At 40.1% G+C, this 72,089-nt stretch overlaps 1 protein-coding gene and 2 non-coding genes across 4 annotated transcripts; all 3 read right to left on the reverse strand.

The window, feature by feature from the left end:
* Positions 1-9,165: 9,165 nt before the first annotated feature.
* LOC132542306 (small Cajal body-specific RNA 8) lies at positions 9,166-9,290 on the reverse strand. The gene has a single exon (XR_009553396.1). It is a non-coding gene; the product is annotated as a small Cajal body-specific RNA 8 (non-coding RNA).
* Positions 9,291-9,619: 329 nt separating this feature from the next.
* On the reverse strand, positions 9,620-53,085 carry BLMH (bleomycin hydrolase). Of its 2 annotated transcripts, XR_009553154.1 has the most exons (13): positions 52,756-53,085; positions 52,278-52,475; positions 48,376-48,485; positions 46,630-46,771; positions 45,766-45,854; positions 44,657-44,749; positions 25,029-25,184; positions 23,872-24,030; positions 23,702-23,769; positions 22,409-22,526; positions 19,518-19,587; positions 11,245-11,447; positions 9,620-9,943 (listed from the first exon to the last, which is right to left on the reverse strand). XR_009553154.1 is itself a non-coding variant. In XM_007520429.3 (12 exons), the coding sequence occupies exons 1-12, from the start codon at positions 52,766-52,768 to the stop codon at positions 11,296-11,298; spliced, it is 1,368 nt and encodes a 455-aa protein (XP_007520491.1). In that variant the 5' UTR covers positions 52,769-53,084; the 3' UTR covers positions 10,485-11,295. The 2 variants fall into 2 exon arrangements, 1 of the variants encoding a protein (XP_007520491.1); XM_007520429.3 differs by lacking the exon at positions 9,620-9,943 and having other exon boundaries at positions 10,485-11,447; positions 52,756-53,084.
* LOC132542312 (small nucleolar RNA SNORA3/SNORA45 family) lies at positions 35,732-35,858 on the reverse strand. The gene has a single exon (XR_009553401.1). It is a non-coding gene; the product is annotated as a small nucleolar RNA SNORA3/SNORA45 family (small nucleolar RNA).
* Positions 53,086-72,089: the final 19,004 nt, after the last annotated feature.

Raw genomic sequence — 72,089 nt, forward strand, 5'->3', positions numbered from 1 at the left:
ACAAATGAAGGAGTGGGAATCCAAGTGCAGTGCTCTGGTGACACCAATTGCAAATCTGAATAAAGATGCTCTTAAAAGCCAAGCTGGAACAAGCAGATGTCCACAACCATGTACTGCAGGCATTTACTACCAGGCCTTGGATTCTGTATGTGTCAGCATGCTTCCATTCACATGTCTCAGACAAGTCCTGAGCCTGGCAAGTACTGTCTGGGGATCATAATAGCTTTAAGACAAATCATAATTCCCCACTTCACCAGTTCACCCATCACCCACACATTAGCAAGCTTTTCCAACTCACATCTCTGGCCAAGACTTCAGTCTATGCTCCTTCATCTTCTGTCAAGCAAACTTACCATTCCTTGTTCCTTCTAATTGAAAAAAAATTAATTAAATATTTATATTTATTTATACACCCTCACCTGGTAAATGATTATCAAGTGTCAATTCTGTGCTCCATGCAAAGTTAGGTATTGAGGATTCAGAATTAAAAAAAAAAAGTAATGTGCATGTGGTATGGGAGGTGGTTCAGTAAATATTTGGTTATAAAGATCATCTTTTAAATATATTGCTGAGTTTGGTTTAGAACTTTTCCATCTATGTTTATGAGATTCGCATGTAATTTGTCTTTTATTATATTTGTGAAAGTTATACTAATCTCACAAAATTATAACTATATAAAATATAGTACACACACATGCACATGCACACGCACACGCACACACACACAGTCATTCCCAGGACTGCACCACTCTGGGTTGACTTTTTCAGAGGTCAAGAGACAGGTCTAGAGAGAAAGAAATCACAGCACCAAAGCTTCCCCATCAATGGGGCCGGCATTGAACTTTGGTTGCACACACAGCAAAACAGCTTACTACCTAAGTGAGCTATTTTGCCGGCCCCACAAAATAATTCTTTATGTCATAAAAGAGTTTTTTTCATGTCATTCTTCTTGGAGTAGCTGAAATTTCCCCAAAGTAGACAATTCCACCTCTCGGGTTCTAGGAGCCCAACATGGCTGAGGATATTCAGAAGAAAAATGCTCATTTAGAGAATTGGGTGCTGGTGCATCTCGTTAAGCACACACATCACCATGCATCAAGCCCTCAGTCTCCACCTGCAGTGGGGGCAAGCTTCACAAGCAGTGGAGCAGGGAAGGGGGAAAAAAAGCTAATTTAGTCACTATAGTTTTCACTCAGCTACATTTATTTATTGTTTTTTTTATTTAAGAAAGGATTAATTAACAAAACCATAGGGTAGGAGAGGTACAATTCCACACAATTCCCACCATCCAATCTCCATTTCCCACCCCCTCCCCTGATAGCTTTCCCATTCTCTATCCCTCTGGGAGCATGGACCCAGGGTCATTGTGGGTTGCAGAAAGTAGAAGGTCTGGCTTCTGTAATTGCTTCCCCGCTGAACATGGACGTTGACTGGTCGGTCCATACTCCCAGTCTGCCTCTCTCTTTCCCTAGTAGGGTGGGTCTCTGGGGAAGCTGAGCTCCAGGACACATTGGTGGGGTCTTCAGTCTAGGGAAGCCTGGCCGGCATCCTGATGACATCTGGAACCTGGTGACTGAAAAGAGAGTTAACATACGAAGCCAACCAAATTGTTGAGCAATCATGGACCCAAAGCTTGGAATAGTGGAGAGGAAGTGTTAGGGGGTTACTCACTGCAAACTCTAGTGGACTTCTGCTTTCAGGTATATATTTTGCAGTAGTTTACGGATACGTGTGAACATATGCTCTCTCTCACAGAAACTGGTGTATATCTAGGTTATGGGACTTTGTTAGAAAGTGAACCACCTGAGATGAAATTAGAGTATACTATGAAAGGAAAGGTCTCACCCGAGTAATGAAGTTGAAGGGTTGTCATTCCACACGTGAAGTCTCTGGACACAGTCTGAAGTGAAGCATGTTGAGGTGGTAATCGTTGCGTTGGTTAGGTTGTGATCGGCAGATGCATTATTATTTGATATGGATTGGGAGAGGCATACGGGAATGTGGGCCCTATCCAATGGTTCCAGGACTGGGGGAAGTAGAGGCCCTATAGTGGAGATGTGAAGTTCCTGCTGTCTTAGGGTTCAAAAAGACAATCGATAGTTAATGTTATCATCACATTATTTGGTGCCCAACAACAGATGAGTGGCTGAGAAAGCTGTGGTATATATATACAATGGAATACTATGCAGCTATCAAGAACAATGAACCCACCTTCTCTGACCCATCTTGGACAGAGCTAGAAGGAATTATGTTAAGTGAGCTAAGTCAGAAAGATAAAGATGAGTATGGGATGATCCCACTCATCAACAGAAGTTGAGGAAGATCTGAAAGGGAAACTAAAAGCAGGACCTGACCAAATTGTAAGTAGGGCACCAAAATAAAAACCCTGTGGTGAGGGGTAGACATGCAGCTTCCTGGGCCAGTGGGGGGGTGGGAGTGGGTAGGAGGGATGGGTCACAGTCTTTTGGTGGTGGGAATGGTGTTTATGTATACTCCTAGTAAAATGTAGTCATATAAATCACTAGTTAATACAAGAGGGGGAAAATTAATTGTATGTCTCGAAGTTTTTCAAAACACAAACTGAATCTTTTCAATATATAGGCTGTGTAACTGATATGCAGACTCTCTCAAAAGCCTAGACCAAGTAGATCAGAAGCAACCAATAGCACAGCTATATACAAGAGAGTGGGTACTGTACAGCAAACCCTAACAAAAGGACTTTTCAAAGTTAACCCAATTACCAAATAATGTGATAACATTAACTATTTATTGTTTTAAGGGTTATTGCTAGGGCTTGGTGCCCACACTAGGAATCTACCACCCCACCGGCTGCCTTTATTTATTTTTTTCATTTTATTTGGTAGGACAGAAAGAATTTGGGAGGGGATGGGAAGATAGAGAGGGAGAAAGACAGTCACTTGCAGAGCTGCTCATAGTGAAGGAGTTGCAGGTGGGGAGCAGGGCCTCCAAGCCAGGTCCTTTCCCAAGTCCTTTCACTTAGTTCTGTGCACCTAATCAGGTGTGCCACTGCCCAGCCCCCTCATTATTAAATTTGTGATTCTCAGCTTTTTTTTTTTTTTTTGCCTCCGGGGTTATTACTGGGGCTCGGTGCCTGCACCATGAATCCACTGCTTCTGGAGGCTATTTCCCCTTTTGTTGCCCTTGTTGTTTTATCATTATTGTGGTTATTACTATCGTTGTTATTGGATAGGACAAAGAGAAATTGAGAAAGGAGGGGGACAGAGACGGGGAGAGAAAGATAAACCCCTGTGAGCTGCTTCACTTGTGAGGCAACTCCCCTGCAGGTGTGGAGCCAGGGGCTCAAACCAGAATCCTTACTTTGGTTCTTGCGCTTCATTACATATGCACTTAACCCACTGTGCTACTGCTCAACCCCCCTCACCTATGTTTTTTACTTCCAGACCATAAATTGTTTTTTCCCCTCTGGGGGATAAATCTTGAATTAGTTGTTGAGTTGAAGAGAGAGTCATCCAAGTAAAGAGCCAGAGTTGGGAGAGTATTTAGCAGACACCCAACTTCCAGAACAATGCTAGTTACCCTGAGCTTTGTGGGGGCAAGGGGGCATTATGCCATGTAAATTGCTTGCTTCTCTCTGGTGTCTTGACCACTGGTTTGGGATTCAGCTTTTTCAGTTCTGCAAATTCTTTCAGTGATGCTATCTGCTTTTTCAGCATGTTTCTTTTTCCTGTTCTTTCCGAGTATATGGATGTCTTCCAAGCAAATGTCTTTACTGTCATTTTTGACAAAGCTAAGTCTCTAGTTTTCAAATATTTACACTATCTATTAAAGTATCCTTCTGCACGTATGCTTTTAAGTCTTGCCAATGATCTGGTAATTTGCTTTTATCAAAAGGAACTCCATTTATAACTTTGCTCTCTTATTTAATTTCTGCACAGCTCTCCTAGTTCCTAGTTTCCTTGCTGTTCTCATTTTTTAAAACGAATCCAGGAATAAGTTTCAGCCCATACATTTAAAAAAAATCTTTCAAAGTTACAAAATTCAAGTGCTCATTTTAGCCAGATCTCTTATCTGCTATGTCTTTATTGTGTTTGAGTTACTTCTATGGCCCCTGTATTCTTTCTTTTTCGACCAGGGCTATCACTGGAGCTTGCTGCCTGCACTACAAAGCCCCTCCTCCTGACGGGAGACAGAGAGGGACAGAGAAAGACAGACACCTGCAGACCTGCTTCATCACTCGTGAAGTGGGACCCCCCCCCCAAAAGTGGGGGCCTGGGATCTTGAACCTGGATACTTGCGCAGGTCCTTGTGCTTCCTACTATGTGTGCTTAACCCAGTGCACCACTGCCCCATGTTAATTTCTTTTTTTAATATTTATTTATTCCCTTTTGTTACCCTTGTTTTTTTGTTGTAGTTATTATTGTTGTTATTGATATCATTGTTGTTGGATAGGGCAGAGAGAAATGGAGAGAGGAGGGGAAGACAGAGAGGGGGAGAGAAAGACATCTGCAGACCTGCCTCACCACCTGCGAAGCGACTCCCCTGCAGGTGGGGAGCTGGGGGCTTGAACCAGGATCCTTACGCCAGTTCTTACGCTTCACGCCACATGTGCTTAACCTGTTGGGCTACTGCCCAACTCCACATCCAACTATTTTTGAACTTTGATTTCTAAGATAATTACACTGTGCTTTGAGTTTGGTCTGTGTAAAAATCCTATTAACCAGTATATAGGCAATTAAAAAAAAACTATTAGGTTAATAGATTATAGTAGTTGTTGATGTATGGGTACAATTTCTCAACTCCCTGTGTAAGGTATCTGCAAAACATTCTCATGCCCAATTTAGGTCTTCTTCCATCATCCTGCACCAGGACTTGAATCCCCTCCCCTTCCCCAGAGTCCATGCTTTGGTTCAATACCAAAATAATTCGGGCAATTAAAAAACAAGCTGTATATGTACTCAAAAAGAATAGTATGTAGTGCTCTATAAATGCCTACTATTTTAAGTACTTAAGTCTATAGACTCACACTTTTTTTTTGGCTGCTTGATCTACCAATAATTGAGAAGTGTTTTAAAATCTTCCATTATGGGAGTCGGACGATAGCGCAGTGGTTTAAGCACACCTGGCACAAAGCCAGGATCTCGGTTCTAGCCTCCGGCTCCCACCTGCAGGGAAGTCGCTTCACAGGCAGTGAAGCAGGTCTGCAGTTGTCTATCTTTCTCTCCCCATCTCTGTCTTCCCCTCTTCTGTCCATCTCTCTCTGTCCTAACAATGATGACATCAATAACAACAAGAAGAATAACTACAACAATAAAAAAAAAAAAAAACAAGGGCAACAAAAGGGAAAATAAATAAATATAAAAAAATTTAAAAATTTTCCATTATGATAAAGGCTCTTTTTCTTTAAATTTTATTTATTTATTTTCCCTGTTGTTGCCCTTGTTTTCTTTTATTATTATCGTTGCTGTCGTCATTGTGAGATAGGACAGAAATGGAGAGAGGAGGGGAAGACAGAGAGGGGGAGAAAGAGACACCTGCAGACCTGCTTCACCGCCTGTGAAGCGACTCCCCTGCAGGTGGGGAGCCGGGGGCTCGAACCGGGATCCTTAGGCCAGTCCTTGCGCTTCGCACCAGATGCGCTTAACCTGCTCTGCTACTGCTGGACTCCCTCTTTTTCTTATTTATAAAAAAGAAACACTGATGTGGTCTGGGAGGTGGCGCAGTGGTTAAGGAACTAGACTCTCAAGCATGAGGTCCTGAATTCAATCCCTGGCAGCACATGTACCAGAGTGATATCTGGCTTTTTCACTCTCTCCTCCTATCTTTCTCATTAATAATATAAATAAAATCTTTAAAAAAAGAAACACTGACAAGACCATAGGATATGAGGGGTACAACTCTACACAATTTCTACCACCAGAACTCTGTATCACATCCTCTCCCTTGATAGTTTTCCCATTCTTTTTTATTATTTATAAAAATGAAACATTGACTAAATCATAGGATAAGAGGGGTACAACTCCACACAATTCCCACCACCAGATCTCCATATCCCATCCCCTCCCCTGATAGCTTTCCTATTTTTTAACCCTCTGGGAGTATAGACCCAAGGTCACTGTGGGATGCAGAAGGTGGAAGGTCTGGCTTCTGTAATTGCTTCCCCACTGAACGTGCGCATTGACAGGTCGATCCATACTCCCAACCTGTCTCTCTCTTTCCCTAGTGGGGCAGGGCTCTGGGAAAGAAGAGCTCTGGGACACATTGATGGAGTTGTCTGTCCAGGGAAGTTTGGGTGGCATCATGGTACCATCTGGAACCTGGTGGCTGAAGAGAGCTAACCTGGGAGTCAGGCAGTAGTGCAGTGGGTTAAGTGCACGTGGCACAAAGCCCAAGGACCAGCTTAAGGATCCTGGTACCAGCCCCTGGCTCCCCACTCGCAGGGGAGTCCCATCACAAGCAGTGAAGCAGGTGCCTCTCTTTCTCTCCCCCTCTGTCTTCCTCTTCTTTCTCCATTTCTCTCTGTCCTATTCAATAACAACAATAAATACAACAATAAACAACAAGGGCAACAAAAGGGGAAATAAATAAAAATTTAGAAAAAAAAGTTAACCTACAAAGCCAAACAAATTGTTAACCAATCATGAACCTAAAGGCTGGAATAGTGCAGATGAAGAGTTGGGGGGAGGGTGTCTCCATCTGTAGATAGCTAGGTAGGCATAGGCATATTTTAGTTATATTCCAAAGGGCCTGTGGCTATATTAGTTTTTTTTTTCCCTGAGCCTGAAATCTGATATGTAGGTGGATTCAAGTTATTGTCTGGGGAGATGATGTCATGGCTGGAAATAGGACCAGAAAGCTGGATCAAGGAAGAGAGTACATCCCTAATATGGGATTCCAGGTGGTTCACTTCCTAACAAAGTCCCAAAACCTAGATATAGATCAAGCCCTGTGAGATAGAGCATATGCTCACATGTATCCATAAATCAGGGCAAAATATATACCTGAAAGCAAAAATACACAATAGTCTGTAGTGATTATCAAGTTCATAATGAAAGTGTCTAATTAGACTTAAGACACCTTCCTCACCTACTTCCTATTACAGTTCTCTTCATTCACTCCAAAGCTAACCTTATCAAAGCAAAGACTGCAAAAGCTGAATAAGGGCAAGAGACTGGCATACTTTAACGATGACTCTTTAGACACTATCAGGCCACCCCATCAGCTGGGGCCCTGTTTGGGGAGATTCCCAGACAGACATGATGGGCCTAGACCTTGAATAAATCCCTATCTCCATTGTTACCAGTCATCTCTATTAGGAACACCACAATAGACCCTTTTGTAGGCCCCCATAGGACCTTGCCCTCAACTTAGATCAACAGTGGTAGAGAATGTTCCATTCTATGCTATACCTGAGGAAGATGGGTCAATATTAGGGCAGCTTGGAATGTTCCTACTCATGACCACAGAATGTGAGCTCAGATCTATAGGGATGCAGAGGTCACATTGGCTCCTAAGCTGAATATGGGCCCCAGATCACATCAAATCTATGGGGTTTACAGTCAACAATATTTATATAGCTTTCCTATTGTTTAACCCTCTGGGAGTATGGACCCAAGGTCTTGTGGGAAGGAGAAGGTGGAAGGTCCGGCTTCTGTAATTGTTTCCCCACTGAACATGGGCGTTAACAGGTCAATCCATACTCTCAGTTTGCCCCTTTCTTTCCCTAGTGGGGCAGGGTTCTGGGGGAATCAGAGCTCTAGGACACAATGGTGGGGTTGTCTGTCCGGGAAAGTCTGGTTGCCATCATGCTAGCATCTGGAACCTGGTGGCTGAAAAGAGAGTTAACATACAAAGCCAAACAAATTGCTGATTAATCATGAACCTCAAGACTGGAATAGTGCAGATGAAGAGTGTGTGTGTGGGGGGAATCCTCCATTTTGTAGATAGCTAGTAGGCATATTTTAGTCATATTCCAAAGGGCCTGTGGCTATACTAGTTTTTGTTGTTTTTTTTTCCCTGAGCCTGAAATCTGATATGCAGGTGATGTAATGGCTGGCAGAAGGACCAGAAAACTGGATCAGGGAAGAGAGTAGCTCCCAAATATGAGAAAGGGGTTTAAATATTGTTGACTGTTAACACCATTGATTTGATGTGATCTAGGACCTATATACAGCTTAGGAGCCTATGTGACCTCTGCATCTCTGTAGATCTGAGCTCACATTCTGTGGTCATTAGTGGGAATGTTCCAAGCTGCCCCAATATCAGGACTCATCTTCCTCAGGTGTAGCATAGAGTATGTTGTCCATCCTCCCTTCGGAGGATGGAATATTCTCTACTGTTCTTGATCCAAGTTGAGGGCAAGGTCCTATGGGGGCCCACAAAGGGGTCTATTTTGTTGTTCTTTCTTTCTTTTTAAGTTAGCTTTTGAGGTCGTCAGTAGGAGCGTAATAACTTAGAATATTTTTTCTGGAGACGTGAGCATGCATGCTCTAGTAACAGTTTTTATTTATAAGACTATTCCAGGACCAATGTGTCGTACAACTCCAGGAAGGATGTGAATAACATACTCTGGAATTAGTGTTTGGTCATTCAGAATGACTGTAATTTTGTCAGCTATTAGTACAGTGACATCAGATTTATTTTGGAATCAGCCTACTATGTCTTTTTTTATATTCTATGTTGTTGATGTTTCTTAAAATCAACTTACAGCTGGACTTTAAAATCCAGTTTGCTGACTTGTCTTTTCTTCTCAAACATTTAATCCACTTACATAGATTGTAATTATTGACACACTTAAATTTCTACTATCTTATTTCGGATATTCTCTTTATCTTGTGCTTCCTTTCTCTCCTTTATCTTGTTTTTTTGTGAACTGATTATAGTCCTTGGACACTAAATATCATTTAGTCTTTAGTACTTAATCTAGAATTTTTTTACATACATTAACATTCCAAAGTCTAAAATTAATCAACATATTTTATTCCTAAGTAAATTATGGATTTTGGAATATACTTATTCCAACCATTTCCTTCCTTTTAACAAATTTTAGTTTAAACTTGTTTGAACCTCAAAGTGTTTAACTAAGACTAAGTCATCTTTTTTCCTTTTTTCTTTAGATGATGCATATGTTTATCATTTTCTTTCTTGCGTTTCAAATCTTTTTAAGGTTTTTTTTTTTTTTTTTGAAACTGTCTACCCTGTATCTGTCCATTACAACTTCTCTCAATTCATCATCAAAGGGCAGTTTGTTCTAGGGAGGTGTAGTGAGTGACAGAGGAGTACTTTAGCCCAACTTGTGTAACAGCCGCTCAAAGATTTGCTTTTAATATGGTGCTGAAGACTGAACCTGGGTTTAACACATGAGCACTGAAAAAAAATTTTTTTTCACTTAAAGAGTGAGAGAAGTCACTCACCATGCACGCAGTCCTCTTTATTCCTAGAGGAGGAATTCTACCACTCAAGTGAACTCCGAGGTTGCCAGACTTTCTATACTGCATCAGCTTCGATCTGTGACATAGTTTTTGCCTGGAAATATTTATTTCACCCTTGTTAACAGAATTCTAGACTCATACTTAATTTCTTTTTTTTAAAAAAAATTTTATTATCTTTATTTATTGGACAGAAGACAGTCAGAAATTGAGAGGGCAGGGGAGATAGAGAGGGAGACAGAGAAGACACCTGCAGCCCTGCTTCACCACGTGCAAAGCTTTCCCCCTGCAGGTGGGGACCGGGAGCTCAAACCTGGGTCCTTGCACATTAACACATGCACTCAACCAGGTTCGCCACCACACCACCCCCATACTTAATTTCTCATAGTACTTTGAAGTACAGTTACATGGTCTTCAGGCATGTAGTTGCTGTTAAGAAGTCAGCTGTCAACCTCATTGTCTTAACTTTGGAGGTATTCTGTCTTTTCCTCCCGGCTGCTTTTATGATCTGTTCTAGGATTTCATCATGATGTATCCTGGAGGATTAGAACTTGATTACTAACATATTGTAAAAGTTTTGATTGAAGTTTGAGGCTTTATCTAATGCTATCTGGAAAAGCACCAGCAGATAGCCTTGCTAGGACTGCAACTATTCTTGGAGAGTCAGAAAGATAGGAGACTGATGAAAAGTACTGGGTAGAGGGCTGTAATATCTGAGAGGGAGGCCCACTTCCTTTCAGGTGACACACTTTCTAGTCAATTCTCATTTTGGGCCCGTCAGAATCTCATCGGTTACCCTTGTAAGTCCCACCCATACATACTATTATGTAAGGATCCTGGATGTGGGTGAAAAGACTAGTTGGTAGAGGCACAAGTCTGCTATTCAATATGGTGCTTGGAAGTCCTCTGCAGAAGCCAGTGAGGGTCAGCACCGTCTAAGGGAGGATCATGTAGCCTACAAAGAAGCTGAAACCAAGAACTGTTGTATTTTTTAACTCTGAAAACCTTATGTCCACCTGGTTGCTGTCCTTTGCAACTAAATAATACTAATAATGAAAATTCTTAGATCAAATAAACCAGTTTACTCTCATTTAGCAAAGTGTTTTATTCAAAAGCTTCTCAGCACCATCTATTTGTCAGAAAGAATGGGTATCACCTTTTCCTACCCACCCAACTCCCGTATTCCAGAGGCATTTGGTTAGAGCTGCCCCACTCTTCCCCACCCCCAATGATCACAATTCTATTCATGATAAGGTTTTCGTTGTTCTCTCATTCAACTTTCTCTAAGCCTCAATTTAACCCTGACTCAAGTACTGCTACACCCCACCCCTACGCACACACGTACACACACAGTCAGAACAGTAGAAAGGAATCATGGCAGATTTGATCAACCTCCTATTCCTGGGCTATCAGAGGCACATGAAATTACCTTGAAAGAAGTGAATTCAGTGACTGCCATCTAGGAAGGATACTGTCAGGCAGCATGCAGTTGTGAGAGCTCAAAGTTAGGCTAACCCTCCCCCCCTCTACTCTAGGAACAAGGAGCAGTAGGTCCATATTTTCTCCACACACCTCAGTTGCTCATCCTCTTCTGTTTTATTAAAACAGATATAAAACCAAGTCTCGTTGACAAAGTTAAGATAAACAACAACATCTGATTAAAATGCTAAGAGATCCTGAGCTGTTGGAGATGAGGAGAGTAGATAGTTTGACCTGGTCTTTCCCTTTCATATTCCTTTAAGAATCTTTTGTTTCAGCATAAAGCACACTTCCCCAAAGAGGTCTCAGGAGGAAAAATCCAAGATTTGGACTGTGTTCTGTGGGAACACACAGTCACCTGTGTAACTTTGGCATCAGTCCCTAGATCTGTTCTTTGTAGGAGGCAAGATCACTCAGCCAAAGCACCCATGGGGTCCCAGGCTGGCAGGACAATAGGCTCTTGCTCCAACACAGCCAGCACCTCTTCAGGGACATGCTTCCTGTCCACCACCACTTCATAGACATATTCAGAGAACCACTCATCTGTCATGCACAGGTAACCTGGAGAAAAAAAAAAAAAAAAAGCCTCTTGAGTTCAGAATTTAAGGGGCTGAAGAGCTACTGACACCATAAAGAAACCTTTACAAAACTGTTATGTGTACAAGTTTTTCAGCCAACATCTATCATCTCACTTAATATAAGTGTCATTAACAAGTCTGGAAAGCAGACAGGACAGACGTGGCTATGATTTTTAATTGGAAAATTGGCTCTGAGTAGCTGAGTGGTATGCCCAGGTCACACGGTTCAGAGCAGGGTCTTGGACGCAAGGCTGTTTTCAGGTCCTGTGCTATTCTGTGCCCAGGCTGCCACATTAAAAGAGTAAATGACTCTAGGAGGTAAGTGAAATGCTTCTTGTTCATGTCGCCACACTTTGGGAATTAGTCTCTAGGATCAGAGGACAATCACACTAGCCAATTCTTTATTTGGCTGCTATTCTTTTCTGCAGAGGTGAAAGAGAGGGAGAGAGATACACAGAGACACCATAGCATTGCTTTACTGTTCATGAATTTTCCCCTTTCCCCAAGGAAAATGGTTATGCACAGAAACTCATGGCTGAGGCCCCAAGGCCTCAGGTTTAATCCCCCATACCACCATAAGCCAGAGCTGTTATGATTATTTAAGAAAGATAAAAAGAGAAAGGAAAAGAAGTCAGTGGATTTTAATATTTTTAGCTGTTTTAAGTCATTTTTTGCTTACTTATTTTACAGTTATCTCTGGGGCTGATGGTTATCCTCCTATGTGGTTCGGGATTCAAACCTAGGTCCTTAAGCACATGGATGTGTGCACTCTACCAGTTGATGCCCATCAGCTCCATTATTGCCCTAGTCAATTTTTCAGTAACAGTGGTCATTCTTCATCTCTATGATGAATCCCTACAAATAACCAGCTAAGCTGTTAAAGGCATCTGAATGAGGTCATGCCATTCCTCTCAGCTAGCCACTTATGTGTAGGTGATACTTTGAGTCAAATGATAACACAGCTCTTACTTTCCTATGAATGATCTGTAATGAGGACTGGGCAGAACAGGAAGATTGAGACAGATTTTGACCCTCCGCTACACTGGAGGACGCTTCAGTGCATGGTGTTTCTCCTTCCCTCCTCCCACCCCTTTTTTAAAGGCAGCTCAGAGCACCGAAGCCCCACAGATAACTATAAAATAAGTAAGCAAAAAATACAACAGAGAGCTAAACATATTAAAATCAACTGACTTCCTTCTTTCTTCTTTTTATTAATAATCAAAGCACTGTTCAGCTCTGGCTTATGGTGGTATGGGGGGTTGAACCTGGGGTCTTGGTGCCTTCAGGATGAGTTTCTTTGCATAACCATTATACAATCCCCCCAGCCCATCAACCAAATTCTTGTACCTGCTTCTGTGTTCAATATATTAAGAAAAGTTCTGGCTGAGGTTGGTTAAGAAAATCTGTACTCATATTAATTAAGTGTTGGAGAAGGGAAACCCGTGTAGATGCCCTAAAAAGGTCTCAGTGACCTGCAAGGGATTAGATCACACTTTGAGAACTGCTGCTCTAAAACTAAGACAGATTTAAACCATTAGTAGGGAACATGGAGGCAAGTCTAATTTGATAAGCTAAATGGTACAAGAGAAAGTACTATTTAATTTGAAAATACAACTACTTTGCTGAGATTATTTATAACCAGTTTGTTTCACCCCTGACAGAAAACAAGGACTGCTAATCATGATGTGTCATGGTGTGTTCATCTTCACAGGAAAAGGGCTTAAGGGCTCGGAATCAGGTAAGGGTATCTTTGTTTCCTAATCCAGTGCTCCTTTTCTCAACAGGAGATATAGCGATTAACACTGTATTCTCTGCTTTTTTTTTTTTTGGTGCTTTGTCCTGATTCTAAATCCCCAAACCCCTGTCTTTTCCCATGTCAGTCGGTGTGGTCCATACTATCACCTACACTATTGCTGCTAGGTTCTAGCAACCAAAACACAATCAGATGGACAGCCAACTAGTACCACTTCTTGCTATTTCCTAAGTAACTAAGCACCAGCCTTCCCCAAAAGAGAAGTTTTTAGTAGGCAGGAGAACAGACTACTACACACTATATTGACATTAAGTCACCTTTCCCCTTACCTTAATGCAGGCTGAATAAATCCTTAGAGTCAGTCGCTCTCGACAGAGAGGCAGGTGAAGGATAGAGGTAGATTTCATGTAATAAAGTTCTGTGCTCTTATGACAATACTATCACGACACAATCAAATGAGTCTTCAAAGAATGGCCACAGAAAATGGACAATAAGCACATTTACACTATCTTGTACCAAGAGCAGATCAGATTATGTCCTCACAAATTAAAACTCCTATCAATTGCAATCCACCCTCTCAGTGTCCCTGCCAAGAAGACCTGCCTTGATTAGTCTCTCTTTTCAGGATATGAATTCTTTGGGGGCCCACAAAAAGCTCCCAGTCTAGGTGGCTGCAAAGTAATTGCACCCTGAGTAGATAATGAACTTGTGGCTGCTGTGACTGTTGATACTGTGTCTCTTGGAGTTTGACTGGGAAGATTAGAATCAGTATGTCTGAAACCCAAGTGAGTGCTGAATAAAGGAACAACAAAAGTACCCTGGAGTTAAAGTAGTCATTTTGGGATATTTTAAATTTTAGCTTCATAAAAAAATTTTTAAAAAATCTCAGCTTCATAAACACCTCTGGCCATTGGGATAAGTGTTCCCCAAGAAAGGAGGAAAAGAAAACCAAACAAAATGGCAGGGGAGATAGCATAATGGTTATATAGAAGTCTTTCATGTCTAGGTTCCAAGGTCCCAGGTTCAATCTCCCTAGCACCACTATAGGACAGATGAGCAATGCTCTGGTGGGGGCGGGGGGGCGCACAGAAAAATCTGCTCCAGGTTACAGTTAGGTAAACAAAATTAAATTTTAAGCTTTAGTGGGCTGGAAGGTGGTGCAGTGATAAAGCTTTGGACTCTCAAGCAAGAGGTCCCGAGTTCGATCCCCGGCAGCACATGTGCCAGAGTGATATCTGGTTCTTTCTCTCTCCTCCTAGCTTTTTCATAAATAAATAAATAAATAAAATCTTTAAAAAAATTAAGCTTTTAAGCTTTAATGTTTTGCTTACAAAGAAATTAAATAGGATGGGCTAGGAGAGACAGCACAATGGTTATGCAAAAGACTGTCATGACTGAGTCTCTGAAAGCCCAGGTTCAGTCCCCAGCACCACTATAAACCAGAGCTAAGCAGTGCTCTAATATCTCTCTCACTGTATCTTTCTCTCTCACTCTTTGATAAAAATAAAACATAAATAAAAAGAAACTAAATAGGGCTGGGGAAATAGCATAATAATTATGCAAGAGACTTGCATGCCTGAGGCTGTGAGGTCCCTGTTTCAGTCCACAGTACCATGAGCTGAGCTGTGGTCTAGTGTCTCTTCTCTCATTAAACAAACAAACAAACAAAAACTTAATAAACATTTCCTTAAAGAAACCCATCAATGCTTCTGTACTCGTTAAAATAAAGGGTAGTCAATGGTCAGTTTCTGTGGATATAGTTCTAAACTAAGGTCAAATTTATACAAGAAACGGAATAGTTTCACATGTGTTAGTTTAAGGGGGGCGAAAAAGTTACCTGAAAACCTACCACATTTCTAATTTTAACCTCTTACACTAAGGAGACAAATTTTTATTATATCTTGTTGCCTTTGTCTATCAAGTATTTTACCTCTATCTGTAATTCACTGACCATATAGATAAGATAGATAGATAGATAAAAATTAAGCTATATGTTCTGCTCCAATGGATCTGTCGAGGAGCAAAGACTTACAGGGAAGCAAGACTAATAAAGCCTCATTAAGTCATTGCAAATACAAATCTTTCACCTAATGGTGATAACTCAAAGTTGAAGAAGGACTTCCAGAAAGGAAGCAAAAACCTCACTGACACTTGTCTTATTTCAAACTTCCTAATAAATAGTAAGAAATCACTTCATAAGACATTAATCACTCATTAAAAATGAAGTTATAAAGGCTATGAAGCAACATGAAAAAATGTTTGTGATAGAAGTATATTAAATAGTATATAATTACAAATGTTGGATTATTATGTATTCTATTTTACTTTAATTTTTTAACTATTTAAAGACTATATCTACTTGGCTTTTATGGGGTTACAGCTTTGCACATGCATGTCTGTTAAGGATAACACCAAAACTAGAAGAAAAAGATTAATAAATTTGAGCTAAAACAAATTTAAAATAATAGGATGTGAGACAGAGCTCACCAGGGGAACCTGTGCTTTGCCATCCACATAGATGTCATCTATAAATATGGTGAAAAAAGCATAGCACTGTACTTCATGAAACAGGGAAGAAAAGTCATGCTGATTATACAACACACTAACTATACAACTATCTTCAGTCCAGCTGGCGAAGAGTATCAGAATTCACCAACATGAAATAATCTAACTGGCCCAGTAAGACAAAAATTAACTTCTTTCATGTCTCTCAAGTTCAGAAGGAATCTTGTCCATTTTGCAAAGCAGTCAGGATTTTAATTAAGTCTTTGGAGGCAGGGGTAGATAGCATAATGGTTATACAAAGAGACTCTGCCTGAGGCTCCAGAGTCCCAGGTTCAGTCCCCCACCACCACTACCACCACAAGCCAGAACTGAAGAGTGCTCTAGTTAAAAAAAAAAAAAAAAGGTCTTGGGAGTGAGATAGCTCATCGGGTTAAGGGCAGGTGGCGCAAAGCGCAAGGACCGTAAGGATCCCGGATCAAGCCCCTGGCTCCCCACCTGTAGGGGAGTCTTTTCACAGGTGGTGAAGCAGGTCTGCAGGTGTCTATCTTTCTCTCCCCCTCTCCATTTCTCTCTCTCTGTCCTATCCAACGACGACATCAATAACAACAGTAATAACTACAACAATAAAACAATAAGGGCAACAAAAGGGAATAGATAAATATTTTTTAAAAAATTAAAAAAAAAAAGTCTTTGGGCAAGTCAGACCATGAACATGTCTAGAGGGGAAGAGTGAAGTTAACTCTGGGCAGATGGGAAGAGCAGCTTGTCCCAAGTATCTCTGTTCCATTTACCCCTAGTTTGTGTTACCAGCATTGCTTTTCAAAATCCACCAGACCTGGAGGCTAGGTGGTGGCATACCTGGTTGAGTGCACACCTTACAGTGAGCATGGGCCCAGGTTTGAGCCCCTGGTCCCCACCTGCAGGGCTAAAGCTTTGCAAGTGGTGAAGCAGTGCTACAGGTGTTTCTCTGTCTCCGTCCTTCTCTACCTCCCCTTCACCTCTCAATTTCTGGATGTTTCTATCCAATAAATAAAGATGAAAAAAAAAAGCACTATCAAACTTAACAGGCAGAAGTCCCAAAGACAATAGTAACAAACTATGTTATCTACAGAAATAAAATCCCAGCAATGCTGTTTAAGTCTGTTTTGTCTAAGAAAACAGAGGTTCTGCCTCAGATGTGCCAGTCACTGACAGACAGTGGAGGGAGGGCCCTGCAGGGGTAAAGGGTAAACACACATCACCAGCATAATAACAAACTGTACACTCTCAAAGGTTAAGTCACATATGCCAATTAAAGTAGATCATATATATATATATTTTTCCCTTCCTGTCAAGTCAGCAAGAACATTACCAAGAAATACATAATAATTTATTTTGGCTTTTAATGAACTATTCCCTAGCCCCACTCAGTTCAATTTTTTATCTTTTGGCTCTCCACTGAAATGCTTTGCTCTGTACAATCTCGGGCATTTCAGTTATTCAAGAACAAAAAGGCAGTTTAATCTCAACTCCACAGCTGCAGAATTCACTAGGAGGGATAACAGCAGATGATAGGAGCTGAAGGACTAGTTCTTTCTACAGAATAATGGAATGAATAAGTTAGGAGAAGTAAATTTGTTATTGATAGGAGTTAAGAGGTATACTCAAGTGGCGAAAAAGCAAAAGCAAAATGGTCCAGAACTCTTTAAGACTAAGTATTTAGGTTCAAAGTAATAAAGATAGTAATTCATACTACACAGAGCAGAACATTTATCTGACTCTATAAATATTTATCCTCTCTTAAATACTCATCACTACTATCTATAAACTCAGTGACTGTTATAGATAGGATGACATCACAAAAGCAAGTCAGGCTTATGCAAACAAACCGTAACTTTAATTTGAGTCCTTGTTTTATACACAAACCTTTATAATAACAAACCCAGTTATAGGAACTAAATTAGATCAAAATGAAACAGAAGCTACTGAGGTTAATCTGAAGCATTAGCTTGTTTCAAAATGTTATAAATATTGAATCCTTCCAATTCAAAACAGACTAATCCCTTGCATCCATTTCTTCCTTGAAATAAAAAAGATTTATGAGAGATAGAGATACTAGCCTTGTTAAGACTTTTTCCGGGGCCAGGAGATGGTGCATCTAGTTAAGCGCACACATTACAATGCTCAAGGACCCAGTTTTAAGCCCCTGCTATCCACCTGCAAGGGAAAGCTTCACAAGTGGTGGAATAGGGCTGCCAAGTATCTCTCTTTCTTTTCCTATCTCCCCATCCCTCTCAATTTCTCTCTGTCTCTATCCAATAATAAATAAATAAATATTAAAAAAATTTTTTTAAAGACTTCCCTTTATCTCCTTGATCCCAATGTGTATTTGTCTCAAAATGATTTACCTTATAGGGAATCACCGATTAAAAAAATAAATCGCACTTTGATCATTTACTTAATAAACAACCCATAACTACAGAACAACAAACCACAGAAAGGGACATACAACAATCTGGTGAACAGGAACACACTAAAAATGTTTGTATTTACTTACATATAAATATAGAGCAGCAATATTCAGCCAAAACCACAACTATATCATAGGAAGGTAAGACTTGGAATGACAGAGTAAAATGCTCTGTTTTTAGCTATCACATACAGGCCTGTGTTATTTATTCAGTAAGAAGCAGACTCAAGTTTACTCAAGTTCAAAACTTGGGTAATACTCGCTTTCAAATAAAAAAAATAATAAAATAACCGAAGTCCCATTTGCTTGCTTCCAAACCTCCAGGTCCTTCTCCTAGGCCTCTAATGAACATAGTTGGGAAATCGTTGTTATTAATATTATTTACCACAGCATTGCTCAGCTTTGGTTTATGGAGGTGCAGGGGATTAAACCTGGGACCCTGGAGCCTCAGGCACAAGAGTCCCTTTGCATAATCATAATGCTAGCTCTTCTACCCAGGAAGTCATTACTTCAGTCACGGAAGAGGCAAGACTGAGCTGCTGACATCTCTATTTCCATTCCTCTCTTCTAAAAATGCTGGATTCCTGCTTGGATGAGAGGTATGCTGAAGTCTGATTTACAAGTATCTGGATAACTACTGACTTCCATACCTACTTTCTCTCAGTCTAACTAGTCTAGTAAACTGTGGGTAGTGTTTTTCCTACTCAGAACCCACTGGTTAAAAGTTAGGAATACAGATTCTGGAAAGAAGTACTATAAAAAAAATCATAGTATGTGCCACATATACATAGTACTCTACAGTAGTTGCCATTTTATGGACAAGAATCTTAAAACCAAAGCATAGCCACTCCTTCAAATGCTATTACAAAGATGGGGAGATAGTATAGTGGTTACGTAAAACAACTTTCATGCCTGGAGAGCTGAAGTCCCAGGTTCAATCCCCAGCACCACCAAAAGCTAGAACTGTACAGGGTTCTAGTAAAAGCTAACAAGAAAGAAAAACAAACAAAACCAAAATCCTGAAAGGGGAAAAAAAAGGCTATTATGAAAGAAGTATTTAAAAATATAGTCTCAAAATTTCACAAAGGTACATCATAAAGTATTAATGATTTAATTGTTAATGATCTCTGGGTAACTGACTAGAGATTTTTTTTTGCTCTTGTTGATATTTTTCTTTCTTTAAAACTCGTATATTATTGTGTTTTTTTCTTAAAGCATACTGATTATAACTTACTCATGATGGATAGTGTTCCACACTAGGGCAGCATACCACCTTTTTCTCTTAGGAAGCAGAGAGGAGAGCAGACCCCAGTAATTCTGAACTCCTATTACCAAATTAAGCTTACCTTTGTGGCCATGGTCTTCACCCCATGAGTTCTCTACTCTCCACTTCTCAAATGCACCTTCCTGATCATCCTGAAAAAGCAAAAGGAAAAAGAAAATGGTTGAAACTAGATCTTCCCTGCTGAAGTATCATGTAACTTTAGCTTTTCTTCAGCCACTGAAGAAAAGTGTACTATCAAGTCATGATATAAGCTGAGCCCTATATATTCTACTATAACAACTAAGGAAAAAGTTGGTAATAGAGTTTAAGTATCTTAGGGATAAAAATGTGGTAAGTCTAACAAAGTAATAAATACTGTTTTTTCCCCTTTATATGCTATTAGAATAAGAAAAATTAAATTTTAAATTACTAAAAAAAAAAAAGGAGTTGGGCGGTAGCGCAGTGGGTTAAGCGCAGGTGGCGCAAAGCATAAGGACGGGTGTAAGGATCCCAGTTCCAGCCCCCGGTTCCCCACCTGCAGGGAAGTCACTTCACAGGCGGTGAAGCAGATCTGCAGATGTCTATTTTTCTCAACCCCCCCCCCATCTTCCCCTCCTCTCTCCATTTCTCTCTGTCCTATCCAACAACAACGACATCAATAACAACAACAATAAAACAATAAGGGCAACAAAAGGGAATAAATACATATCTTTTTAAAAAAGTAGTTAAAGCCAGCTGACGTGAAGGATTCTTGATTTCAATTAATCAATATTCTTTGCAAAGGCATCTCAGTGTATTTATTTTAGAAATGATTGTAACACTTGATCATAGTTTTAAGAAGAAAATAAACACATTCTCATCATATTCCCTAATTTTCTACTTAGGGAAACCAAGTAATGACACTCCAAATGTGTCCTTTTACTGAATCAGTTATACAAATATTGAATTTAATACAACAGAGATTGAATGGCAAAGCAAAAGAAGAAAAAAAGACTATTTTCATAAAATAAAACCAAGGTCAGTTCTACTTTTCTCCCTCCTTCATCTTCTTAAAGAGACACTTAGGGCAGGTTTAGATAGCATAATGGTTATGGAAAGAGATTCTCATGCCTGAAGTTCCAAAATCCCAGGTTCTATCTCATGCACCACCATAAGCCAGAGGTGAGTAGTGTGCTCTGGTGAGAAAAAAATTTAAAAAAGAAAAAAGAGAGAGAGAATGGTACTCATCATTATAACCTTCACTTACAATGATACAAAGAAGGGCAAAAAGAAGTCTAAACTTTGGGGCTAAGGGAACCTCTTATGTTCATGTTTACGTAGGGTATGTATTAATGTCAAAACAACTTAAATCTTTGTTTTATGAGAAGAGAGCTGATGGGGAAGTTGGGCGGTAGCACAGCAGGTTAAGCACAGGTGGCGCAAAGCACAAGGACCCGAGTAAAGAGAAGAGAGCTGACTTTTATACTAAAAAAAAAAAAACCCTTTTTTTAAAAGTAGTTTTATGTTCTGTCTTTAATCCCTGAGTACAGGGATAAAAATCTTCATTCTATAAAGTCTAGAAATGGGAGAGAGATTAATTCATGAAATATAAATTTTTAAAAAATTTTTTCCATTTGTTGGGCTTGAAGAGATAGTATAATGGTTGTAAAAAAACTTTTCATGCCTGAAGCACCAAAGAGTCAAGTTCAATCCTCAGCCCCACCACAAGCCAGAGCTGAGTAGTGCTTTGACTAAGGGGGGAAAGAAAAAAAAAAAAAAGAAAGAAATAAAATTTAAGTTACTCTCAATAATGCATCCTAGAAATAATATTACTATTCAGAGTATTTCACAGGAAATTCAAAATATTTTATATCAAATTTTCTGGAGCTCTGCATAAGTCCAGTAATGGGCATAGAACCCACAATACTGTCATTGACATTTTATTGGAGAATAAACTGAAAAAAAAAGAGCCACTTAAGTCATCAAGATCTGAACACTTTTGGAGCATATTTTGTTTCTGGTGCTGGGGATCAAAACCTGGGTCAAGTGTTATAGGACAGATACATTTCAATTCCTCATTAAATAGAAGTTTTCTTCTTACTGGCATCTTTTTTTTTGTGCCACTGGCTGGCCCTCTTAACTAGTTTTCATATTGGTTAACTTTTTAAAAAAAATTTCTTTATTGGGGAATTAATGTTTTACATTCAACAGTAAATACAATAGTTTATACATGCAAAACATTTCCCAGTTTCCCATATAACAATACAACTCCCAATGGCACTCTCTACATAAAGAATTTTTTTTTTGCCTCCAGGGCTATTGCTGGGGCTTGGTCCTGCACTATGAATTCACTGCTCCTGTAGGCTATTTTTTCCCTTTTGTTGCCTTTGTTGTTGTTATTATTGTTTTTGTTGTTATTGCTGTTGGATAGGACAGAGAGAAATTGAGAGAGGACTAGAAGACAGAGGGGGAGAGAAAGATAGACGCCCGCAGACCTGCTTCACTGCTTGTGAAACGACCCACCACTATCTGGGCCCCCCGCACATCAAGAACTTTTAGAATTATTTCCTTACTCCCTGCTGACTGAAATTTGGCTCCTCATAGAAAGTTTTAATAAAAAAAAAAAAAAAAAAAAAAAAAGAGAAAAAAGTTCTGTTAAAAAAAAAGGTGGGGGTATAGCATAATGATTATGCAAAGAGACTTTCATGCCTGAGGCTCTCAAGTCCCAGGTTCAATCCCCCACACCACCATTAGCTAGAGTTGAGCAGTGGTCTGGTAAAAAAAAAAAAAAAAAATTCTATAAAAGAAAGTTTTAATTTTACCACTTCTAAGCACGCAGTCAAACCCCAAGTGACACAGACACAATGGCTTGCTTACAAGCTAGCTTTTAACAGAAATCATACACATTATGATAGAAATGCTGTTGGATAAACAGTCCAAAAGAAAGTAGGCCCACCCGTGCAAATACCACCGTAGACATGCTGAGGGTCATACCTTCTCTGAGAAAGCAGTGAAGGTCATGGCGTGGGTCATAAGTGACTCACCAAAACTCAACCTTTCAGCTTTATTCATGTTCTTCAAGGAGACACCAAACACTAACTCATGGTCATAGCTGTAACAAGAGTAACAGAACAGAATGGCATCTGGTTGTAAAATAAATGTAGAAAACATGAAGGAGCGTAACAGCTCCAAATGCATCTGGGTTTTGGCTCTTCAGAGAACATGGCACAAGCAAATTTTAATCTATCAAAGGGATTTTATTCTCAATGTTTCATAAGAGTATTCAGAAAAAAAACTAAATAATTAAACATACATTCCCAAGATAAAAAAGTTGCAAGATGGGTTTGCATATCACTGCTGACAAGAAAACTGAAAATAAATAAAAAGGGTTTTTGTTTGTAAGATAACTGCTTTCAAAAATGAACTCTTTTTAACTGGTAAAAATCAACCAGATCTTGAATTCATTTAGACCATTGTTATGAAGTTCAAACAAAAAAAAATGTCAAAAATAATGGGGCATATTTTTTTCTTTTAAGAATTTATTTATTCATGAGAAAGATAGGAGGAGAGAAAGAATCAGACATCACTCTGGTACATGTGCTGCTGGGAACTGAACTTAGAACCTCATGCTTGAGAATCCAGTGCTTTATCCAGTGCGCCACCTCCCGGACCATGGGGATTATTTCTAAGCTAAAAAGATTAATACTCTCTTCTAGTAGATTTCTTCTATTAACTGACAAGATATTTACTCAGTTTCTTATGAGCAGCAGTAATTACAAGTAATCTGGAAGTGGTATATTTTAACAGTCAAGGAATTTTTTATGGTTTATTTTGCAAATGGGTATCTACTGTTACAACTAAGAGAAATGCTTCCAAGTGTATATGCACATTAGTCTTAGTTGTCATAGAGACAAAATACTAAAGGCATTAAAGTAAGGTAATTAGTTAAGAAGGATCAAATAGCAAACAAGAGGTCTGGGTAATCTTTCATTATATTCCCAAAGGTACTGAGTAGATTTATACAGTGTTTCTCTCATGTGGATGGCATTTTAGGAACATCCAAAAATTTTAACTCAGATAAAAGCTATGATCTTTTTTTAAAGGTACAATCTTGATTTCCCAAGTTAGAGCATGTAACTATGGAGTTTCTGCTATGTGTCCTCAAACTGTCTAAGATGGGAAGAGAAAGAACTCTCTGGGTAAACCTTAGCAGAGTCATTTCATATTAAGAGTATATCCCAACAATAACCCACAAATGACTGTCCATTTTAAATTTCTTCTACTCACACATTCATGTCACTGAGGCCCAGCTTGCCATTGAAATGTTTCCCAACATCACAGCCAAACCATACAGCCTAGATGTAAAAGAGCCAACATAAAATTCCATCTTATTACAATACCAGAGGTGGAAGGAGAGGTTTTAACCCTAATGACAAAGCTACAGAACCAATACCAACCTCTCCATCTTTGATGGAGGCAGCAACCATCTTTTTCAAGAAGTCAATAGACTGGTTGTTATAAAGAGTTTTTCTCCCTCCTACCATATTGCTTAAGTATTCCACTGTGTAAAGCTTGTTGTACTTGTGTTGTGGCCGAGGGTCATTCACTAAACAAATCTATTGAGATTAAAAAAAATATTTCGATTAGAACATAAAAGCAGGAAGTGTCCAGAAAGACTTATCTTTCCTCTAAGTTTATCTATCTGATCAAGTCCACCTCTGACTATAAGTGTAAGCTTTACCAACCATACTATTGAAGAAACAAAAGGTGCGGTCACATGAGAGGTCCTAGCACATCCTAATGAGTTTGAGGGATACATTTGGGAATGGGAACTAAACCTATGTACTTTTTCTACTGGTAAAAACTGCCCCAAAACTAATTCTGAAAACTTGCATACACTACATAAGGCAAGGTGGAAAGCCCATTACTACAACATCCCTGGCTCTTAAGCTCTAAGAAAGGCTTGGCACTGGCAATACCTCAAATGAATTTCATTACAGCTGTAAAATGAAGTTTATCTGTTTGTAAGAGACAGGATGCCAATAGAGAAAAGAGGCTCTCCCCACTTGCAGGGGGAATGCTTTGCAAGTGTTTGCGTAAAGCAGAGCTGCAGGTGTCTATCTCTCTTCCTTTCTATCATTCCCTTCTCTCTCAATTTCTGTTAGTCTCTATCCAATAAATAAATAAAGATAATAAAAAATTAAAAAAAAAAAAGAGGCTCTGACTACTGGGTAGAGAAGACCTAGTGGAGCAGGCAAACTGAGGAAGTCTCATGAAGGGACCACAGTATACAGGTACTCTGTATCCATAGTAAGATATTCCCAATTCACTTTTACTGTCTTAACACCTGAGGATAATTCTAGGACCAAATCAGGGAAGCATGTGAGATTTATACTGATACCCTATAGTTAGAAGTCTCTGAAAAGAGATACTGGGAAAGGTAGATAGTCCTGAAAGACCAACTTTATGTGTATAAAATACCTAGGAGGAATGGGGGAAAGCATCTGTCTACTTTGATGATCAGACTAATTATCCCAGGAATCTTATATACTTTCTTGCAGTGAACTGGTATTTGAAAGTAAGCAGCTAGTGGCTGCCAGTGCCAGTCTCCAACCTTATCTTCCATATTAAAGAGTGGCTTGACATGTTTCCTGTAAAACTCCAAGGGAGTGATAGGGCCAATCTTCTGATAATTTTTATCTTTGTCTCGATACTCCCAGGTGAATGTCTCTGGTGGATTTCCCAAACAGATGCACACCACTCGAAATATCTGGAAGAAAGGAGGACAGATGAGCAATGGCTGAGGCAAATGTTATTTTTCACCTTTTCATATTCTTCAAGCTTGGGAAACATCAAAAAATTGGTGGCTAAATTCAGGCAAATATTTCATAGGAAATCTATCAGGAGGCTGATGTCCAGGATTTGGTAGAAATCAAACTAAGTCGGGTGTCAGGCGGTAGCACAGCGGGTTAAGCGCAGCTGGCACAAAGCGCAAGGACTGGTGTAAGGATCCCGGTTCGAGCCCCTGGTTCCCCATCTGCAGGGGCATCGCTTCTGTGGTGAAGCAGGTCTGCAAGTGTCTATCTTCCTCTCCCTCTCCTCTCTCCATTTTTATGTGTCCTATCCAGTAACGTGACATCAATAACAACAACAATAATAACTACAACAATAAAAGAAAGGCAACAAAAAGGGAATAAATATTTTTAAAAAAAGGAATCAAACTGAGTCATCAAATACACACTCTGAAACAATAAAATTCTGAAATGTTAATATTTCGTGCCCTACTGCTTAAAATTTACTTAGCCAAGAAATCGTTCATTTCTTATACATAGTAAATCATAGACTGCTACTTTATTATTTTTCAAATGATAACACATCTTAAAAAATATTTTTCTCTATATTTACTTATTGTAGAGAGAGAGCCAGAGTGTCACTTTAATACATGCAATGCTGGGGGCCAAACTCAGGACTTCATGACTGAGAGTCCAACATTTTTTTTAAATTAAATTAAATTTATTTAAATTTTATTTATTTATTCCCTTTTGTTGCCCTTGTTGATTTTATTGTTGTAGTTATTATTGTTGTTGATGTCGTCGGTGTTGGATAGGACAGAGAAATGGAGAGGGGAGGGGAAGACAGAGAGGGGGAGAGAAAGACAGACACCTGCAGACCTACTTCACCGCCTGTGAAGCGACTCCCCTGCAGGTGGGGAGCCGGGGGCTCAAACCAGGATCCTTACACCAGTCATTGTGTTTTGCACCATGTGCGCTTAACCCGCTGTGCTACCGCCTGACTCCTGAGTCCAACATTTTATCCACTGCAGTACATATGTTATAAATAAATTTCTTTCTTAACTTTTATTTATTATTGGATAGAGACAAAGAGAAATTGAGAGGAGACAGAGGGAGAGAGGCAGGGAGACACTGCAGGTCTACTTCAACACTCATGAAGCTTTCCCCCTACAGGTGGAGACCTGGGGCTTGAACCTGGATCCTTGCACACTGTGGTATATACGCTTAACCTGGTGTGCCAGTGCCTGGCCCCTAAATGAATTTCTTTTTATGCATCCAATTTTTCTTGATTAAGTCATTAACTTCTCAGCTAATGTTTTAATGACAATGCCTGTTAAAAATGCCATTAGAGGGAGTCAGGCGGTAGCACAGCGGGTTAAGCGCACGTGGCACAAATACAAGGACCCATGGAAGGACCCCGGTTTGAGCCCCCGGCTCCCCACCTGCAAGGGGGTCGCTTCACAGGCAGTGAAGCACATCTGCAGGTGTCTATCTTTCTCTTCCCCTCCTCTCTCCATTTCTCTCTGTCCTATCCAAGAATGCCGACATCAATAACAACAATAACTACAACAATAAAACAACAAGGGCAACAAAAGGGAATAAATAAATATTTTTTTAAAATACCATTAGAGCAAAAGTCACTTTTAGTTCTAAGACACCATTTTCTGGGGTTAGGACTTTAAAGTCCCTTATAATGATGCCAGGATACCACCAAGTTAGTAGCATTATAATCCAAATACCTACTTTATATTTTCATCTTACAGAAAGGAAAACTAGAAGCATCCAGTAGAAAGTAATTCCTCCTCTATGATAAGTATGCTGTATCTTTACTAATATATAACATGGAATGGGGAGATAGCATAGACAACATAGTGGTTATGAAAAAAGATTTTCATGCCAGAGGCAACAAAGGTCCCAGGTTCAATCTCCACCAACACCAGTACCACCAACAACCAGAGCTGAGCAGTGATCTGGTATAAGGAACTAATAAACAGCCACACAGCATATATATGTATCAATCGCTGTAGTGTTGCTTTAAAAAATATGATACTATGCCTCTTCTTTCTCTACCCCACAGCAACTATCCTGATCCAATATCATTACTCATTATCTATGTTATTTGTACCACACATTTGTATGTTATATTCAATAGAAATGAATTTCAAATTTATTAAGTGAGCCCATTTTTCTGCTAGATATTGTATATCTGCTAGGTTCACTTAATTCTCTTAACACTTTCTCAAAATATGATTTCTTCTTTTATTTTTCTCCCAGAAGATAATGAAATGCAAAGAAATTAAGTAAACACTGGTAAGCAGCAGAACCACATTATAACTGAACACCATACAAAGTTTAAGAAGGTGTTGTTCCATGGGTAGAACTTTTAAAAGGGAATACTTACTGAGTATCTATTGTGCTGTGTTATAACGTTTGAATATTGTATCCTTTTTCCTTATTATTTAGAGAAGGAAAGAAGAGACACCTTGGCACCACTCCATCAGCCATACAGCTCCCCTAATGCCACCCAAGGTGCCTCAGTATGGGGCTGGGACTTGAACACAAGACCACACTCATGGTAAGGCATGAGATCAGTGGAATGAGTTGAACGTGGTAGCTCTTAATCAGCTTTGCCGATAAAAGAAACTTAAGGTTCAGGCTAACAAATAGCTTGACTGTAGTCACAAAGCCAAGAAGTGGGAGATTTATTTAAGTTCAGATCTCACCTCAGTGCTATTTTCATTTATCATTTTACTGTAACTTTCTAGGTTTCATATCACTTGTCTCCTCAACAAGAGATCATCAATTTGTCATGGGTAAGGACCTCAAACTAACAAAGGACTAAGACCAGGTCACAGATACTTTGTATCCCCTGTAGCATCCAGCATCATACCTGACCTACATAGCATAGTTGATCTGAGTTCACCACATCACTGTCGGACGAATGATCTTAGAACTACTACCTGCAGCATGTCACTGCTCTGCAGAAGAGTCACTGTCTCCCTATTAGATTCCACAACAAATCTATACTCCACGACCTGATTTACTTTTCTTTAAACTTAGGTGTGACACATATTCAGTGGGTATGTAAAGAGAATTAATCTTAAATATACAGCAAAATTCACTTTCTAAAAAAAAAAAAAAAAAATTTTTTTTTCACCGTAACACTGCTTGGCTTTGGCTTATTACGGCACTGGAAATTGAACCTGAGATGTCTGGTGCCTGAGGCATGAAAGTCTTTTTATATAACCATTATGTTACCTCCCCAGCCCCAAATTCACCTTCTAACAGATGTATACATCCATGCAGTAACCATTCAGATCAGTATAAAGACTATTCCCAGGACCTCAGAGGTTCCTTGAGTCCTTCCCAGTCTACAGCCTGTATCTCTCCCCAACCTTTGGTTAATTTTTCTTCTTCCTTAGTTAGCTTCAAATAAATAGAATCACACAGATACTCTCATTTGTTAACATCATCTGTGAGATAGTCATGATACTGTGTGTATAAAGAAGTTATTCTTTATTGCTGTGCAGCATTCTGATTTGGAAATATATTATAATTTATTGTCCTGTTGATGGACATGGGTTGTTTCCACATTGGAAACATTACTATGACTAAAGCTGCCAAGAACTGTTATATCCATTTTTTTCTTTGGAGGGGGGGGTTTAATGGTTTACAGTCAACAGTAAAATACAGTAGTTTGTACATGTGTAAAATTTCTCAGTTTTCCACATAATTCAACCCCTTCTAGGTCCTCCTCTGCCATCATGTTCTATATCCTTTTTTTTTTTTTTTGCCTCCAGGGTTATTGCTGGGACTCGGTGCCTGCACTATGAATCCACTGCTCCTGGAAGCTATTTCTTTTTCTCTTTGTTGCCCTTGTTGTTCATTGTTGTTGCCATTATTATTGTTGTCATTGCTGCTGTTGTTATTGGACAGGACAGAGAGAAGTGGGGAGAGGAGGGGAAAACAGAGAGGGGGAGAGAAAGATAGACACCTGCAGACCTGCTTCACCTCTAATGAAGCGACTCCTCTGCAAGTGGGGAGCTGGGGGCTCGAACTGGGATCCTTATGCCAGTCCTTGCACTTGGTGCCATGTGTGCTTAACCCACTGCACCACTGTTCTATATCCATTTTTTAAGCACTAATAAAGTAAGAGAATTCCATTTACTGTGCAACATTAACATTATATCCGGTATCATATTTTTAATCTTAACCATTTTGGTGAATATGGAATGGTACTGCGTTTTTAATTTTCATTTCCGGATGAGCCCAGTTGGATCTCAAGAGGATTTTTTAACCGCACCTACTCTACAATCCGGTCAGGATCAGGTGTCCCTTCTCACTCTATCATCAATGTGCCCAGCTCACTGTCACCTTCATAACTTTGCTGTCTTCTCTATCCTTCTGTCCCAAGTCCTACTCCCATGTTTTAAAGTTCAGTACATGATATATCCATCAAAGATTCCACTATTTGTTCCAGTTCACACTGATTGCTCTTTTCTGAGTGCTTCTGCCACAAAAACAAAACCAAAAAACGCTTGATACTACAGTTCCATTTATGTCTTCAAAGTCTCTCCTGCTAGAATTAATCTACTAAGAATAGAAACTAAGTCTCAGACCACAAATCCTATAAGAATTACACTTAAAAACGTTTTCTTGGGCGCAGGTGGTGGTTCACATAGAAGAGCACATGCATTACCATGCTCAAGGACCCAGCTTCAAGCCCTACGTCCCTATCTGCGGGGGGGGGGAAAGCTTCACGAGTGTTGGAGCAGTGCTGTGTTGTGTTTTATTTTATTTTATTTCATTTCATTTCAATGAGAAAATGGAGAGAAGGGAAGAGAAGAGCGTAGTGTTGTGTTATTACCCTGTCCATCTCTCTCTCTCTCTCAACTTCTATAAAGAAAGAAAGAGAGAAAAAAGGAAGGAAGGAAGGAAGGTAGAAAGGAAATAAGTGGCTAACGGGCACAGTTAAACTGTGTAAGTATCCAGCAATAACCCTGGTGGCAAAAAAAAAAAACTAAGGCAGGATGGTGGTGCACCTGGTTGATTGTACATGTTGCACATGTTAGGGGTTCAAGCAGGAGGAAAGTTTCACAAGTGGTGAAGCAGGCCTGCAGGTATTTCCCTGTCTCGTTCTCTCTCCATTTCCTCCTTCCCTCTTGAGATCTGGCTATTTCTATCAAATAAAGATTAAAAAAACAAACTAGTTTTTTGAAATTATAATCTTTCCAGTGATTGGTATAAAATTTAAACTTAGGAGTTCAGACTAGACTTTTGCTTATTTATTTATTTATTTATTTATCAGAGCACTGCTCAGCTCTGGCTTATGGTGGTACAGGGGATTGAACCTGGGACTTTGGAGCCTCAGGCACAAGAGAGACTCTATGCATAGCCATTATGCTACTTACCTCCGCCCAACTTTTGCTTTTTTCAAAAAACAATTTGGGAAGTTGCGCAGTAGTGCAGTGAGGTAAGTGCACGTGGCACAAAGCACAAAGTCTGGCATAAGGATACTAGTTTGAGCCCCCAGTTCCCCACCTGCAGGGGAGTCGCTTCACAGGCAATAAAAGCAGGTCTGCAGGTGTCTTTCTCTCCCCCACATCTTCCCCTCCTTTCTCCATTTCTTTCTGTCCTATCCAACAACGACAACATCAACAACAATAACTACAACAATGAAAAACAACAAGGACAACAAAAGGGAAAATAAATAAATAAACAATTTGATGGGTGGATGGGGAGATACCTCAACTGGTGGAGTACTGGATTTTCATGCCTGAAGTTCCCAGCAGGGTCTCTGGCACTGCATGTACCAGACCAACACTGGCTTGGTCTTCTCCGGTCTGCCTCATGTGAAACACACACACACACACACACACACACACACACACAACACACACACACACACACGTAAAACAGGGTAAGTTCTTTTTAAAAAATCCAAATTTCCATTATATAGCTACATAAACAATTATTACATCATCTTTAATGGGAGAAAGATTTGTACGATCTGAAGAGAAGCCAGAGCATCACCATCTTTAGAGAGAGTGAAAGAGACCAGAGCACTGAAGCTCCCTTCAGTGTGGTGGTGGGAGGCTGGGCTTGAACATGGATCAACATGGAGAGGCAGCACATTACTCAAATAAGCTATCTCACTAGTCCACTTTACTATTTTTTAAGCATTTTTTAAACATTTATTTTATTTATTCCCTTTTGTTGCCCTTGTTGTTTTATTGTTGTAGTTATTATTGTTGTCATTGTTGTTGGATAGGACAGAGAGAAATGGAGAGGGGGGTAAGACAAAGAGGGGGAGAGAAAGATAGACACCTGCAGACCTGTTTCACTGCTTGTGAAGCGAAGAGCCAGGGCTCTAACCGGGATCCTTATGCCGGTCCTTGTGCTTTACGCCACCTGCGCTTAACCCTCTGCGCTACAGCTCGACTCCCCACTTTACTATTTTTTAACATTTTTTATTAGTGATTTAATATCTATATTCCACATACGTGAAATGATCCAGTAATTGTCTTTCACCAAGCATAATCACTTCTAGTTCCTTCAATTTATATCACAACTATTAAGAAGCAAACTTGCTACAAACAAACAAAAAAACCCCAAGAAACATTTTGATGGTGACATCTCTCTCATACATAGTGTTTTTTCAGATTCCAATTCAAAATTTGGAAGTTAGGTCAAATACAGCATCTTCGGTTCATTTCTGACTGGTAGAACATATTTATAATTACCAAAATCTATTTAGAACAAATTACCTACTAATTTTATTTAACATTAAGATGATCTTTATCCTATAGATAAAGGGATCACGGTTCTAACAAATGCATTACTACATTATCATTTCACAGATTAGAAACTTATACAATAGCAAATTTTGCATTAAGATGGAATAACCTGTTTTGCTCCATTTTTCTCTCTGATTTTGCTATCATGACACACTATCTAGTCTTTTTATTTCTAAATTTCCAAATTAAGTGGTACAAATATGTGTACTGCAAGGGTAGCCAATCTAACCCATAAAGATGAGTCATTCTTGGAAGCAACAGAAATATTTTATTTTTAAAATAACTCCCTACTGATGGGGAAGTGCCACAAGAGGTGGGGCAGTGCTGCAGGTGTCACTCCTCTCTGCCAATTCTATTAAAAAAAAAAGCCACAAGGAACAGTGGAGTCTTTGTGCGAGCCTTGAAGTCTAGCTATAACACTAGTGGTAAAAATAAACAAACAAAAATACAAACAATGTCTTACTAATTCTATGAATTTTTATTCCTGTGGTTACAACCAGGCAAGATAATTATCTCAGAGGACAGCCCAAACCAAATCCCAAAGGTACCCTAGAAGCAGTAATCTTCTCCAGAAGGGGAAGGTGTTTTTTTTTTTTTAAAAAAAAAGATTTTTAAAAAATATTTTATTTATTTATTTTCCCTTTTGTTGCCCTTGTTTTATTGTTGTAGTTATTGTTATTGTTGTCATTATTGATGTCATCATTGTTGGATAGGACTGAGAGAAATGGAGAGAGGAGGGGAAAACAGAGGGGGAGAGAAAGATAGACACCTGCAGACCTGCTTCACCGTCTATGAAGCGACTCCCCTGCAGGTGGGGGGCCAGGGGCTCAAACCGGGATCCTTATGACGGTCCTTGTGCTTTGTGCCATGTGTGCTTAACCCGCTGCGTTACTGCCCAGCTCCCGAAGGTTTTGAGAACAAAACAAACCTAATAAACTGTAAGAGAAACACCTGGGAGGGAGGCAGTAGCGCAACAGGTTAAGCATAAAGGTCCCGTTCACGGTCCCGCTCAAGGTCCGGCATTAGGATCCCAATTCGAGGCCCTAGCTCCTCACCTGCAGGTGCATCACTTTACAAGCAGTGAAGCAGGTTTGCACACCTTTCTTTTTCCCCTTTTCTCTCGATTTTTCTCGTCCTATCCAACAACAACAAAAGCAATAACAACAAGGGCAACAAAAGGGGAAAAATGGCCTTCAGGAGCAGTAGATCTGTAGTGCAGACATCGAGCCCCAGCAATAACCCTGGAGGAAAGAAAAAAAAACCCCACCTTTTCATCCCCTCCTCTCCTGCACTAAAGAGCACTCTATTGCTCTTGACAGAATCTTCTCTTCTATCCACCCACGTGGCCAGAGAAAGCAAAAGTGAAGATGACAGAGGCCCTCCTGGGAGCCTCAGGCCCAGAGCAAAGACCAGCTCCTGCTCCCACAGTGAGAGATGCTATATGGCGCTGAAGGGCCTGGCCAGGAGTTGACATCTTGCAAATCCCTTCTGTTACTCTGAGCTCCATGATGATGCTGGACTTTCCTGGATGTAGAAGTGACGATTCTACTAACCCCAGGGAGAGATATGGGCCACATTGTGGCAGAGAACTGGATGTCTAGGGGCTGGGCAGTGGCACACCTGGTTAAGCGCACACATTACAGTGTGTGAGGACCAGTGCTCAAGCCCCAGGTCCCCACCTGCAGGGTAAAAGCTTCACAGGGGGTGAAGCAGGGTTGCAGGTCTCTCTCTCCTGCTCTTCTCTCTCCCTTCTCAATTTCTCTGTCTCTATCCAATAATGAATAAATAAAAAGAGAGCTTGACCAAAAAAAAAAAAAAATCTTTTCTTCCTTCAGAAATGCCTGTCTTTGTCCTTGTTCTACAGCAAAACTACCAAATAATGATCTCTGCGTGCCTGTCTTATCCAATCCATGTCCCACTCATTTCATCCTGAAAGCTTAGTTTTGCTATTACTTGAGTAGCTGTTTTGAGCAGCCAAGTCTCCCCCAGATTCACCTTTAGGAAAATTCAGCAGTTATCTCAGTTCTTAGCAGAATTCTTTATACATCAGGGCAATTCTGTCTACATACACATATTATCAACGGCCACCAAAAATACATATTAATTCCTTTTTTCTCATCCTCAAGTACATTCTTTATATATATATATATATATATATATATATATATATATATATATATATATATATATATTTATTTATTTTCCCTTTTGTTGCCCTTGTTTATTGTCATGTAGTTATTGTTGTTATTGATGTCGTCGTTGTTGGATAGGACAGAGAGAAATGGAGAGAGATTGGGGAAGACAAAGGGGGAGAGAAAGACAGACACCTGCAAACCTGCTTCACTGCCTGTGAAGCGACTCCCATGCAGGTTGGGAGCCAGGGGCTCGAACCTGGATCCTTAAGCCGGTGCTTGTACTTTGCGCCACGTGTGCTTAACCTGCTGCACTACCGCCCGACTCCCCCCAAGTACATTCTTAACCTCAGGGAGCCTTGGGAAATATTTGAGTCTGATCTCAAACTTACTCTTTGAATTAAAGACAGAAAACTGGGAATAGGTTTGCTAATAACATTAGGTGTATCTATAATGAGAGCTAGAGACTCAATTTATGTTTGTATGAAAGACAAAATCTGATTCGACTATCTGAATAGAAGTAGATTAATCTACAGGAGTGGTTATGCTTCCCTTTCACTATGCTTTGTTGTTTTTCAAGAGAATAACCTTTCTTCATTAAAATTTACATATGTTTTATGAGCCTAAACAACTGGTTCTTATAACCACTTCTCTTAATTAAAGACCTAAGAGGCAGAGCGTTACAATAGCAACTACAACTGAAATACTCTCATCTCTAAGCCAACTAACAATAATAAAGAAACAAATTTAAAAATCTATTTGAAGCACAATCTTCAGTTTCCCACATAAGAGTTTCTTGATAAAAGACTCTGCAGTTTGTCATAATAGCCAAACAGTACCAAGCTGGCAGTGAAGTTTAGATACCCAAGTCTGCTCTCTAGTGGGCATTTCAGATCACAAGATGCAAGACTCAGAACCAAAAATGACAAGGGACATTGAGCACAAGTTATTATATAGTACTAAATGAGAGCACAACCAGTTTCTTCAGAATATAATTACATATTAGAAAACCACAATTAGCTCATTCATGGAAATATATATGATTTCAAATGAAAGTGCTTACTCTCCATTCCAGTATTTCCTATCCTTTTCTCCTGCTTCATTGTTTTCTATAGCAGGTCTCAATATTCTCTCCCTACTAGAAAGCAAAATTATTTGAAGGCAGGGATTCTTGTCTATGCTGTTTACTGCTGAATCATCAATGCCTATGTGTACTAGGGAAACATTTACTCAATGTATCACTTTTAGTTGTCACTTTAGATCATACTTAGTAGCAAAACTAAATTGATAAAAAGATACTAAAATAGAGTTGTGGGGGTGGGGCATAGGCTAAAGGAATATAGACTTTACAAAATGTTGGAAAGCTCAAGACAGGAATACATGACTCGAAGACATTTGGGCACTGAGCCTACTTTCTCTAAATCCCCAAATCAATAACGATACCATCTTGTTAACTCTAAATTCAGTTTGAAAAACAAAGAACAGAGGAATCTAATGTTTATGATTACTGTCTTAAACATAGAAATCAAACTAATTACACTGTGGATATCATGGTGGTGAATTCCTTTAGTTTCTTTTTTTTTTTTCTCCTGTCCCGCCTGTCCCTGGCCTAGAGACCAGCCTGGCCATGGGGCCACGGCCGGCGAATACGGCCAGCGGCTGCTCTCCGAGGACCCCAGCACGCCGGGGCAACACCATGCCTGGGCGAGACTCTGGCCTCGGCTCCTTTAGTTTCTGTATGTTGGGAAGATTTTAATTTTCCCTTTATACTTGAAGGGTAATTCATCAGGAAAGAGTATTCATGACTGGCAATGCTTATTTTTTTTTTTACAATGAATGTCATTTCACTCCCTTCCTTTCTCTAGAATTTGTAATGAGAAATCTGATGAAAGCCTACCAATCTGTAAGCTGCCAGAGAAAAGCTGCAGGTGGTATTCAAAATGTCCAAGTACTATTCCTAGTCTCCATTTTGTATTTATTTTTATCATTGTCTATTATATTGCCTACAAGTAATTGTAAAAAAGAGCCATGGCCAGGAAGTTGACACAGTGGATAAAGTGTTTGACACTCAAAATATACAACCTCAAATTTAAGTCCTATTATAGCATATGCCAGAGTGATGCTCTAGTTCTCTCTCAGAAATAAACAAATATGCACTGTGGCCTTGGAGATAGCACAATAGAGAAGACACTACACTCCCAAGTATGAGGTCCCAAGTTCAATCCCTGGCATTACACATGCCAAAATGACATTCTTTCATTAATAAATATTTTAAAAATTAAATTAGAAGAGAACCCTGTTTCTCAAGTTTAACTGTAGAAAGGAGCAGTACCAAGTGGTCTCTAAAAATACATTTCCTTATCAGAGCTCTTACTCATCTAAAATTAGCTGAAGTCCAAAATGGTGAAAAATGGAATTAGTAAAAGCAACTGAGCTAAGAAGGGGTATGGCCATGGACTAGCTACCACAAAGAGATCACACTCTCAAACAACAAAAGGTCACCTGGCATCTCACAGCATTTTAACTGGAACATCTGAAGAAATTCAATGAGCCACAGGTGGGTGCAGGGTCACGGGACATTCAAGACAAAAACAGCTTGAACTGGAGCAGCCAGCAATTGGCATCATTTTGGTAGCTATACAGTGAAATACACAGGCTTCAGCACTAAGAAGGCAGGGAGAGTACCTACTAGGGGAAAATTTGGTAGAAAACTAAAACTGTGCACTAGCCAAAAAGTAGCAGTGAGCTGCCAGAGGCCAGAGTACAGTTTGAAAACAAGGCAGCGAGATCCTACTCTGTCTGAATTTGCCCAAGGTAATATGGAAGACTCACCTGACCCTCGCAACATATAAATAACATAGTCACATTGCCACCTATTGGCTGAACAGCAAAAATCATGCTTAACAAAAACATGGAAACAAACATCTGTTCAAACTCACAAGATTTGGTAAAAATGTCTGACCCTGAATTCAAAAAGCTTATTATGAAGACAATTCAAGATTAACCATAACACAAAGACACAAATTCAGAATCTCAGAGATAATCTCACCAAAAAGCTGTAAAACGCACAAAGAAAATTCCTAACATATAAGAAGATATGAAGGAGTTAAGGCTTATATAATAGGCCTAATAAGTAGAACAAATCAGCTTCAGGAGAGAATGTCAGGGCTAGAAGACAAAGCAATCACTCTCTGAATGCAAAGATGGAGAGGAATGGTCTATGAAAAATGAAGCAATTCTCTGTGAGATATCAGACTCCATCAGAAAAACAAATATGAGCATTATTGGGATACCTGAGGATGAAGAGGAGAGAGGAGCAGTGAACTCAGTCAAAGAAATCAGAGCAGAAAGTTTTCCACACCCAGGCAACATTCAAAACACAGACTTCCAGGAAGCTGAACACCCAAGTTCCTGAATTCAAACCAGCACACATCATAGTAAAACTATCCAAAAATAAGGACAAGGAAAAAATACTGCAGGCTGCTAAGAAGAGGAAGACCAACATACAGAGAGAGGATGAATCATCAGGCTTTCATCAGATTTCTTATCACAAACCACAGAGGAAAGAAGGGAGTGAAATGACATATTTGCTGTAAAAAATAAGCACTGCCAGTCATGAATACTCTTTCCTGAACAATTACCCATCAAGTACAAATGAGAAATTAAAAAACTGAAAGAATTCACCACTATCAATCTTGCCTTCCAAGAATTACTGAAAGGAGTTCTTCATGGAAAAAATAAACAAAAAACAAAACTAAGGAACGCCTATTCTAAATGGGGTTATCAGTGATAGAATAGAACCAGAAACACAAACAACAACAACAGAAGAAAGCAAATAATAGGAAAAGGGAGGGCAAAATGAACAGAGTGATATGACCAATGTTAGTGAACCAAGGCCAACTATCAGAGATCTGGCTACTAGACCAGAAACTCTAAAATACCAATCTTTACCTCACCTTAGATGGAAACTGAAGGAGTAGTCTTAGATGGGAATGTGTCAGGAAGAGAGGGATGAATACGATGACCTCAAATGCAGATGGAACTTGGGAGGCAGGGTCAGAAAGGGAGAACACAGGGTGAAACTTGGACTGGGGGTGGCGTACTGCATCAAACCAGGGACTGGTGGGGAAGGAACTGAAGATAGGGACCTGAGGGGCTTGAGCTTATAGGTTGGGGGTGATAACATTTTGAGACCCCCATCATGCAGAGCTGTGAAATTGTGCCCATGTGTAGATAACTGTGCTATAAACCACTGACCCTGAAACAAAAAGGAAAAAGAAAAAAAAAAATGACAAGAGGACCTAGTGGAGGCTGTATTGTTAAATGGGAAACTGGGGAATGTTATGCATGTACAAACTATTATATTTACTGTTGAATGTAAAACATTAATTCCCCAATAAAGAGATTTAAAAAAAAGAAAAGAATAAGATATGGAACATTGGGAAAGAATGCTAAATTAGAAGGTACATATTAAGATGAAGTGTGTAAGGCATAATAATTGAGAATCCATCATAAATGCTTGGAAACTAAAGAGTTTAAAGCCAGTTTTAGGGGGAAATAGACTGGAGAAAACTATATTAAAGAGAGAATAGGAAACTGATTCAAAGAAAGCAACCAATCTACTTTTAAATGAGAAAAATTGTTAAAGCTAAAAGATTTTGTTGCTTAGAATCACTGCAGAAGTGACAGCCTTCGTTTCTATTTATAATACTGTTTGTTGACAGTCTAAAGCTCTATAGATGTATAAAAATGTAAAGCTACAGTGTCCTGAAGAACTCATCTACCTTGAATTTTAAGTTTTATAGATGGAGAAATGAAGCTCAGTGGTAAAATGATATAGGAAAAATATAGTAGAATGCCCATGTGGACATAAAAGTGGTTAGAAAATAAATGAACAGGGGGGTGGGCGGTAGCGCAGTGGGTTAAGCAAGCATGGTGCAAAGCGCAAGGACTAACATAAGGATCCCAGTTCGAGCCCCCGGCTCCCCACCTGCAGAGTAGTCACTTCACAGGCAGTAAAGCAGGTCTGCAGGTGTCTATCTTTCTCTTCCCCTCTGTCTTCCCCTCCTTTCTCCATTTCTCTCTGTCCTATCCAACAACAGTGACATCAATAACAACAACAATAATAACCACAACAAGGCTACAACAACAAGGGCAACAAAAGGGGGAAGAAAAGGCCTCTAGGAACAGTGGATTCATGATGCAGGCACTGAGCCCCAGCAATAACACTGGAGGCAAAAAAAAAAAAAGAAGTGTGTGGGGGTGGGGGGTTTGGGGGATAGCATAACGGTTATGCAAAAAGACTTACATGGCGAAGGCATCAAAGGACCCAGATTCAATCCCCTGCATCACCATTAGGTCAGAACTGAGCAGTGCTCTGGACTCTCTTTCTCATTAAAATTACATTTATATATACATATATATATATATATATATATATATATATATAGAGAGAGAGAGAGAGAGAGAGAGAGAGAGAGAGACAGACAGACATGGGGAGAGGGAGAGAGAGAAACAGATGACTTGTGAAGAAAATACAGCTGAGTATAATAAGTAATTCTAAGAGGTTAAAAGTAGGGGATTTGGTGACTGCTGATATATGCAAGGATGGGGCAAAGATAACTCTCTACTGCTCTCTGGTGGGTACAAAAGTCAAGGAGTGAAATTTGAGCAAATACATCTGTGTCTGCAAAAGTAGGCAAAGGAATTATTCTTTGGAGGTATTAAGTATATTTTCAGGTCCACTTAAGTATATTTTTAGTGCACTTTAAAAGCATATGCCCTGAAGGATGACAGAGGACCTAGTGGGGGTCGTCTTGTTATATGGGAAACTGGGGAATGTTATGCATGTACAAACTATTGTATTTACTGTTGAATGTAAAACATTAATTCCCCAATAAAGAAAAAAAAAGATGCTGGGTATTATACCCCAAACCCTAACAAAGGGACTTTTCAAAGTTAACCCAATCACCAAATAATATGATAACAATAACTATACATTGTCTTCTTGAACCCTAAGACAACAGGAACCTCACATTTCCACTATAGAGCCTATATTTCCCCCAGTCCTGGAACCTTAGGGTGAGGCCCACTTTCCAGCATGCTTCTCTCAATCCAAATCAAATAATACTGCATCTGTGGATCGCAACCCAATCAATACAATGAGTGCCACCCTAGCATGCTTCACTTCAGACTGTGTCCAAAGACTTCAGGTGTGGAATGACAACCCTTCAGCTTCATCACTCAGGTGAGACCTTTCCTTTCATAGTATTCTCTAATTCCATTCCAGGTGTTCCACTCCCCAATAAAGTCCCCAAACCTAGATATAGTCCAGGTCCCCAGAGATAGAGCATATGTTCACACGTGCCCATAAGCTAGGGAAAATATATGCCTGAAAGCTGAAGTACACAAGAGCCTCCAGGGAATATCCCCCAACACTTCATCTGCACTATTCTAGTCTTTAGGTCCATGGCTGTTCAACAGTTTGTTTGGCTTTGTATGTTAACTCTCTTTTCAGCCACCAGGTTCCAGATGCCAGCACGAATCCAACCAGACTTCCCTGGACAGACGACCCCACCAATGTGTACTGGAGCTCAGCTTCCCCAGAGACCCACCCTACTAGGGAAAGAGAGAGGCAGACTGGGAGTATAGATCGACCTGTCAACGCCCATGTTCAGCGGGGAAGCAATTACAGAAGCCAGACCTTCCACCTTTTGCAACCCACAACAACCCTGGGTCCATGCTCCCAGAGGGATAGAGAATGGGAAAGCTATCAGGGGAGGGGATGGGATATGGAGATCAGGTGGTGGGAATTGTGTGGAATTGTACACCTCTTATCCTATGGTTTTGTTAATGTCTCCTTTCTTAAATAAAAATAAATTAATTAAATTTAAAAAAAAGCATATGCCCTTCTCTAAAAACCTGAATAAACACTCTCCCAAAGAGGACATACAAAAAAATGCAAATCAAACACAACTATGTAGTGCTTCATATTCATAAGAATGACCTATATGGAAAAGACTCAGACAGTTGTTAAGATGTAGAAAAGAGGAGCTCTTGATAATGCTGGTAGGAATGTAACTGGTATACCTCTATGGACAAAAGTATGAAGATTCCTTAAAAAAGTGAAAATACAATCTGATCTTGCAATGCAATGTGTAGGCATTTATCTAAATGATTTGAAGAGTCACTAGGACTGGGCAGTGGCGATCTGGTAGAACACACATATGTGCAAGGGCCCAGGCTCAAGTCCCCAGTCTTTATATGTAGAGGGAAAGCTTCATGAGCAAAGAAGCAGTATATAGGTATCTCTGTTTCTCTGCCTCTCAAGACTCAATGAACTGAACTAAGGAAAATAGAAAAAGGCTGGGGGTATGGATCAACCTGCCAGTGTCCATGACCAGCAGAGAAGAAATTACAGAAACCAGACCTTCCACTTTCTGCACCCCATAATGACCCTTGGTTCATGCTCCCAGAGGGATAAAGAACAGGAAAGCTTCCAATGGGAATAATAGAACAAGCATGGAACTCTGGTGAGGGAATTGTGTGGAATTGTACTCTTGTCCTATGGTCTTGTTGATCATTATTAATTCAATTTAAAATATATATATATATATACCAGAGTTAGTAAGAAAGTATGCATGCAAGCTAGAGATTGAAGCCTAGCCCCATGGCATTGGGGAAAGCTTTGATGCTGTCGTGTCTTTCTCCTTCCCTCCATCTGAAAAAGTTGGCCCAGAGAGGTGAAACCCTGTGGCAATAAATAAATAACTAAAATTTGAAAATATCTAAAAACCTACCACAAAGAATTCTGTAATTAAGACAAAAATTATGTGAATTATCAGTCAAGTCTATACTCAGGATATGGATGGCGGTGAAGCAGATCTGCAGGTGTCTGTCTTTCTCTCCCCCTCTCTGTCTTCCCCTCCTCTCTCCATTTCTCTCTCTGTCCTATCTAACAACGACGACATCAGTAATAACTACAACAACAATAAAAAGGGCAACAAAAGGGAAAATGGATAAATATAAAAAAATTTTTTAAAGATATATATATCATTTACAAGAAAACATTAAAAGCCAACAGAATACCTATGCTCTGTAAGTAGTATTATCTGGATTGTTTTCTGTAACTACTTGCAGAAACTTTTTTTTTTTTTTTAACCAGAGCACTGTTCAGCTCAGGCGTATGGTGGTTTGGGGGATTGAACCTGGGACTTTAGAGGCTCAGGCATGAGAGTCTGTTTGCATAACCATTATGCTATCTACTCTCTGCCCAATCTTTTCTTTAAAAACAAAAAATTGGGTGGAGATCGGGCTGTAGCGCAGCAGGTTAAGCACACGTGGTGCAAAGAGCAAGGACTGGTATAGGATCCTGGTTTGAGCCCAACTTCCTGGACAGACAACCCCATCAATGTGTCCTGGAGCTCCGCTTTTTTGTTGATGGTTGTAGTTACTATTGTTGTTACTGATGTCATCGTTGTTGGATAGGACAGAGAGAAATGGAGAGAGGAGAGGAAGACAGAGAAGGGGAAGAGAAAGATAAACAGATACCTGCAGATCTGCTTTACCACCTGTGAAGTGATTCCCCTGCAGGTGGAGAGCCGGGGGCTCCAACCATGATCCTTACACGGGTCCTTGAGCTTCACACCATGTGCGCTTAACCTGGTGCACTACCGCCAGACCCCCGAAACTTAATCTTTTCTATACACCACCACTTTACTATGATTACAAATAAAAGCAAACCATGCAAGAGATATGGCCTCAACAAGAGATCATTTTAAGTTAGAAAGGAAGAGAATATTTACGGAATAGCTGTTGAATACCATGGCACTATCCCTTACATTCTTATGCTTAATGCCTTATTAGAACCTCACAAAAGTCTACTAGTTTAAATCCCACACTGAGCTGGGGAGATGGCTCAGCAGTAAAGCAGAGGATTTGCATGCCTAAGGCTCCAGATTTAACCCCCAATTCACCATATGCCAGAACCGAGTGGTGCTTTGATATTGCTCATAACAATTATTAAATCCCAAACTGGATCTGAAAACAGGTGAAATATCTTATTCAAGATCACAGAGCTGCTAAGTGATACAACTAAAACTGATAACTTCTATGCCCATTTCTTCCTACTACATTATAGTACCTCCCTAAAAAAGAAACATTTGGGAGAGGGAAAAATATAAATATAAGATAATTTAAGTGCATTTAGCAAAATTGAAACTCTGTATCCATCCACTTAATATTATAAGGAATGGCTATTGTGTCAATCATTGGACTAGACAATCACTGAACTAGACTCCACACATAAATAGGGAACTGAGAGCAGGAAGACACTGTCCCAAGTCACATGGCTGTTAGCTAAAGAGCTTAGAAGTCAGTCTAACTCTAGAGACTATGTTCTCACCACTGCCTGTCTTAAATTCAAAGGAAAATATGAGAGAAACATCAATGGTGTGCATTGCAGTGGGGGGGGAGCGATTTTTAGTTCTACACAAGTAGTCTTAAAAGTAAGTGATTCCTAGCAATGGACACACAGGATGAAAAAAGGAAGTACCTCTTCTGGAAGCAATTTTAGTTTTATGCATATTCTTCAGAATTATATACAGTATTAGCAGTTTCTTAACTGCCTTGATAAGAAATAGTACACTGAAAAAAAAAAAAAAAAGAAATACTACATTGGGCAAGGGAGGAAGCATAATGGTTACAAGGTCCCAAGTTCAATGGCTGGCAAATCACATAAGCAGAGCTGAGAAATGCTCTGGGTAAAAAGAAAAAAAAGAAAAGAAAAAATTATTACATTTGTTTAATATTTTTAAATACTTCTAAGAATGCCCTTACTTATATTACTTTAACTGATATAACCATAAATAGCTTCCCATCATTTTATTCCTATAGCATAAAGCCAACAGTCCTAGCACCTATTTAACCTAACATCCTTACAATGGTAGTTTCTAGCATAATTTGCTATACTCACAAAATAGTAAGCTTCAGCTACACTATTTTCTGAAAACTCCACTTTTGTTCATACCACTATATTTACAATCCTCTTTGGAATAGTCTTAGCCATCTGGTAAATTCTGACTGTTTTTTTCAAGAGGTGGTTTAAGTATCTTTCACATGAAGCCTTCAGTTCATCAAGTTAGTCACTCCCTCCTTTATCCCTTTTCACATATTTCTCGCATAAGATTTACTATATGCATGTGTTTCTATTTTCAAAGACAATGCACTACTTGGGAAGTAAAGACTATGTCATTCTTATCTTTGTACCCATAGTACCAAATTCACAGAAAGTATTAATATTTATGAAATGATGAAAAAAGTTAAGGAATTAAGAAAACCTAAGTACAAGTCCCACACTAAAATAACAGGCTCGCAATTTTTCAGTTATTAAATAAAAAATTCTCAATTCAATTCAGCATTGACTGTCTTGACTTCTTCCTAATCTGTTAAAATAAAGACAGTAGTAATTTAAGAATTCCCTAGAAGGATTAAAACCAAAAAATTTAAAATAATTGTTATTACCTCCTCCATCATGCCATCCTGTGTGGATGAGATTTCACCTTTGGTGGCTCCACTGTGTACCAGGTTTCGTAGTCGTATACAGAATTCTCTCATCTATGACAGAAACTTAGTCAGTTATTTAATAGTAAAACCAATTCCACTGTAAATCAAGTTAATACACCAGTGCAAGTGTAATTTAACAGAGATAAAATCTGGAGGAACCTTATTCTAAAGAATTCTCTTTAAGGAACTCCTGCAAACAGTACTTCATTCTGTCCCAGCCCGTGTTCAGCACAACCAAGTGAGAAGGACAGTGCCCAGTACACTTTACCTCCTATGTACCCATAAGAGAACATTAAAATCAGTAGAAATAAAAGATTATTTTTAAAAAGCAATTTAATTATTTTTTTTTAATTTTTATTTATAAAAAGGAAAAACCAGGGAGTCAGACGGTAGCGTAGCAGATTAAGCGCATGTGGTGCAAAGCGCAAGGACTGGTATAAGGATCCCGGTTCGAGGCCCCAGATCCCAACCTGCAAGGGAGTCACTTCACAAGTGGTGAAGCAGGTCTGCAGATATCTCTTTCTTTCCCCCTCTCTGTCTTCCCCTCCTCTCTCCTATCTAACAACGATGAAATTAATAACAACAATAACTACAACAACAATAAAAAAGGGCAACAAAAGGGAAAATAAATATTTAAAAAGTAATTAAAAAAAAAAAAGGAAAAACCAATGTTCAGCGGGGAAGCAATTACATAAGCCAGACCTTCCATCTCCTGCATCCCACAATGACCTTGGGTCCATACTCCCAGAGGGGTAAAGAATATTTTAAAAAGGAGACATTAACAAAACCATAGGATAAGCGGGATACAACTCCACACAATTCCCACCACAAGAACTCTGTATCCCATCCCCTCACCCGACCGGGTTTATCTTTCTGGTGCTGCGCTCTGGGCAGTTCAGTTATTTTCAAAGCTAATATGCAGCTATGCTACTTTTGGAGGGTAATGAGTTGCTAACTTGCAAATAAACTGTATACACTGAAATGCGCAAGAATCTCCTTGAAAAAGTGATTAAGGAGTTTAAGGTAATTATATCAAGTTCAATCTCACCCTGCTATATATGTCATACCTTGTGATTCAGAATATCATTCATTCTTCTAGTTGCTTCTGTTGTATAAGATTCAGGGAAGCACTTCTTAGGGACAACACCATATTTTTCTAGATAAAAAATAAATTTTAGTCTTCAGTAAAGTCAAAGTACACTCTAACATTAGAAACCCAGGCAAAAGTAGCCATTGCTTTAAAAAAAGAAAGAAAGAAAGGTCACAGGACCAGAGAGATGTCTAAACAGCAGAGTGCTGGATTCAATCTTAGGCACTGCATAAAAAATATACTGGGGTATCAGAAAAGCCATGACATATTTTTGCACAGAAAATTATGTCATGACTTTTCTTTCTTTTTCTTTTAAAGATTTTATTTATTTATTTGAGAGAAAGAACTAGATATCACTCTGGTACATGTGCTGCCGGGGATCGAACTTGGGACCTCATGCTTGAGAGTCCAAAGCTTTATCACTGCGACACCTCTCGGACCACATGTCATGATTTTTCCAACAGCAAATTCTACCTCACTAGGGGTAGACAGAAACAGGCTGGGGTATGGATTGACCTGTCAATGCCCATGCCCAGCACAGAAGCAATTACAGAAGCCAGAACTACTTTCTATACCCCAAAAATAATTTTGATACATATTCCTAGTCGGGGGAAAAAGTGACAGAAGGAAGAGGATAAGAGGATTCTGAATTCCAGCTCCATCAGGACCCGAAGAGAGAAAAAGACAGAGAGAAACATTTAAATGTAGTAATAGGATTATGTGTAGCTTGGAAAGGAAGAGAAGGTGGGACCTTAACAAAAGGAGGGGGGTTAGAAATCTAGAGATCATGTTCTCATCACTGCCTCTCTTAAATTCAGTTCCATCAGAGAAAAGTACTTACCAACAATATTGACAAGCATATCCCATTGTCCACCATCATTTGCAGGGTTCATAAGCAAAAACTGCACAAGCCTGCCATCCTCAGGCTCCTTCTTCTGGGCTGTGTCCACAAATGCATTTAAGAAGAAATAACAGCGTTCAACCTAGAGTAAGAGAAATCAAGTAAATTTAAATGAGCAAATGCCTTTCCTAGCATTATCAGCATGTGTTTTAAAACTATCATAGATACAAGAAAGTTTTTTTTTTTTTACTAATTATTAATTTATTGGATAGAGAAAGCCAGAAATTGAGAAGGAAGGGGGAGGTAGAGGGAGAGAGAGAGAGATACCTGCAGCACTGCTTCACCACTCAAAAAGCTTTCTCCCTACAGGTGGAGACCAGGGGCTCAAACCTGGGTTCTTGTGCATTGTAACATGTGTGATCAACCAGGTGCACCACCACCTGGCCGTAAGTTGTTTTTTTTTAAAAAATATTTTATTTACTTATTTTCCTTTTTGTTGCCCTTGTTTTTTAATCATTGTTGTGGTTATTATTATTGTTGTTGTTTCCAGATAGGACAGATAGAAATGGAGAAAGGAGGGGAAGACAGGGGAAGAGAAAGATAGACACCTGCAGACCTGCTTCACTGCTTGTGAAGAGACGCCCCAGCAGGTGGGGAGCCAGGGGCTTCAACTGGGATCCTTATGCCGTTTCGTGTGTAAGGATCCTTATGTTGGGATCCTTACGCTGTTTCCTTACATTTTGTGCCATGTGCGCTTAACCTGCTGTGCTACAGCCCACCCCCCCCAAGTTGTTATTTTTAAAAGTGTATGTATGTCTAGTGGGGGGGACCTAGTGTCTTAAGAATATTTGTGTTTTCTTTTTCTTTTTTAGAAATTTCTTTTTATGTTTTGTTTTATTATCTTTATTTATTTGATAGAGACAGCCAGACATCAAGAGGAAAGGAGGTGATAAGAGGAATAGAGACAAAGAGATACCTGCAGACCTGCTTCACCACTTGTGAAGCTTTCCCCCGCAGGTGGGGACCAGGGGCTCAAACGTAGATCTTCACTCACTGTAACATGTACGCTCAACCAGGTGCACCACCACCCAGACCATATCTTAAGAATATTTGTAGTTTATTATCTGTATATATACATTCCAATAGTTAATTAAAAGAAAAATCTGTGTGTTAGGCTTTTAATCAGTAAACACCTAGTAGACACATATTTTGTAACAACTCAAAAAAAGAAGTAAAATTATTTACTGTATTTCAGAGAAACACTTCCCAGAGGCCGGGAATTGGGTCCTAGAAGAGACCATACTGTGGCCCAGGAGGTGGCGCAATGGCTAAGGCAATAGACTCTCAAGCATGAGGTCTCAAGTTCGATCTCTGGCAGCACATGTACCAGAGTGATGGCTGCTTCTTTCTCTCCTCCTATCTTTCTCATGAATAAATAAGTAAATTCTTAAAAAAAAAAAAAAGGAAGACCAAACTGTCTACAGAAAAATGTTAAAAGGGAAAAGAAGTGAAAACTTTTTTTATTTAAAAGCAGTGAAGAGAAAGTAAAATAAAAGAACTAAAGAAATACTAGGTGGGTCAGAAGAATTATTTCACTAGAGTAGCCACCGACCAACCAAACACTCTGCCTTTGTAGGAAGTCAGCTGTTGACACTTTGAAAATAAAAGTAACTGATGATTTATAATGAAAGAGCAAGCTGAAATGTTGATATTGAAACAAAGAATCTTGCATTATCAGTCCCATACCTTGTCCCAGAAAAAAAGGTAAGATTGACTAAACTCAAATTCTTCAATATTTAATTTTTTCATGAAAGGAAGTCTCATAACATTCAGACAAGAAAAGATCCAGCATCGCCCTGAAACAAAAAAGCAAATCAAGTTACAATGTTCCAACTGTATCTCCTAGCACTGAACCAAGGACAAGCTCCTGGACAATTTAAGATTAAATAAAAAAAGAGCAGAAAAACAAAACATAAGTGATGATTATTATTTGCAATATAAATGTGCAGCCTGAAAATTCATAACATCTATAAATCCATATACAACATAAAAATACATTACAAATGACCCAAGGGGAAAAAAACAGACATGCCAAGAAGATAAAAACAGCAAATTATTATCTTTCCACGTGTTTCTTTATTTTAATATTTTATTTATTTATTCATGAAAAATGATAGAAAGAACCAGACATCACTCTGGTACATGTGCTGCCGGGTATTGAACTCAAGGACCTCACTTGAGAGTCCAATGCCCTATCCAGTGCGCTACCTCCCGGACCACAAACAAATTATTTTTTCATTAAAAAAATTATTTTTGTGACCAGAGCACTGTTAAACTGTGACTTATGGCGGTGCTAGGGACTGAATTTGGGGCTTTGGAGCCTCAGGTGTGAAAATCTTTTGCATATCCAGTTTATGTTATCTTTCCAATCTTCTTACCACCTTTTTCTTCCTTTACCACCAAGATTATTGCTAGGGTTCAGTCCCTAGATGACCAATAAACCACTCTGGGTGGTCTTTTTTTTAATTTATTTATTTTTTCTTTTAATTTGATAGGACAGAGGGGGGTGGAAACAAAGAGTAAGGAAGTACATGAGACACCTGCAGGCCTGCTTCACTTGAAGACTCTCCCTTACAAGTGGAGAGCAGGGGTTTGAACCTAGGTCCTTAAGCATGGTAACATGTATGTTCAACTCGGTACACCACCACCTGTCCTCAGCAAATACTTTTTTTTAATGCTGATAAAACAGCTTTTAAGTGGAAAAACAGCATTTCTTAATTGAAAATGCCCAATACTGGCTAGAACTTGGAGAGAAATAATGCTCTACAACTCTTAAGAAGAGATCTAAAACAAGTGTAAAATAAATTGTGGCCTGGGAGGTGAGTCAGCAATAGAGTGGAAAGACTTGAACATAGGAGGTCCTGGGTTATTTTCGGGCACTGCATATGCAGTACTGGTTCTTTCTCTCTCTCTCGTTAAACCAGTCAATCAAATATATACCTGTGGGTGGTTTGTCATTATACTGCAAAAGATATAAAAAATTATTGGGCAACTTAATATTAGATCTAGAATATATAGTATATACTTTAAAGGTGAAACAGAACAGTTTGCTTAGAATATTTAATAATCTAAGAAAACGTGGTTAAATAATAGAAATATAAACCAACACAGAAGTGTTGCTTTGTCCATTTTTCATACTAACTTCTACTAAAATTGTCTTTTTTTTTTTTTTTTTTAAACAGTTGATCAGAAGAGGTCAGGTGGGAATACACACATTAACATCCCTAGCTAGGGCAGTGTCATGTGTGTGCACCCCCCCAAACTAAAAGGAGTATTTATTTGTAAAACTTACTCATTTTATAACATTGTTCAGATAAAACAACAGGTGGTTATACATTACAAAGACAAAGATCAAAATACATTTCTAAAGGAGAAAAATTCAGGGTAAAATTTTCTTTTTTTTTTTAACCTTTTTAAAATTATCTTTATTTATTGGATAGAGACAGTCAGAAATCAAGAGGGAAGGGGGTAAGAGAGAGGGAGAGAGATAGAGAGACACCTGCAGCACTGCTACACCACTTGCAAAGCTTTCCCCCTGCAAGTGGGGGCCAGGGGCTTGAACCTGGGTCCTTGCACATTATAACATGTGTGCTCAACCAGGTGTGCCACCACCTCAGGGTAAAATTTTCTATTTACCATTTTCATACTAATTCAAACCCTTCACCAGCATCTTGCCCTTAGTACCTCTACCATCACTGGATCTATTCTTCCAATCAGAACACATCACATCCTCTTACTTCATTTGTATGTTTCAGTCACAGCAATGTTTGGAATCCACACATGATCCTAACCCTGAAAATGTTATGCCATGTCTCAACTATGCAATCACATTCTCTATTTGTCCTATAAGTGAATAAGAAATCCAGCACTGTCATCAGTGCCTGTATCGATTTAAGTGATTTTAAGAAGACCTATTTACAAAATTTTCGTGTAATAATGTCCTAGGGATATGCTGTGTCCAAACTTTTTGGCTTTAAAAAAAAATGAATGATTCAATGAAAATGATCTAAAACTAGCATAGATTGAAGTCATTTTAGAGTGATGTCTTTGCCAAACTGTACTGGGCTTCAAAACAAGCTCGAAGTGCTCACTATGAGAATCTTTGCAAGATCTAAGATACAGGACAACTTTTCTCTGAAAGAGAGGTCAAAGAAAATATCTTGACACTTGGGCATAGTTTTTTTACTGACATGCAAATACGTTCACAACATCTTGGCAAATAAAGGTAGGTAGGTTACCTAAAAACAACAACAAACTACTAAAATATTTTTACTGTCCCCACCTGAAGGAAGCTTTACAAGTGGCAAAAAGCAGTGCCTTCAGGTTTCTCTCTCCCTATATTCCCCTTCCGTTTCTGTTTGTCTCTATTAAATAAATGAATAAATACATAAATAAAATATCCCCCTGCCTGTATCTTTCTTTCTTAAATATTTACTGCACCATCTCCCAAACCACTATCTTTCTCACTAAAATAAAATTTTAAAATATAGAAAATAAAAAAATTTACTTATATGCAAATGTGTTGGTAACATATTGGTAAATAAAAGGGTAGGTATGTTACCTAACAATAATAAACTCTAACTTTTTCTTTAAAGCAAAACAAGAGGTCTTGAGGAGTCAGGGTGGCGATTTTTGTTGTAAACTGATAACTTGGTGGGAGCTGAAACAGTAGCACATGTGCCAAAGCCACACTCAATAAGCATTATTTAAAAATAACATTTGTGAACTGGGGTGACAGCTGGTGGTTATGCAAAAGGACCTTTATGCCTGAGCACTGGGGTCTCAGGTTCAATCCCCAGCACCACCATAAGCCAGAGCTGAGCAGTGCTCTGGTCTCTTTCTGTACATCTCTCATTAAAAATAAGTCAAAGTAAAATAAATTTCTTTCATTTTGAATGGTTTGCACCAAGAAAAAAAATTATTTCCAGATATATATATATATATCTATATATATATATATAGATATCTGCAAGTCACGGGGCTGCAATCACAGAACTTCAAGGCAAGGAGTCAGGCGGTAGCTCAGCGGGTTAAGCGCATGTGGCATGAAGTGCAAGGACCGGCTTAAGGATCCCGGTTCGAGTCCCGGCTCTCCACCTGCAGGGGGGTCACTTCACAGGCGGTGAAGCAGATCTGCAGGTGTCTATCTTTCTCTTCCCCTGTCTTCCCCTCCTCTCTCCATTTCTCTCTGTCCTATCTAACAACGATGAATTCAATAACAACAACAATAATATCTACAACAACAACTAAAAAAGGGCAACAAAAGGGAAAATAAATAAATATTTAAAAAATAATAAAAAGAACTTCAAGGCAGCATGTAGTGGACTTCATTAAAAAGAGACAACCAGGAATTTATTACTTTATCACTCCAATATTCTAAGAAGTCATAGAACACCCAAACAACCTAGAGTAATATTCTTAGATCTGCCTTTCCCTGTGGCCGTATTTTTTTTTTCTGGGGGTGGGGGGGTAGATACAAGTTCTTCCAATACCAATCTCTGCTCCCTCCATAGCATACTCAAAGACGGCAAAACCGGAACCCTGCCAGGGATGCGAAGTCGAGTCTACAAGAAGTTTGCAGACCTCACCTGAGCTCTTCTGGTTGGTGACGGGCTTGCCCTCCTGAGGGACGACGTGCTGGAACACATGCTGGGCACCCTGCACCGTGGCCCGCTTCAAGCAGATGTCCAGCAGGTCGTGGGTGGTCCCCACATTCTGGGCGAGCTCGAACTGAGGGTCGGAGTTGAGTTTCTGAATCAGAGCAGCGACCTTCTCGGAATTCAGTCCTGTTGTAATGATGCCAAATGAGAGCTGACCCCCCCCCCCAAAAGAAGCTCAAGCACCCCGCGCCTGGCTTCTAACCTGAGGCGAGCAGAGCCTTTCCCGGAGCCCACCCAACCCCGCCGCCCGCCCCGGCAGGATCCCCCCAGGCCGCCCGGGAAGCCCCCTCCCCGCTCCCCTCCCCCCGGCCCGGTCCCCGTCCTTCCCGCGCCGCCCGGCCTCCGGGGCCCAGCGAGCCCGGGGAAGGACCCTGGCAGGGCCTCGGCCGCCGAGAGCGCGCCTCACCCGCGCTGTTCATGGCGCCCAGGCTGCTCGATGCGGGTGGAGGGGGCACGGTAGTTTCCGGGGTCCTCGGGAAATCAGTGGGGTAGCACCGCGCTCGCTGCTCCCCGGGCGGCCCTATAGACTCTCACGCCCAGAGCGCAGCGCCGGAAAGATAAAAACCGGTCGGGTGGCAGCGAGGGGCTGAGGCCAGGAGAAACGGGGTCCGCGGAGGGACAAAACTCCCCCCTCGCGTTGCTGAGTCAGCGCAGTGGGGGGACTGGCCCCGCCCGGGGGAGGGCCGATGGGGCCGGGCTCGCTGACGTGCTCCATCCAACGTGTGCTCCCACCACCAGGACCTCGGGCCTACACACCCCAAATTCAGCTAATGCACCTCCTACCTTCCACCCACCTCTCTCGGTAGGTCGGGTCAGTGTCGGCTCTCATGGCCGACGGCGATCCTGCTTTCAAGACATAGAAGTCAGGCCAGCTCCGAGGGAAGGAGACCTGAGGAGCCGAGACTAACTAAGCCTTTTCAGAACCGGAAAGGGGACTGGAGGCTGTAGGGTGGATTTAGGCGTCTGATTAGCTACAGGGTCCCTTTAGGATGATTTTACTCATTAAAAAACACTACCCACGGGCTCTTAACAGAGGCATCCTTTGCTCATCAATCACTGCATTTTTCAGCGGCAACTTGTTGCTTGCTTGGATGCCAGTCACCACTGAGTTGTGTGTAGCATTCGAGGGGAAATGGGAATCAAGTGTTTTTGTTTGTTTTGTTTTGCCAGTCACTCTTAGAAGGCTCAACCATGGTTCTGCGAATAGGCATCTGTTTATAGCAAGGAAACAATAATACCCTTTTACTGAGCTTCATGGAGTCGATGAGTGGCCCCTACTGAAGCTAAACAAGAAGATCCCACTGCCTGGTGCCACAGAAAGCCCAGATCTGACCCACCAACTTTTACGTGAAGGGAAATCTGCTTTACTGTGCAATCTGAGTCTGGAGTTTATGAATTTAAATCAAGCCACCACCCCCACCCCCACACACCTTCCCTAAGAGTATTCATTTATACATGTCAGAGGGGACTAAGGGGGAGAAAGCCTGGAGTGAGATCTTGACAAATTACAACTCCACTAGGACCCTGACTTTGCCTAGAATGAAATCAATTAGTGAGTCTTTCTTCTCCCCACCCCACCCCCGCCTCTATTTTACTTATTAATGAGAGAGATGAGCAGTAAGAAAAAGAACCCGAGCATCACTCTGGTAACTGTGTACAAGACCTTTAACTCAGGACTTCATGCTTATCTCAAGTGCTTCCCTTTGTAGTGTGGGGTATGGCCATTAGGAGCACCGGTGGGACTTTGAGTCCTTGAGGACTCACCCTCCCTTTGCTCCCCACCCCCCACACACCCACACACCTGTATAAATGAACACTCTTGCTTGGAAGTCTCATCCCACAGATACTGGGATGGGACGCGGTGGTGGTAAAACACATATAAATAGTATTTCACGCTCACTAAAATCCCTGTTTCTACACGGAACAATTTGAGTCTTCCGTGAAATATGGAATCTAGAATCTAGACTTAAAATCATTTCTAGTTCTGAAGAACTCTATTATCTGGGAAAATCCATACTCAGACATCACTCAGGTGTTTAGGAAATCACAAACTCCAAGTCCTTATAGAGACCTAGCTAAGTTTTGGGATATGGCATGCTAACTGCCTCCAAAAAGGGCCATTAATCATCGTATTTTGAGAATCTTCTGATGTCTGAAGCAAAGGAACAGGCTGAAAATAAAATTAAAAGCCATCAGTGAAATGTTCAAGTGAACACAAAGAGCTGTTAAAGCATCTTCTTAATTTAATTCAAACCTGTATTTACATTTGCCATGTATCAGGCATTGGACAAACTGATGATGATATGGACACTAACAAATACAAACTTTAAACAAAAATGCTCTTTATTTCAGGGAGGAGGGAGGGACAGAGTGGGGGAGGATGAGCCACCATCCATGGGGCTTCTCCATGTGTGACTTCCCCATGTAGTGTCAGAGCTCAAACCTGAGATCTCATGCACATCTACTGGGTGAACAGTCTCCCTGTCCCAAAACAAACCCTCTGCCCTTAAAAATTCCCAGTGGATTGGAAAAAAAAGATGCAAAATAACTTTTAGAAATCTGTACTAGCATACAATAATGTTATAGAAGCATTGAAGAGAGTTGTTAATTAGGTTTGGAGGAATCTGAAAGCAGAGCTAACAAGTGACCAAAACCTTAAAGGGTGGGTAAGATTTTACAAAGCAAAAAACTAAAAGAGACAAGCAAAGATACTAAGGCATTAAAACACATGGAAAAAATCTTGTTCAAAAAACTGCATCATAGTCTGATGTGGTTAGTATCTAGGAAGGTGTTGAGATCAGGGGTAAGGTGTAGAACTGGAAAGGTGGGTTTACTTGAGGATATGAAGGGCTTTATATGCCATGTCTGAGCCTCTGGACTTTATCCTGTGTTTAATTAGAAGGCAAAATGGGGTTTAAACTATATGTTCAGCTGTGTGTAAAAAGGGAAACTGACAGCAGTGTGGAGGGTGGTTTGGAGAAGAAAGATGCTGAACAGAGGTGAAACTAGTTAGATTATTCTGCTAGTGCATTTGGGAGATGAGGTAAGCCTTTCAACTGTGAAAAAAGAATAGGCACAGTCTGGAAAATTTTGGATTAATGAGCAGACAAATGAATTAACTAAGGGAAAGAATACAGAACAAAAAAACATGTTTGGGAGTCTGAGTGAACAGATAATGAATTCAGATTGTGTCTTGGCAACTTAGGGGGTTATCCATAAGATATGCAGGATGCAAATTTGAAGATGTTTAGAGATTAGATAAAATGCTTTCACTAGTGGTCCAGGAAGTGGTGCAGTGGATGAAGCATTGGACCCTCAAGCATGAGGTCCTGAGTTCGATCCCTGGTAGCACATGTACCAGAGTGATGTCTGGTTCTTTCTCTCTCTCCTCCTATCTTCCTCATTAATAAAAAAATAAATAAAATCTTTTTAAAAATGCTTTCACTAGAGCCAGGAAAGTCAACAAGATTGCAGAGGGAAGGGCAAAAAAGAGATAAAAATTGAGAATTGTATATGCCCTTGGCTACAAGTTACAGTTGCAAAGTAATTCACACACAAGGTGGCAGGCTTTGTGGGGTAAATGGAGACTGGAATCTAGGCCAAGCTTTGCTTGCCAAGTCATGAACTCTGGCCCAAGACCTTGCCATTAAAGTACAGTATACATTTTTGTAAAAATTATTTATTGGATAGAGACAGAAATTGAGAAGGAAGAGGTGGATAGAGAGGGTGAGATAAAGAGATACTTGTAGCACTGCTTACCGCTCTTGAAGTTTCCCTCCTGCGGGTGGGAACCTGGGGCTTAAACTCTGGTCCTTGGACATTGTAACATGTGTGCTTAACCAGGTCCACCACCACCTGTCCTCCTATACCCCCACACATTTTACCTTACAACAATGTTGTGTGTGGCTAGCATTACATCTAGAAACAGTAGCATTTAGTTAATTAGCAGTGCTGAGGATCAAACCTGGATCTTTACATGTAAAGTATGTGTTCTACTACTGAGCTACATCTCTGACACCAGAAACAATAATATTTAAAGAATGGGTAAAGATAGAGGAGCCATGAGGGGAAAAAACAAAACAAAACCAAAAAACAACTAAGTAGAAAGAGCAGTTAGAGAAGGTCTAGAGAGTTGTTTTAGAATCTCAGGGAAACAAGGAGATGAATGGGGCAAGCTGGTGAGGGGGACTGAAAGCTTCAGAAAAGTCAAGTTAAGATTGAATTTGACAATTGGATCAGAGATGATTTTAGAACAGCTCCAGGGGCTCAGGCAGTGGCACACCTAGTTAAGTGCACATAGTACTTAGCCCAAGGACACACAGAAGTATTTGGGTTTGAGCCCCTGCCTCCCCACCTGCAGGGGGAATGCTTCACAGGTGGTGAAGCAGGTCTGCTGGTGTCTCTCCTTTTCTCTTCCTCTCTGTCTCCTCCTCCCCCTCCCTTCTCAATTGCTCTCTGTCCTATCCAATAAAAAAATGAAAAAAAAAAAAATGGCTGTCAGGAGCAGTGAATTTGTAGTGTAGTTAGTGATAACCTTGAAGGCAAAAAGAAAAAAGAAGGGGCCAGGTGGTGGCACACCTGGTTGAGCACACATGTTACAGTGCGCAAGGACCCAGGTTCAAGCCCCTGGTCCCCACCTGCAGAGGGAAAGCTTCACAAGTAGTGAGTGAAGAAGGGCTGCAGGTATCTTTCTGTCTCTCTCCTTATCTCCCCATTCTTCTCAATTTCTGGTTGTCGCTATCCAATAAAAATAAAGATAATAAAAAAGAAAAAAGAAATATGGGTGGGGGTATAACATAATGGTTATGCAAAGAGACTTTCATGCCTGAGGTTCTCAAGTCCCAGGTCAATCCCCCACACCGACATAAGCCAGATCTGAGCAGTGCTCTGGTAAAAAAAAAAAAATACACACACACACACACACACACACATATATATATATATATATATATATATATATATATATATATATATATACAATTTTTTTAAAAAGAACAGCTCCAGTGGAAGGACAGAGTGGGTAGAAGTGGACAACAGTAGATTGAAAGAGAAGGAAATATCAAGGAAACTCTTGAAAGAAAAGGAAATTTTTAGTGTATTTAAAGGATGAAAGGCATGAACCAATACAAGTGAGAGATATGCCGGGTGTAATTACTAGAAGAGGAGTTCAGGAAAAGAAGAGAGAAAAAAAAAAAAAGGAAAAGAAGAGAGATGGAATCACTGAGCAAAGGGGAGGGGACCAGTTTTACAGCTAGAACCACCCTTTTGTAGTTGTATTTCCCCACCCCATGTTCAGAGATTCCTATCATCACCATCATCATCCCTTTGCCAGATCTCCTGCTCTGTCCTCATTGTCAGGGTGACACCCATAGTACCAGTTTTACACCCAGTACCTCGCCCATATACTCAGTCCTCATGTAGGCATGGAGAAGAGGGGCAGAAGGGAGCTGGTTTCCACCTCACATGATCCACCCAGAAATTTACTACCCCAGAATAGTTTGTTGTTGTTGTTGTTTTACCAGAGCACTGCTCAGATCTGGCTTATGATGGTGCAGGAGAGTGAACCTGGAACTTTGGAGCCCCAGAATAGATTTTTTCGGACCCCTTACACTCCAGAAGAGATATTGTGGGATTCAGTGACCCATCATGTAACAAAGCAACCAGAAACAGACTCACAGAATGAAATTCATAACGTTAGAGCAATGAAGCGTTTACTATTCTGTGCTGTGGCACTCTGCCACAGGCCTCTACTCAGTTAAAGGAAACAGGACAAGTCTCAAGATACATTTTCCATCCTGTGACACTTCCTTTGCTATTGACCAACCTTTGACATGGAAAAGAACAGACTTTTATGTTGTGTGAGAGTCTTGACTAAGCATTATACAAATACTCTGTAATTCTATGAAATTTAGGCACATTCAGCTGGCTCCCAGATGTGTTATTTGGTCTGTGTGACATTTTGAAGGTTTTTTTTTTTTTTTCAACTTACAAATGAGCTATTTATTTTCATAAGACAGAGAAGAGCATTAGTCAACTCTGACATAAGGTAGTGCTGGGAATGAATATGTAGGATATCAGGCATGAAAGTCTGGTATGCTATTACTGAGATATTGCCCCCAGTAGTTATATATTTTTAAATAAAGTAATATTTTTAAATATTTTACTTATTTATTAACAGAAGACGGAGAGTCAGAGCATCACTCGGGCACATGTGATGCTTGGGGCTGAACCCAGGATCTCATGTTTGAGAATCTAACACTCTATCCAGTAGGCCACATCTCAGGCCTCAGCTTTTATGGTTTTTTTTTTTTTTTTTTTTTTTTGATACTTCTTTTTTTTCTCTTTTATTTATTTATAAAAAAAGGAAACATTGACAAAACCATAGGATAAGAGGGGTACAACTCCACACAATTCCCACCACCAAAACTCTGTATCCCATCCTCTCCCCTGATAGCTTTCCTATTCTTTATCCCTCTGGGAGTATAGACCCAAGGTCACTGTGGGATGCAGAAGGTGGAAGGTCTGGCGTCTGTAATTGCTTCCCCACTGAACATGGGCATTGACAGGTCGATCCATACTCCCAGCCTGCCTCTCTCTTTGCCTAGTAGGGTGGGGATCTGGGGAAGCAGAGCTCCAGGACACATTGGTGGGGTTGTCTGTCCAGGAAAGTCTGGTTGGCATCCTGCTAGCATCTGGAACCTGGTGGCTGAAAAGAGAGTTAACATACAAGGCCAAACAAATTGTTGATCAGTTATGAACTTAAAGGCTAGAATAGTGCAGATGAAGAGTTGGGGGGTCCTCCATTTTGTAGATAGCTAGTAGACATATTTTAGTTATATTCCAAAGGGCCTGTGGCTATACTAGTATTTTTTTTTCCCTGAGCCTGAAATCTGATATGCAGGTGGATCCAAGTTATTGTCTGGGGAGATGATTTCATGGCTGGGAAAAGGAACAGAAAGATGAACCAGGGAAGAGAGTAGCTCCCTATTATGGGAAAGGGGTATAAATATTGCTGTCTGTAAACCCCATCTATTTGATTTGGTCTGGGGCCCATAATCAGCTTAGGAGCCTATGTGACCTCTGCATCCCTGTAGATCTGAGCTCACATTCTGTGGTCATGAGTAGGGACATTCCAAGCTGCCCCAATATCAGGACTCATCTTCTTCAGCTGCAGCATAGAGTATGTTGTCCAGTCTACCTTTGGAGGATGAAACATTCTCTACCACTGTTGATCCAAGTTGAGGGCAAGGTCCTATGGAGGGCCCACAAAGGGGTCTATTTTGTTGTTCCTGATAGAGGTGACCGGTAACAATGGAGAGAGGGATTTATTCGAGGTCTAGGCCCATTATGGCTGTTGGGAATCTCAGGACTCCACGACTAGGGCCCCAGATGATGGGGTGGCCCGATAGTGACTAAAGAGACATTGTTAAAGTATGCCAGTCTCTTGTCCTTATTCAGTTTTTGCAGTCCTTACTTTGATAACGTTAGCTTTGGAGTGACTGAGGGAAGTATAATAAGAAGTAGGTGAGGAGGGCACCTAAGTTTAAGTAGACACTATTTCGTTAGGAACTTTTTTTTTTAATATTTATTTTATTTATTTATTTCCTTTGTTGCCCTTGTTGTTTTATTGTTGTAGTTATTATTGTTGTTGTCGTTTTGGGATAGGACAGAGAGAAATGGAGAGAGGAGGGGAAGACAGAGAGGAGGAGAGAAAGATAGACACCTGCAGACCTGCTTCACCGCCTGTGAAGCGACTCCCCTGCAGGTGGGGAGCCGGGGCTCGAACCGTGATCCTTATGCCGGTCCCTGTGCTTTGCGCCACCTGCGCTTAACCCTCTGCTCTACAGCCCGACTCCCTCGTTAGGAACTTTATGGTGTCTTTTTAGGCCTTTCTACTTGCTTGCTGCATATACTACCTTCCTTTCTTTTTTCTCTCTTTCTTTCTTTCATTAGATAAGACAGAGAGAAAACAAGAGAGGAGGGAGAGATAGAGATGGAGAGAGAAATAGACACTTGCAGCATTGCTTCACTGCTTGTGAACCTTCCCCCCTGCAGATGGGGGCCAGCGACTTAAACCAGGCTGGGAAGTTTTGTATACGAAACTGGGTTGTTGGCTTCTCTTGCAAATATTGTTGTTTCCTCATGACCATTATTTCTCCTTTAAAAGAATGTGTGGGGGGGTGGGGGTAGGGGGAAAACAGGAAGGAAAGAAGCTCACATAATTTTTTCTTTCTTTTTTTCTTTCTTCCTTTCAATCATTTTATCTTTTCTATAGAGGGTGAGAAACAGAGAGAGGAGAGGCACTGCTCCACTGCTTGTGAAGCATCCCCTATGTAAGTGCTCTTATGTAGTGGCCAGGATCTTAGCTAAGTCCTCACTCATAGTCAAGTATGCACTCTACCAGTTGAGCTTTCTCCCAGCTCCATAGAACAATTTTCTTTATGCCTAACTTACTTTAATCTTTACATTGCCTGTAAATAAATATATTTTCAACCCTTTTTTTGAATGTGACTGAAGTAGAGGTTGAGAGGTCTGCTTCCCTTCTTCCACCCTCACCCTTGTAATTCCTGTCTCCTTGAAATGAGCAATGCCAGTAGAAGCTGGCCCCTCTCAGACTTTCAGATAGTGGAGCTTGGGACTTTCAGGGCTGCAAAGAACTTATATCCTTGCACTTCAGTGTTCCTCTCGAATGTGGCATATACCTATTCTGAGGGCCCAGATGACTGGAAGCCTCAGGATTTCGATATTCTCTGTGCCTCCTACATTCCATGTGACCTAACCCCAACTTTTGTCTTCCCACCATCTGCTCAGAGTATTTAGATTCAGATTTCAAGTGTTTTAATACTTTCATCATCTATTGTAGATTATATCTGCTTTGGGGGAAGCATTTTTAAGTAGTCTGCAATAATATTGTTACACCAGCAACATTATTGCTACTTTATATTACCCTGTATATGACATTTCTTTTTCTTTAGTTTTTTTTTTGTTGTTGTTGTTGCCACCCTTGTTTTATTGATGTCGTCATTGTTGGATAGGACAGAAAGAAATGGAGAGAGGAGGGGAAGACAGAGATGGGGAGAGAAAGACAGACACCTGCAGACCAGCTTCACTGCCAGTGAAGTGACTCCCTTGCGGGTGGAGAGCGCCGCGGTGGGGGGGGGGGGGGCTCTCGAACCGGGATCCTTACTCTGGTTCTTGGAGCTTTGCAGCACGTGCGCTACCGTGCAACTCTCTGTATATGACATTTCTACCACACATTGTTCTAGGTGGCAGCACTTTGCAAAACATCCCGAGCAGAAGAATGAGTCTGTGCAAAGGGAAAGAGACATAAATGGGCTTTAGTGTGATTCAGGCACAATGGTCAAGATTTGTGAACATTTGAATTGTGACAATTTGAAATAGTTATTTAACCAATTAATAACACCATGTTAAATATGCACACTCTGGAACAATGTTTGACACTTGTTAGAAGCTGCATACTTTGAAACTGATGGCAATTGTGGTCCGGGAGTTGGTGCAGTGGATTAAGCATCGGACTCTCAAGCATGAGGTCTTGAGTTCAATCCCCAGCAGCACATGTACCAGAGTGATGTCTGGTTCTTTCTCTCTCTCCTCCTATCTTTCTCATTAATAAATAAATAAAATCTTAAAAAAAAAACAAAACTGAAGGCAATTAAGTAAGTCAGATCTGCTTATGTGGTTGCCTCATGGCTGAGCCATTTTGGTGAGTAAAACAGACTCTTCTACTCCGTAGATCTACATTTATCACTAAATAGTCTTACTTGAGAGGTTCTGTTGCCTCATAGTCTTCAGTCAGGGATATCTTCAATTTTGTGTGAAAGTTTAGTAATACATCCTTTGCATAAAATTTAATAGCACTAGAAGGTGGAGTGACATGAGTGTCAATGTTAGGGAAAGATAGTAGGAATGTGGAAGAGATTAGAAATGAGATTTTGTTTGTTTGCTTGTTTGTTTTAGCTACCAGGGTCATTGTTAGGACTCAGTGCTGGCACCGCAAATCTACTGCTCCCGGTGGCCATTTCTTTTCTTTCTTTTCTTTTCTTTACTCTTTTCTTCTTTTCTTTTCCTTCTCTTCTTTACTTTCTCTCTTTCTTTCTTTCTTTTTTTTAACTTTCTTTCTTATTAGAGAGGAGAGATAGAAATTGAGATGGAAGTCGGGCAGTAGCGCAGCAGGTTAAGCACAGGTGGCGCAAAGCGCAAGGACTGGCAGAAGGATCCCGGTTCGAGCCCCCGGCTCCCCACCTGCAGGGGAGTCGCTTCACAGGTGGTGAAGCAGGTCTGCAGGTGTCTGTCTTTCTCTCCTCCTCTCTGTCTTCCCCTCCTCTCTCCATTTCTCTCTGTCCTATCCAACTATGACGACATCAATAACAACAACAATAAAAAACAAGGGCAACACAAGGAGATATCATTACATCACTTTACACATGAGGGCACAGATGTAGTCTCATGACACAGACTCATTAAGTATAAGTTTAATATGTGAACTTTGGCTTATACTCATATCGACATCAGACCAGGATATAACAAAGCCTCTTGGATAAACCACCTGGACATCTTTTTGCTCACTTTTTGGAGGGGTATTTTGATTTGTGCATTATGCAGTCCTGCCAGCTCTAATAATTTCATTAGTCTTTTGTAGTTGGAATGATGATATATTTTTCCCATTCAGTTCCCTTCCTTTTAATGTGTATCTTGTTATGTCAAGTTTTAGTTATTCAAACCCATCAGTCTTATCTGATAGCAGCTTCAATTTTACAAGAGCTGAAAATTTATCTTTCCTCCTTGGTTAGAATAAATGTGCAAAAAAAAAACAATGGCAACAAAAGGGAAAATAAATAAATATTAAAAACAGGGCTTCACAGCTCCAAGCCTTTTTTTTTTTTTTTTTTTAGATAAAGATAAAGTGAGAGGCAGGGAGAGAAAGACACTTTGAAGTTTCCCCTGGGGTGGTGGTGGGTAGATTCAAACCTGGATGGTACACATGGCAAAGTACTCATATTATCCATTTGAGATATTTTGCTCAACACCTACTGTTTGGGCAACAATTGTATTAGACAGAGAAAGGGAAAGAGACACAGCACCTCTCCACCATTCATGGAACTTGCCTTAGTGTCACTGTGCTCCTATGTGGTACTGGGACTCAAAACCAGGGATTTGCCTATGGTTAAGTATGTACTCTACTGGGTGAGCTATTTCCTGACCACTAATGTGCTTTTCTTATGGAGGTACCATTGCTCTATACCATCATAGCAGTTTCAGATGTACAACATAATGACTCAGTGTCTGTATGTTATTGCAAAATGATTACCGCAACAAATTCAGTTAACATTCATCATATTCAGCTACTCAGAAATTCTTTTCTTGTGATAAGATCTTTTCTTATCTTTAGCAATTTTCAAATATACAATATAGTCCTATTACCTATAGTCACTATGCGATCTATCACATCCTCTGGCTTATTTATTTTATAACTGGAAGTCTCTCTTTTTTTTTTTTTCTACCAGAGCACTGATCAGCTCTGGTTTATGGTGATGTGTGGGATTGAGCCTGGGACTCTTGGACACGAGAGTCTTTCTGTATAACCATTATGCTACCTATCCACCCATAACTGGAAGTTTATACTTTTGACCCTTTTCACCAGTTATCTGTAGATACAAGCTATGTTTTTGTTTACTGGTTTAAGAGTCCACATGTAAATGAGATTCTAAGGTATTTGTCTTTCTATCAGAATTATTTCCCTTACCATAAGGTCTTCGAGGTCACCCATATTGTTACAACTGTTAAAATTTCATTCTGTTTAGTGTGTATATACATACACACCATATCTTCTTTATTCATTCCTATGACAATGGCCACCTTGACAATTCCATGTACAGTTAGGCTCTGTTCATGTCCTAGCTAATATAAACAATGCTGCCATGAACATGGGCTGTCTACATCTTTTCAAGTTAGTGTTTATGTTTTCTTCATATGACTACCCAGATGTGAAATTTCTGTACCATAGGGTAATTTGCTTTTTCAATGTTTTGAGGACCCTCCATACTGCTTTCCATAATGATTGTACCACTTTACATTCCCACCAAACTATTCTCTGATTAACGAGAGAAAAAAAACCTCATTCAGCATTTACTGTGTATCAGGCACTGTGTTAGGTATAGAAATACACAGGGAAATCAAGTAGGTAAGGTTTCTCTACTCCTGGTGTTTAGATTCTGGGGGTGAGATGTGTTGGGAGACAAAGATAAATCCAAGTAATTTCAGTTGTGACACATAGAAAATAAAGCAGCATGTTCAGTATGATGTGACAGTGACTGAACAGTTACTGTAGTGGCATAAAAAATTCACTGAGGGGGGCCAGGTGGTGGTGCACCTGGCAGAGTGCACACACTGAAGCAGAGAAGCTAAGGGTTAACTTCTTAATTGAAGAAAAAAACACAGGGGCCAGGTGGTGGCATACCTGGTTGAGTGCATATGTTACAATGCATAAGGACCCGTGTTCAAGCCCCTGGTCCCCACCTGCCAGGGGAAATCTTCACAAGTAGTAAAGCAGTGTTGCAGGTGTCTCTCTCTGTCTCTCTTCTTCTCTTCTTCTCTATCACCCCTTTTCCCTCTCTATTTCTGGCTGTCTCTATCTAATAAATAAGTAAATAAAAAATTAAATAAAAAACAAGAAAAAGCACAGTTGGCAGCAATCTTCCCCCTCCTCTCAGCATAAGCAGGGCTTTCTACTGCTGTAATCAAAGTGGCCTGGTCATGTGCCTTAGAATCTGCTACTTCAGCCTAACAGCTTGCTAATATCCCAAAAAATTGTACTCTCTTTTATACAGAAAAGAAAAAAAACAAAAACAAATAAACAAAAACCTGTTAAGCTTGTTGTTATGAGTTATTGTGCCAGCGTTGCTAATTATATAAAAGGACAAGTGTCACTGTGCTCTGGGCTTATTTTTTTGGGTACGAACCCACTGAGTCAATAACGCCCACATTAAATAAACACTGCTTCCTGCAACAAAGCCTTACTATATATCCATCTTTCTGCCTGAGAATCTGATAACATTACAGTATGCAAGGACCTGGACTCAAGCCCCTGGTCTCTCTACCTGCAGGCGGAAAGCTTCATAAGCAGTGAAGCAGTATTGCAGGTTATTTTTTTTATTAGTGATTTAATACTGATTTATAAAATTACATGCTAACAGGGGTATAATTACATACCATTCCCACCACTAGAGTTCTGAATCCCCCAGTCCTTCATTGTAAGCCACCACAATTCTCCTAAGGTTGCAGACATGGGTTAACTATCATCTCTACAACTATCTGTCTACATTTGTACATAATTGCTCCTTTTTTCTTCTAGGTCCAGATTCCTCTTCTCCTCCAAGCCACTCATGACTCTATTACTACATCCAAGGTCCTGGTGGAGCTGGAATTTAGAGGAATTTATCCTCTTCCTCCTATCACTTCTCCCCCACTGGGAATATGAATCAAAATTACTTTTGGGGTGCAGAAGGTAGTAGTTCTGGCTTCTGTAATTGCTTCTCTGCTGGGCATGGGCGTTGACAGGTCAATCCATATGCCCAGCCTGTTTCTATCTTTCCATAGTGGGTAGGGCTCTGATGAGGCAAGTTCCAGGACACATTGGTGAGGTCGTCTTGCAGGTTATTTCTCTCCCTCTCTCTCCTTCTGAGCTCTGTACTTACCCCTTCCATGTCAATTTATCTCTATCTGAAATCAATAAAATCAATAGAATAAATAATTAAAAAAAAACTTTTTTAAATCTCACTGAGGAGGGCTGTTTGGACTGAGAAGGCCATAAAGATCTAGCCATGAGCGGATCTGTAGGAAAAAAATTTTTTAAAAATATTTATATATTTATTTTCCCTTTTGTTGCCCTTGTTGTTTTATTGTTGTAGTTATTATTATTGTTATTATTGATATCATCATTGTTGAATAGAACAGAGAGAAATGGAGAGAGGAGGAGAAGACAGAGGGGGAGAGAAAGATAGACACTTGCAGACCTGCTTCACTGCTTGTGAAGCGACTCCTCTGCAGGTGGGGAGCTGGGGTCTGGAACCTCTGGTCCTTGCGCTTTGTGCCAGGTGCACTTAACAAGCTGCGCTACCGCCTGACTCCCAGGAAAAAGTTTTAAGAAGTGAAAGCCAGTGCAAGAGCTCAAGGATAACAGCAGAATAGTCACAATGAACCCAGTTTCTTGGCAGTACTAGAATCTCCTCCCCACAGTTAGTACCATCCTTCCTTTGTCTTGATCTCCTCATACTTTCTCCTTCAAATTCAACGGGGAAAAGTCTAGATTCCTCCCCCCTCCTCCTAAGAGCAGAGAACAGCTTTTCAGAAGCTTACAGTAAGTTTCTGTATGCATTTTTATATTCAACATGAGGTCATGTGAAGATGCAGTAAATGTTAGCATCTAAACTAATCACTGGCTATTCTTATGTCAGGCAGCTCTATCCGTAGGGTGACAGTCAGTTCTCAAAACAGCATTGAAGTGCTTGTTTTCCTGAATGCATAAAGAATGGGATAGACTTGGAAGTCACACACACCATTCATTACGTAGTAAGTGATTCAGATTTTATTCTAAGTATAGTGGACAGTCATTGTAGAAGTTTAAGGAATGAAGGGACAAGATCTATACTTCTCTTTCTTTCTTTCTTTCTTTCTTCTCCTTTTCATTCTTTTTTCTTTTCTTTCTTTCTTTCTTTCTTTCTTTCTTTCTTTTTTTTTTTAACCAGAGCACTGCTCAGCTCTGTTTTATGGTGGTGTGGGGAATTGAACCTGGGACTTTAAAGCCTCAGGCATGAGGCTCTTTGCATAACCATTATGCTATCTACCCCCACCCAAGATCTATACTTTTAAAATTGCATCAAAGAGATTTGCAACACACTTAGTTAGAAAAAAAAAATTAAAATATAAAGAATTAGCCCAGGTGAAAAATAGACAAAAGACCTAAGTAAATAGCATTGCATAAAAAGAAGAGAATGGGGGGAGGGGGAGCTGGGGAAGCACAAGGACTGGCATAAGGATCCTGGTTTGAGCCCCCAGCTCCCCACCTGCAGTTGTTTTAGATAGCCTTGCCTTAGAGGAAATCTTTATGTGCACTAGATTTAAAGCCAAGACTATTTAACACTATTGATGGGGCCATAGAATCCAGAGAAAACCTGATAGTTTATCAGTAGGAGTTTGCATGAACTGTGACAGTCATGCAATGGAATACTACACAGAAGAGAAAATCAGCATGGTTACATTATACTTAGCACAAAAAGAAAATTGCAAAGCAAATAGTACGTGGTCTTTTTTTATTTTGTAAGTTCATAAAAAGGGCTTGAGAGGTATCTCACTGGGCTATTGGTAGAGTATGTCCCTTGCTATGCACTTGACCCAGGATGAAAACCTGGTATCACATGGAAATGCCACATGGCACTGAGGAAAGCTCTGATGCTGTGACTCCTCTTTCTCTCTTTACCTGAATGCAAATGTCAGCCAGAGAGCAGAGAAATAGTACATTCCTAAACCCGAAAAGATAATAAAGTTAAAAAATGAAGTAATGTACTATTTAAAGATTCATATGTAAATGTAAAATTAATTTTTTTAAGGCAAGGGAATGTTGATGACCATGTTCAAGTTAGTGCTTCCCTTCTGGAAGAAGCACAGCTTTAAATATACTGGCAGTATTATATTTCTTAAACAGGTGGTGGGTACAGGTGTTCAGTCGACTTGTTATGCCTAATTTTATAGACAGTATACATTTTTATGTATATGAAATATTTCTCCTTTAAAAAAAATCACTCTGGGGAGTCGGGCGGTAGGACTTGCCTAAAGATCCTGGTTCAAGCCCCCGGCTCCCCACCTACAAGGGAGTCGCTTCACAGGGGGTGAAGCAAGTCTGCAGGTGTCTGTCTTTTTCTCCCCCCTCTGTCTTCCCCTCCTTTCTCCATTTCTCTCTGTCCTATCCAACGACGACATCAATAACAACAACAAGAATAACTACAACAACAATAAAAAGACAACAAGGGCAACAAAGGGGAAAATAAATAAATAAAATAAAATAAAATAAAATAAGAAATACAGACAGGGAGAAATTTAAAAAAAAAAAAAATCACTCTGACTATAGTGTAAACAATAGCCTGAAAAGAAGTAGGAATAGGGCAGGGGTAGATAGCATAATGGTTATGCAAAGAGACTCTCATGCCTGAGGCTCTGAAGTCCCAGGTTCAGTCCCCACCATAAATCAGAGCTGAGCAGTGCTCTGGCAAAAAAATAAATAAATAAAAAGAAAAAGGAGAAGAAGGAGAAGGAGAAGGAGAAGGAGAAGGAGAAGGAGAAGGGGAAGGGGAAGGGGAAGGGGAAGGGGAAGGGGAAGGGGAAGGGGAAGGGGAAGGGGAAGGGGAAGGGGAAGGAGAAGGAGAAGGAGAAAAAGAAATATAAGCAGGAGAACTGTTAGGATACCCTAATCTACCTAAGAAAGCGGTACGTGGTGACCTGGACTAAGAAATCACCGGTGAGGCCCTGGGGAGTAGACAGTGGCGCATCCCGCTGAGTGCACATCACTACGTGCAAGGAGTTGGGTTTAAGCCCCCAGTTCCCACATGCAGGGGGAGGCTCCACAAGCAGGTCTGCAGATGCCTCCCCATCTCCCCTTTCCTCTCAATTTCTCTCTGATCCATCCAAATTCATAAATAGATACACAAAAAAGAACAACAACAACTAGAAGAAGGAGATGAAATCATCAATGAGGACTGGGAGATAGCTGACCCACAGAGCACAGTTTACCATATGTGAAGACCCAGGTTCAAACCCCTGGTCACCAAGTGGGAATATGCTAAAAGGAGGGAGGTTCACAAGTTATAGAGTGCTGCTTGGTCTTTCTTCTCTCTTTCTCTACCTCTCTGTGTCTCACCCTTTGTTTGGAGAGAGAGAAAGAGTCAGTCCTAGGAGAGGTGTGAAGTCCTAGTGGAGAACACACAAAAAAGGAAGCAGCAATGGAAATTAAAAAAAGAAAGTAGATGAATATGGAATATCTTTTGGAGGTGGATCAAAGTTTAACGCCAAACCTCACCCTCACCATTATGCTGTGATAGAGGTTTCTAGTATGGAGCAGGAAAGAGGGCTCTTTAAGGCAGATGGAGAGCTTCAGGAAGTGTTTTTGGAAGAAATGACAGATCCTCTGTGTTTCCTTATGAGTCAAATGATAATGACCCTAACTGTAATGATTTCTGCAAAAGTTCTCAGGCAACAAGTCTCCCCAAACTGAAGACTCTGGGCACAGCCCCAAGTAATGAAATAGGGCAGAATGGAGGGCCAGCTGTGCCCACGGAGGTTTGAGACCTCATTCTGAAGAATGCAGGAAAGAAAGATCGTTCTAAAACAAAGTAAGGCATAGACTGAATACCTGAAGATGTAACCACAAGGGTGTCCTGGTTGACCAACTCTGAAAATACTTCTCTCTCTCTCTCTTTTTAATATATATTTATTTATTTTCCCTTTTGCTGCCCTTCTTGTTTTATTGTTGTAGTTACTAATGTTGTTGTTATTGATTTTATCACTGTTGGATAGGACAGAGAGAAATGGAGAGAGGAAGGAGGGGAAGACAGAGAGGGACAGAGAAAGACAGACACAGGCAGACCTGCTTCAATGCTTGTAAAGCAACTCCACTGCTGGTGGGGAGCCAGGGGCTCGAACCCGGACCCTCACACTGGTCCTTGCACTTTGCGCCACCTGTGCTTAACCCGCTGCACTACCACCCGACTCCCAATACTTCTCTTTTTAAGGATCATGTTTTAAGTAAAAAGACCACTCCAGATTTTGTTGAATTACAGAATGATTGAAACAAGGGGAAAAGCACAGGAGGAACAAGCAAAAGAGAAAAATGATGTCTGAAGCAAATACCTGAATGTAATAATAATAATGGCATTATTGTCCTCGTCTTCTTTTTTTTCTCATTGTTGTTTTATCTGAGATTCTCCTTGAGATAAAGTATAGGAACCTCTGAAATAGCTCAGCAGGTGAAATATTCCTTAAAGGCCCTGAAGTTTGTTTTTGTCATGGTTCATTTTGCTGTGCAGAAGCTTTTCAGTTTGATATAGTCCCATTAGTTTATTTCAATTTTTCTTGCAATTGAACTTGAGTCATTGAGATGCTTCTAAAGCTTGCATCAAAACATGCTCTGCCAATGTTTTCCTCTAAACATTTGATGGTTTCTGGTTTAACATCCAAATCTTTGATCCATTTGGAGCTTCCTTCTGTAGGTGGTAAAATGCAGTGATCCAGCTTATTTTCTCTGCACGTTGTAACCCAATTTCCCCAACATTTTTGCTGAAGAGACTCCTATCAAACATTAGAAGTCTATAGGTGTAGGGGCTTATTTCTGAGCTCTCAATTCTCTTCCATTGATTTGTCTATTTTTGTGCCAGATCCAGGCAGTTTTGATTATAAGAACCCTGTAATATACTGTGAAGTAGTTAAGTGTGATGCCTCCATTCTTGCTCGCCACCCCCCACCCCCAGCATTGTTGGAATACGATGAAGCTATTAAAAATGGTACAGTTACTTCCTTTGCTTCATCTTGGATGAAACTTGAAAGATAAGCCAAAAAAAGAAGGATAAATACCAGGTGATCTTATTCACAGGTGGAACTTAAGGAACACAGAGAGAAAGGGAAATCATAAAGTAAAAATTGGGCTGAGTGTGGTGTATTTCCCCAAAGCAAAGGACTCTGGGGAAGGGGGAGAAGGGAAGAGACAGAGGAACATTAGGGTCCTAGAGTATGATGGTGGAAAAGGACCTAGGTTGTAGGAGAGACACCTCTCAAAGGGAGATGAGAAGATGAACCCATGTGTCAACAACAACTGTAAATCATTAACCTTCCCAATAGACTGATAAAAGAGAAACCACCCTAAAATAGTAAAAATTATAAGTAAAGTGTACAAATAAGAAGTTATTGAATAATATGCAAATTTAAATATATATTATAATAAACTTAATTTGGGTTGGGGTAGACAGTATAATGGCTATGCAAAGAGGCTTTCATGTCTGAGGCTCCCATGGTTCAATCCCCTGTAAGCCAGAGCTGAGCAGTGCTCTGGTCAAAAACAAAACAAAACAAACAAACAAAACCCTTAACTTGAAGTAAAGAAAACTCTTAATTAAGAAACTTGATTTTGCTTCATTAAATCAGAAAAGCATACCAAAGTGATCTGAATCCGAATTCTACCAGGACCTGAAACATTTGTCACCAGGAATCTTATTTTTGTACCATCAGGAAAAAGAAGCAAATCAAGAAAACATGAGGAAACCAGGCACTGTTTTCCTTATCAGAGAGAAAAAGAAAAAAGGGAGGGCACTTGGAAGTAGTAATAGGTGTAATAGATGTGACTTAGAAAGGAAGGAAAGGCAGGAACATAGAAAAAAATAGACAAAAATATATAGATATATAGTTGTAGATATAAAGTTAACCCATATCTGTAACCATGAGAGAACTACTGCAGTTTCCAATAGAGGGGATGAGGACACAGAACTCTGGTGGTCCGAACATTATGGAATCACACCTCTATTATCTTATAATTTTGTGAATCAATATTAAATCAGTAACAGAAAAAAAATGATGAAAGAAATAATGGATTCCTGCAGGAATAAAACTACAGAGAGAGAGAGAAGGAGCTCTGAAAGCAGCATGAAGACCATTATATCTGCTTGTACTTCTTCTTTTTTT

This window comes from Erinaceus europaeus, chromosome 12 (assembly GCF_950295315.1).
Source record: "Erinaceus europaeus chromosome 12, mEriEur2.1, whole genome shotgun sequence".
NCBI classification, from domain to species: domain Eukaryota; kingdom Metazoa; phylum Chordata; class Mammalia; order Eulipotyphla; family Erinaceidae; genus Erinaceus; species Erinaceus europaeus.

What these genes read in the sequence shown, in the direction of transcription:
- BLMH (XM_007520429.3), bottom strand. An exon ending in ATGATATTCTGAATCACAAG is followed by an intron (nt 44,750 to 45,765) that starts GTATGACATATA and finishes TTTCTGTCATAG; the next exon opens with ATGAGAGAATTCTGTATACG. An exon ending in TCTTTAATATGGAAGATAAG is followed by an intron (nt 24,031 to 25,028) that starts GTTGGAGACTGG and finishes TAATCTCAATAG; the next exon opens with ATTTGTTTAGTGAATGACCC.